At 45.5% G+C, this 59,618-nt stretch overlaps 1 protein-coding gene across 1 annotated transcript; it reads right to left on the bottom strand.

Annotated features, from left to right (window-relative positions):
- Nucleotides 1-8,508: 8,508 nt before the first annotated feature.
- Nucleotides 8,509-39,336, bottom strand: LOC120990831. Its single transcript, XM_040419733.1, has 8 exons — nucleotides 39,304-39,336; nucleotides 38,634-38,638; nucleotides 37,766-37,830; nucleotides 36,166-36,207; nucleotides 35,979-36,014; nucleotides 12,294-12,563; nucleotides 11,332-11,616; nucleotides 8,509-8,642 (listed from the first exon to the last, which is right to left on the bottom strand). Exons 4-8 carry the CDS (start codon nucleotides 36,191-36,193, stop codon nucleotides 8,509-8,511), a joined length of 753 nt encoding a protein of 250 aa, XP_040275667.1. The 5' UTR covers nucleotides 36,194-36,207; nucleotides 37,766-37,830; nucleotides 38,634-38,638; nucleotides 39,304-39,336.
- Between the last annotated feature and the right edge of the window lie 20,282 nt (nucleotides 39,337-59,618).

The following is a 59,618-nucleotide window of genomic DNA, read 5'->3' as shown; positions in this document are numbered from 1 at the left end:
TGGCTGACCCCGGGTGCCGATGCATGCTGTCTGACTGTGCCACTAGCTCCTTGCGACGACCTCTTTCTGCTTCCAACTCGTCTCCTCCTCCTCTCTGTCTCCCCATCAGAACTTCCCCCCTGTTCTTCTTCTCTTTTAGCGGGCACCCACGTGACATCCACGGACACATCGTCATCATCAACCGCTTCACTTGTATCTGACAACTCAGCAAAGGAAGCAGCAGCGGGTACAACATCATCATCATCACACTGTACGTCCATGTGTGTAATGCTGCCTGACTGAGACATATCCCTGTTATCTACATCCTCTGGCAATAATGGTTGCGCATCACTCATTTCTTCCAACTGATGTGTAAATAACTCCTCTGACAGATCAAGTGAAGCGGCTGTGGTGCTAGTGTTGGTGGTGGCGGCAGGCGGGCGAGTAGTAACTTGAGAGGTGCCCGAAGCTAAGCTGGAGGAGGATGGTGCGTCAAGGTTCCGAGCGGAAGCTGTAGAAGATTGGGTGTCCTGTGTTAGCCAGTCAACTATGTCCTCAGAACTTTTTGAGTTCAGGGTATGTGGCCACTGAACACTGGGCATTATTCTAGGGCCAAAGGGAATCACAGCACCACGACCACGACGGCCCCTGCGGGGTGGCCTGCCTCTGCCTGTCATTTTTTTTTAGATTAGTTAAGTTGTACTATGCGTGCAAGATACTGTGACACCAGATATGAGTGGCATTGTGCACTGGCAGAAGTTGGCAGAGTAGACGCTGTATTCCTGACACACACGCTTGCAGACAACTAACTGCAATTCAATCTATTACAGTCAAAATTATATATATTTTTTTAAATGTGCACTACTGTTACACCAGATATGAGTTGCACTGGTGTGACACTGTGCCCTGGCAGGCCCTGAAATGCACACGTGTGAATGAAAATTACTGCTATTATTTCACAGTCCAAAAAGTGTTGTTTTTTTTAAATGTGCACCACTGTTACACCAGATATGAGTTGCGCTTGTGTGACAATGTGCCCTGGCAGGCCCTGAAACGCACACGTGTGAAGGAAACTGACTGCTATTATTTCAAAGTCCAAAAAGTGTTTTTTTTTTTTTTAAATGTGCACCACTGTTACACCAGATATGAGTTGCACTGGTGTGACACTGTGCCCTGGCAGGCCCTGAAATACACACTTGTGAAGGAAAATGACTGCTATTATTTCACAGTCCAAAATTATTATTATTTTTTAAATGTGCACCACTGTTACACCAGATATGAGTTGCACTGGTGTGACACTGTGCCCTGGCAGGCCCTGAAACGCACACTTGTGAAGGAAAATTACTGCTATTATTTCAGTCCAAAAAGTGTTGTTTTTTTTTTAATGTGCACCACTGTTACACCAGATATGAGTTGCACTGGTGTGACACTGTGCCCTGACAGGCCCTGAAACGCACACTTGTGAAGGAAAATGACTACTATTATTTCACAGTCCAAAAAGTGTTTTTTTTAAATGTACACTACTGTTACACCAGTTATGAGTTGCACTGGTGTGACACTGTGCCCTGGCAGGCCCTGAAACGCACACGTGTGAAGGAAACTGACTGCTATTATTTCACAGTCAAATTTCTAGTTTTTTTTTTAATGTACACTACTGTTACACCAGATATGAGTTGCACTGGTGTGACACTGTGCCCTGGCAGGCCCTGAAGCGCAAACGTGTGAAGGAAACTGACTGCTATTATTTCAGTCAAATTTCTATTATTTTTTTTTTTATGTACACTACTGTTACACCAGAAATGAGTTGCACCGGTGTGACACTGTGCCCTGGCAGGCCCTGCAACGCACACGTTTGAAGGAAACTGACTGCTATTATTTCACAGTCAAAATTATTTTTTTTTAAATGTACACTACTGTTACACCAGATATGAGTTGCACTGGTGTGACACTGTGCCCTGGCAGGCCCTGAAACGCACACTTGTGAAGGAAAATTACTGCTATTATTTCAGTCCAAAAAGTGTTGTTTTTTTTTTAATGTGCACCACTGTTACACCAGATATGAGTTGCACTGGTGTGACACTGTGCCCTGACAGGCCCTGAAACGCACACTTGTGAAGGAAAATGACTACTATTATTTCACAGTCCAAAAAGTGTTTTTTTTAAATGTACACTACTGTTACACCAGTTATGAGTTGCACTGGTGTGACACTGTGCCCTGGCAGGCCCTGAAACACACACGTGTGAAGGAAACTGACTGATATTGTTTCACAGTCAAATTTCAATTTTTTTTTTTATGTACACTACTGTTAAACCAGATATGAGTTGCACTGGTGTGACACTGTGCCCTGGCAGGCCCTGAAACGCACACGTTTGAAGGAAACTGACTGCTATTATTTCACTGTCAAATTTCTAGTTTTTTTTTTAATGTACACTACTGTTACACCAGATATGAGTTGCAGTGGTGTGACACTGTGCCCTGGCAGGCCCTGAAACGCACACGTGTGAAGGAAACTGACTGTTATTATTTCACAGTCCAAAAATTATTTATTTTTTTAAAATGCAAGCTATTGTGACACCAGATATGAGTGGTGGCACTGGGCAAGTGGGCACGGTATACGCTGTGAGCCTGACACATACGCTGGCAGGCAGGAAACTGCAATTAGATTACACCGAAAAAAAATAAAAAAAAAGCAGACTGATTATTACAGTCAAAAAAGTCATTTTTTTTTTTTAATGCAAGCTATTGTAACACCAGATATGAGTGGTGGCACTGGGCAAGTGGGCACAGTATACGCTGTGAGCCTGACACATACGCTGGCAGGCAGGCAACTGCAATTAGATTACATAGGAAAAGAAAAAAGAAAAAAGCAGACTGATGTTCTAGCCCTAAAAAGGGCTTTTTGGGGTGCTGTCCTTACAGCAGAGATCAGATGAGTCCTTCAGGACTGTAGTGGACACTGAATGCACTAGCCTAGCTATCGATTTCCCTATTAAATCAGCAGCAGCTACACTGTCCCTCCTCTCACTAAGAATGCAGCTTCCGAATGAATCTAAAATGGATGCTGTCCAGGAGGTGGGAGGGTCTGGGAGGGAGGGTCTGCTGCTGATTGGCTGGAATGTGTCTGCTGACTGTGAGGTACAGGGTCAAAGTTTACTCAATGATGACGAATAGGGGGCGGACCGAACATTGCATATGTTCGCTCGCCGCGGCGAACGCGAACAAGCTATGTTCGCCGGCAAACTATTTGGGACATCTCTAGCTGTAACCCGCAACCAGAACCCAATATCCTAGTGATCACAATGAATGCTTGCATGCATAACCTTCCACTTCCTAAACTGCTCATTGTATCAGAGCCAGGCCAGGCCCCCATAAACCCAATAAGCCTCCCCAGTGGCATCTAAATAACAAAAAAGTGCAGAGCAACTTCTCCCCAATAACACTAGCCAAGATCAAAAGCCTGCAACCAATTTGAGAAAGTGCAAGAAATCAAACAATACAGATGCGGTGAGCCGGACCGGGGTATGCACTCTGATGCCAAATTATGCAATGGCTGGGTCAGGTGTAGGTGATAGTCTATAGTTTTGTTTGTGATGCCAATCGCAGAGTGCGCAGGGTACAATCACAGGGCCCTCCAAGGTGTTATAACTCACGCCCCAGATTAGGAATGCCAGAGTGGTGTAATGTCTCTGTATGGTGATGATAATGGTGTCAACGGTGTCTCCCACCTGGGTATGGTTGGACTCCTGGAACCTGGCTCACTTGCAATAAATTGACTGTGGTGCTAGTAGGAATAATAGAGGGATTTGCAGCAGAAATTGAGATCCAGACCTTTGGTAAAGTTCAAACTTGTCTTTACTGGTTGTAACTTTCATCCAAGCAAGGTACAGCTTTAGTCTTAGGTCCCAGCAGGTATTGGCAGTGGTTGGAAGGAATACATCGTCTGCTCTATCAACCTGGAGCTTGCAGGAAAGGACATCTGCTTTGTTAGCTCTAAACATGTGGCAGGAATTTGGCTTCTGCACTTTCTATCTTCTGCTGTATGGGGACTGACTAGCTGATGAGGAATATGGCTTCTCCTGGGTCTCTGGACTTTACTCACAGTTATCTTCACAGGGTATGATTTCTTCCTGGAACTGGAGTTGTCTGCTTGCTTCATCCAGCCGTGGCTGCAGGGCTCAGGCTGGGGATGATGATCAATGTCTCAGCTGAGACAAGATCCTGGCTTGGTTCCCTATGCAGGGGACTCCTGAAGACTAACACACAGCCTTCCCCAACAGGGGTGGCTAGCACACTCACTCTAACTTCCTTCTCTCCCATGAGGCAGGATATGGGCATAGCCCACTCTGCTCACAGAGGGGGGAGCTAAGCTGGAATTAACTATTCCAGCCTAGATGTACTAAACTGAACTTAAGTCCTTGCCAGAACATTGCTGCCACCTGCTGGTGAACATGGACATTACAGCAATATACACTTAACATTTTAGTAATAAAGAATACTCAAGGTCAGGAGGTCTATAGTCGTGGCCCAGTGTATTGTGACTCAGAGGTGTCTATAAATATAATTATTTGCCTGAGTGTACCTATATTATAGTTATTTTAAAACATAACTTTTATTTTGTCTATATTTTGTCGATATTTTCTTAGAGGAGTGTCAGGCGTGACAAGGAGATTCCGATTTTCTCAAGCAGCGTTTTTTTTGAACAAATATTCAGGTGGGTTGCTCTGCCTGAGTTCTATCCCTACATATACTAGTCGTGATGAGTGGGGAGAACCCTATCTGGCTGTATTCCGGGCACCCGCCCTTATAAGGGCGACCCACAGCCGCTGGAACCTCGGATCTATCGATGTTTCACCCTGACAACTAGATTCCCTCTAATCTGTCCGACGCGTTTCACCACTAAGAGCAGTGGTTCTTCAGGGACAAAGAGACAAGCGCCGGGGCTCCTAGTGCAGTGGCAGCGCTCCCACACGCATATGAAGGCAGTGGCCAATATACACTTAACATGGTTTATAATGCACAGTTGTGAGAATATAAGGTAACCTTACATCAGATGACAAGGTTAATGCTCTTAAGAGATTGTAGCGGGGTAAAAGAGTTTAGTAACACAACTCTGGGGTGTTACACAGACACTTCTCCTCTCCTCCTTTTTTCACTCATCCTTCTTCCCACAGTCCAAATTGAAACTCTCCAGGGGGAGCAAGCTAAAAATATCCACATACACCCCCTTCCAAATTTGCTCCCGCATCTCCTGTTTCAAATACGCACCTAATAGGCCCTTAAACCAGATGTAAACCTCAACTTTCACTGAATCATCAACCTGCAGCGCCTCATCCTCAATAGAGGGAGAAGCCCAGCAACCTCCTCTGTCTCCAATCCCTGTCCTATCTCCAACGCCAGAAGCAGAGATGCCCCCACAACACCTCATCCAGACACCAATGGGGCTCCTACCCAGCTCCCCAGCAAGGCTCCCCAACACACTGCCTCCTGGTTAGCTAAGCAGAGAGAAAAGGCCCAAGGAATACAGTATCTCACCTAGCTTCCCGAGTGCCATGAAACCATCAACTGAAAGTCCTGCATCCTGCTGAGACATCTGGCTTCTGGTTGTGATGTCATTCAGAAAAGTCCAGAGAAACCCATGGCCACTGACAGCCTCCTAGTTGAAGACTCACTGGATGCGCTGGGTGTGGGCCTCAAGATGGCACCAGTGGATGTGAAGGTGTGGCCAGCTCTCTACTGCCTGTGCACAGACAAGGGCCTGCTAACTGCTCCCACATCAGCTAGAGCAGCCCCAATCATCCCAGCCATCACACTGTGCAGAGCAGGCCCCTCAGATTACACAGAAAGAGGGGAGCCTGCCAGACCAGGGCCAGAAACACCAACAAGTACATATTGATAATAAATAACAAAAAATACAATTAAAATAAATATACATATAAATTGTAATCTACTCACTTGTTGAATTTATGACTTTACTGCTTTGAGTGGAGTTAAATGTCTCTGTGCCCCTTATCATGCTTGACTTGTCAAGTGTAGATGTCTCTGGAATTATTGCAGCTGCTGTAGTTTGTGCTATGGAAGCTGAAAGACCACATCAATTTACTAGACATTAATTAAACACAAAAGATTTTCTAATGTTGTATACATCAATTAGCTTCTTTCTCATCAGAGACTTTGGGGTGGATTTATCATCTGCCTAAACCTTACTTTTGGCTTAAAAAAGGTGCAAAACACATTTAAAAAAAAATATAAAATGCATTGTGACTAGATTTAGTTGAAACTGGCATTTTTAAGCCACCCTTTACGCTCGCCAATTTCCTAAACGGGGTACATGGCCAGGGTGGGTCGAGACTATTGCCCATGGCACATTTACGGTGTATCATCATATATGCCATAAACTGGTGTAAATGTTGACTGAAATGTACGCCAGACTGCACCTCATCAGAAAAGATACCTCCTCTTATGGCAGAGGGCCCATAAAGACAGGGGTAGTACATACCTCTCTTAATGAAACAGGGCCTTAATATCTAGCTTTATATGTCTACCATTCAGCAGTGAACCAATGTACCTTATTTTCTGCACCCAAAAAAATAAATTTATTAACACAGCGTATGTTTTAAAGTTTAAAGACAGAATTTGTTTTTCCTTGTCGAATTTTAAAAGTAATAGCCTCATTTTACTTTGCCATCAATATGGCCATAGGAAGACTTGTTTTTTACAGGATAAGGCCTCATGCACACGACTGTTTTTTTTTGTGGTCCGCAAAAACGGGTTCCGTAGTTCCGTCATCCGTGACCGTTTTTTCGTCCGTGGGTCTTCCTTGATTTTTGGAGGATCCACGGACATGAAAAAAAAGTCGTTTTGGTGTCCGCCTGGCCGTGCGGAGCCAAACGGATCCGTCCTGACTTACAATGCAAGTCAATGTGGACGGATCCGTTTGACGTTGACACAATATGGTGCAATTGCAAACGGATCCGTCCCCCATTGACTTTCAATGTAAAGTCAGGAGTTAATATACCATAGGATCGGAGTTTTCTCCAATCCGATGGTATATTTTAACTTGAAGCGTCCCCATCACCATGGGAACGCCTCTATGTTAGAATATGCCATCGGATTTGAGTTACATCGTGAAAACTCATATCCAACAGTATATTCTAACACACAGGCGTTCCCATGGTGATGGGGACGCTTCAAGTTAGAATATACTACGAAATGTGTACATGACTGCCCCCTGCTGCCTGGCAGCACCGATCTCTTACAGGGGGCTGTGTTCAGCACAATTAACCCCTCAGGTGCTGCACATGAAGGGGTTAATTGTGCGTATCATAGCCCCCTGTAAGAGATCAGGGGCTGCCAGACAGCAGGGGGCAGACCCCCCTCCCTCCCCAGTTTGAATATCATTGGTGGCCAGTGTGCGGCCCCCCCCGGCCCTCCCTCCCTCTATTGTATTATCATTGGTGGCCAGTGTGCGAACCCCCCCGGCACCCCTCCCTCCCTCTATTGTATTATCATTGGTGGCCAGTGTGCGGCCCCACCGGCCCCCCCTCCCTCCCTCTATTGTATTATCATTGGTGGCCAGTGTGTGGCCCCCCCGGCCCCCCTCTCTCCCTCTATTGTATTATCATTGGTGGCCAGTGTGCGGCCCCCTCCCTCCCTCTATTGTATTATCATTGGTGGCCAGTGTGCGCCCCCCTCTGGCCCCCCCTCTATTGTATTAATATCATTGGTGGCCAGGGTGCGGCCTCCCCTCTCCCCCGCCCCCCCCCCCATCATTGGTGGCAGCGGAGAGTTCCGATCGGAGTCCCAGTTTAATCGCTGGGGCTCCGATCGGTAACCATGGCAACCAGGACGCTACTGCAGTCCTGGTTGCCATGGTTACTTAGCAATATTAGAAGCATCATACTTACCTGCTGCGCTGTCTGTGACCGGCCGGGAACTCCTCCTACTGGTAAGTGACAGGTCTGTGCGGCGCATTGCTTAATGATCTGTCACTTACCAGTAGAAGGAGCTCCCCTACTTGCTGGGGAGCTCCCCAGCTCCCCAGCAAGGCTCCCCAACCCACTGCCTCCTGGTTAGCTAAGCAGAGAGAAAAGGCCCAAGGAATACAGTATCTCACCTAGCTTCCCGAGTGCCGTGAAACCATCAACTGAAAGTCCTGCATCCTGCTGAGACATCTGGCTTCTGGTTGTGATGTCATTCAGAAAAGTCCAGAGAAACCCATGGCCACTGACAGCCTCCTAGTTGAAGATCCACTGGAGGCGCTGGGTGTGGGCCTCAAGATGGCACCAGTGGATGTGAAGGTGTGGCCGCTCTCTACTGCCTGTGCACAGACAAGGGCCTGCTAACTGCTCCCCAATCATCCCAGCCATCACACTGTGCAGAGCAGGCCCCTCAGATTACACAGAAAGAGGGGAGCCTGCCAGACCAGGGCCGGAAACACCAACAAGTACATATTGATAATAAATAAATAACAAAAAAAAATTATATATATATATATATATATATATATATATATATATATATATTGTAATCTACTCACTTGTTGAATTTATGACTTTACTGCTTTGAGTGGAGTTAAATGTCTCTGTGCCCCTTATCATGCTTGACTTGTCAAGTGTAGATGTCTCTGGAATTATTGCAGCTGCTGTAGTTTGTGCTATGGAAGCTGAAAGACCACATCAATTTACTAGACATTAATTAAACACAAAAGATTTTCTAATGTTGTATACATCAATTAGCTTCTTTCTCATCAGAGACTTTGGAGTGGATTTATCATCTGCCTAAACCTTACTTTTGGCTTAAAAAAGCTGCAAAACACATTTAAAAAAAATATAAAATGCATTGTGACCAGATTTAGTTGAAACTGGCATTTTTAAGCCACCCTTTACGCTCGCCAATTTCCTAAATGGAGTACATGGCCAGGGTGGGTCGAGACTATTGCCCATGGCACATTTACGGTGTATCATCATATATGCCATAAACTGGTGTAAATGTTGACTGAAATGTACGCCAGACTGCACCTCATCAGAAAAGATACCTCCTCTTATGGCTCGTTTTGGTGTCCCCCGACCCCCCCTCCCTCTATTGTATTATCATTGGTGGCCAGTGTGCGGCCCCCTCCCTCCCTCTATTGTATTATCATTGGTGGCCAGTGTGCGCCCCCCCTGGCCTCCCCTCTATTGTATTAATATCATTGGTGGCCAGGGTGCGGCCTCCCCCCACAATCATTGGTAGCAGCGGAGAGTTCCGATCGGAGTCCCAGTTTAATCGCTGGGGCTCCGATCGGTAACCATGGCAACCAGGATGCTACTGCTGTCCTGGTTGCCATGGTTACTTAGCAATATTAGAAGCATCATACTTACCTGCTGCGCTGTCTGTGACCGGCCGGGAACTCCTCCTACTGGTAAGTGACAGGTCTGTGCGGCGCATTGCTTAATGATCTGTCACTTACCAGTAGGAGGAGCTCCCGGCCGGTCACAGACAGCGCAGCAGGTAAGTATGATGCTTCTAATATTGCTAAGTAACCATGGCAACCAGGACAGCAGTAGCATCCTGGTTGCCATGGTTACCGATCGGAGCCCCAGCGATTAAACTGGGACTCCGATCGGAACTCTCCGCTGCCACCAATGATCGGGGGGAGGGGAGGCCGCACACTGGCCACCAATGATATTAATACAATAGAGGTGGGGCCGGGGGGGCGCACACTGGCCACCAATGATAATACAATAGAGGGAGGGAGGGGGGGCCGCACACTGGCTACCAATGATAATACAATAAAGAGAGGGAGGGGGGGCAGGGGGGGGCCGCACTGGCCACCAATGATATTAATACAATAGAGGGAGGGGGTGCCGGGGGGGGCCGCACTGGCCACCAATGAAATTAAAACTGGGGAGGGAGGGGGGTCTGCCCCCTGCTGCCTGGTAGCCCCTGATCTCTTACAGGGGGCTATGATACGCACAATTAACCCCTTCAGGTGCAGCATCACGGATCACAGCCCACTGTAAGAGATCAGGTGCTGCCAGGCAGCAGGGGGCAGTCATGTACACAGTTCGTAGTATATTCTAACTAGAAGCGTCCCCATCACTATGGGAACGCCTCTGTGTGAGAATATACTGTCGGATTTGAGTTTTCACGAAGTTTTCAGGTCTGAAAAAGCTTTTATGCAGACGGATCTTCGGATCCGTCTGTATGAAAGTAGCCTACGGACACGGATCACGGACACGGATGCCAATCTTGTGTGCATCCGTGTTTTTTCACGGACCCATTGACTTGAATACACGGATCACGGAGGCGGATGACAAATGGGTCCGCAGAAAATCACGGAAAACGGAACAACGGCCACGGGTGCACACAACGGTCGTGTGCATGAGGCCTAAGTTGTATTCTTCAGTGGCACAATTTTGGGGTATGTATAGCTAATTTATTAAATATTTTAATTAAGGGGCACTGCTGACCGACTCACTTTAAGAAAAGAGTTTTTGAGATTATTTAATTGACAATACAAGTATTTGCCAAAACAGACAGAAATTGATCTGCAGTGCGCATTTTAAAATCCACAACATATCAATTAGTGCAAATTTCACCCTCACAATTTCAGTTCATATCTGATCCTGGATCTCTTGCACTGTACTCACATAATTATGTGAGTTCAGTGCAAGAGATCCAGGATCAGATATGAACTGATTGCATCATAAAACACTATGATACAGTCAGTTCAGTTCAGGGGAGCATGGTCAGCCCAGGAGATCTGGCAGACACATGGCCCTCTTTTCCCGGGGTGATCATGTTAGTGAGAAACAGCCCTTAGAGACAAGCATATAGCACTGGTTGGTGGTAAGCATACGGTATATCTGATCACCTTTGATTATTTAAACCTGTTCAGAATTCCCAGACCTTGTCTCATCAACAAGGTTCCTTGGTTCCTGATTATTTGAGAAAGCATTTATTGTTTGCTATTCTTATATTGACTATTTCCTACCTCTGCGTCTACATTGCAGCCTTCAATGTACAGTATCTGACATATCATGCTGTATGAACTCTGCCAGTCCTGACCTCAGATTAGTATGGCCATGCTTTGGTTTGTCAATAGCATTTGCAAGCTATGAGCAGTTGCCATCATATGCCACTTGGGGATTCCCTACACAAGACTCATACATTATCTCATAGAGTACTGCCATTTTTAGAGCCTACCTTATAGGAAGTTCATGACTGTTACAAGACCAGGTGGGAAGAAATGAAGGCTTGCCATTGCCCTAGTGTTGTAGGTAAAGAGCTCTAGACTTTACAACTTGCAGTACATTAGTTGTTTTTTTTAACTTTATATATCTAATTTGTTTTGGTTGATAAACACGTACCAGAAACATTCACTATTATATGTTGACTATACAACGAAGTGATCAATCTCTCTTGTATTTCTAGGGTATAAGTACAAAAATATCTCCCAGCAACTTCTTTATTACATGTGACCACAAATGTGTTATCTTCTGCCGACTTTAAAGGTTGGAGATGCCCTTCCTTATAAAACTGAATCTTCTTCACCACCAAGGTCTTGGGAGGAGAACACACTATGGTGATTGAGTCTGCCATGCTGTACTCAGAGAGTGAAGGATTGAGAGAAATATCTGGAGCTGGTGACCTGTCTGCAAGAGAAAAGTCAATCTATGAGGTCTTAGAAGTGAAAGACATGAGCAATATATCTATACGAGATTGTTGATTCCTAGTCAAAAGAGTAAATGTTATGGAATGCAAGAAATGTATGCCTGCTAGCAGTGTCGGACTGGGGTGCCTAGGGCCTACCAGTAAAATGTATTTTGGGGGCCCATTGTATGGATACATTAAATATATTACCTGCTCACACAGCAGTAAGATGCTAGCAGATGATTGAATATGGGGGTCCCTGCAGCAACTTTGAGAAGGTAGGTCCTGGGGAAAAGAGGACATTGGTAGCTTTCCTCTATACCTTGAAGTCATGTTAGCCCTGATCGTGTCTATAATAATAAACTAGGGGTGGTTTCTTTAATAATCTATCATGTTTTTTATATGAACAGGTGGAGGTGCTGTACGATGAATATATGTATGTAGTGCAGTAAGTCTACTGTGTTATGTGCCACTTGTGCAGGGGGTGGGAGACTAGGGGTCCACCTTGCTCAGGGGCCCACCGGGGGATTCCAATGTACCTCTGTAACCCAGTCCAAGCCTGCCTGCTAGCATTAATAAGGTAAATAAGACGTACATGTAGCACATATAATAACATAGTATTCTAATACATAGTATACACATGATGTTTTCTGCATTGAATAAATGAGCAAATCCTCACCAAATAGGAATAATGAGACTTCATTACTTCTAAGAGATGCACCACTGCCAGACCAGAAATCACAAGCATACTTCCCTACATCAGAGTAATCCATGCCATAGATATGATAGATGTAGGTGTTATCATTTCGGATGTATTCAGAGTTCTTATAAAAGGTAAAGTGAGCGCGTCTGTACTCTCCCAGGGTAGCACAAGTCAGAGTCACAGCCTCTCCTTTATAGTAGAATCTATGATTCGGTGATGCACTGAGAACGGGTGGAGAAATTGTATCTGAAAGAAATTGTCTGTGTTAGATCCCCAATCATTTAACACAAACATCCGATTTCTAGCAAAATTTGTGGCTTTTATTAATAAGCAGCCCAGTTGGCTGTCCCGACAGATTGCAGCATAATCTTTTATCCGTTACATGTTCTGGCCTTAGTGGACCTGTCATCACAGAATGCAATGCAATCTGATAGCACCATGTTGTAGAGCAGGAGAAGCTGAGCAGAGAGATATATATTTTTGTGGGAAAAGATTATGTAAAACGTGCAATTTATACATTTATATCTCAGTTTTTTCCCACCATATGTGAACAGCATCATTACAGGAAGAAGGTGTTATCAGGGATTGACAGCATTGTGTGTATAGGGTCCCTTGCAGACGAGCATGTGTCACGCTGCGGGTCCGCAGCGTAACTCCCGGCCTGACGTCCCAGCACTGACGGGGTCGCATAGCATTATATTGATTTATGATGCTATGTAACCCTTACAGTTCCGGAATGTATTGGATAACACTGACATAATGCTGCCAGTGTTATCCAATGCATTCCAGAACTGTAAGGGTTACATAGCATCATAAATCAATATAATGCTATGCGACCCCGTCAGTGCTGGGACGTCAGCCCGGGAGCCGCGCTGCGGACACGCAGCGTGACAAACGCTCGTCTGCAAGAGGACTAAGTGTACATAGAGAGAGAGCTGTCAGTCACTGGTAACTCCTCCCTCCTGTACCGATAGATCTTCACAGGGCTGCAGATGTAACTGTAAAAATTACAAGTTTTACTGAATCTTTTCCGACCCACAAAAATATAAATCGTCAGCTTCTCCTTCTCTATAACCTGCTGCTTTCAGATTACATACAGGTCCTCTTTTAAGAAAATCTGTCACCAATGGCCCCCCTATCAAACTGTTTGCGTAGACACACAGCTGAAGTTTACCTGAATAAAGCACCGTTTTTCTACTATTGATCTAAGGCTCCATTCCCGAGTTATATTTTTCTTAATATGCAAATTCTGTTTTGGTGCAATAAGGGCCTCACCATTGCTCTTATTATACCTAAACTCCACTCATTTCTGTGGTCAATGGGATTTCAGAAACAAGTTATCCACCAATCTCACTATCACAGACATATTCTAAAAGTCTTTTTTTGGAAACCTCTTTCATACAGTAATATTCAGCAACAACTAAAAGTTCAACATATCATACTTTATATGCCCATTGTCCACAGCTGTGGGCCCAACAAACAAGGAACCATTTCCATGTAAACAAACTTATGCCTCATTCACATGTCACTGCTTTATGGTCCCTTTACACGGGGTGACGTTCCTTCCCTACAAACTGCTGATTGCTTGCGGAGGAGACCACTTTTATTACATGCAGTGATCTCCTCTAGAGTATGGGGAGCAGTGATCACTAATACCATTGCTCTTCCCCATACTGTCTCGTTGTTTCCCGGCAGCAGATTGTGTTTAAACAGCCCAATTGGACACTGGGAACCGATGATCTTTTGTGCTGTACAAAAGATATAATTACCTGATGAACGAGCATTTTGCTCGTTGATTGTGTAATTGGCGGTGCATATACACCGGAGGATCATCGCTAACAAGCATTACTCGTAACGCTGGTTAACAATGATCATTTCAATTGTTGGCCCGTGTTAAAGGCCCATTAGTCAGTGACTGTGAGACAAAACCAGGATTGGAGCCTCCACAGACTTAAAGGAAAGATCTGCACATGTTGTGTGTTTAGAGCCGCACCTGGTTTTGGCTCAAAATCACTGATCGAACACTCAGGGACATTTCTCAATGCCTTTATGCCACAATTGTGGTGTAAATAAGTCACACATTATGGTCTACTGCATGTGTGCACCATAATGTGCCACTTTTCATTTAATCCATAATAAAAATAAAATTTGAAATCTTAGGCTAATTTCACATTAGCTCTAGCGATCTGGCAGGCTGCACAGCGGTTTTCTTCCAGCCAATTCTCCGCATATTTTCAGGAATGCGGCTGGACATCCACCGGTCCCCATTTTAGTTAACGGGGCTGGATGGAGCCTTACAAGCTTCTGGTAATGCTGGTTAGTGATGAGCAGCAGGGGCAATATTCAAATTCGCAATATTTTGCGGATAATTTGTAGAATATTTGTCATATATTCGCGAATTTGAGAATTCGCTATTATTTTCTTGATTGCGAAAATCAGCAATGTAATATTCACGTACTGCACAGAAGCTGCTAGAAGTTTCCTGAGACTGGAGAAAATGGTTGGCACGGCAGAATATTACAATAGCTTTATATTCATATAGAGTGCTCCAATATATTTGCAATTGCACTAATCGGCACTAATGATGCGAATATTTTGGCGCAATACGTGCAACTTCACATTTTAGCAGGTCTGACTACATATTACTGATTGGTGCACTAAGTATTGTTGTGAACTTGTGGCATCACAGCACTATGTCTGTAGCATGTATGTATGGACAGCAGAACCAGCTACACTATATCACTATCTAACCTACACTGACTATCTCCCACTAACTATCTGTATTATATATATAAGCTAGCTAACTATCTAATGTAATGACACAGCAAAGCACAGAGCACAGCAATGACACTGCTGTCTCTCTCAGAACTTTAAAAAACTGTAGAAAATGGCTGCTGGGGAAGTTCTCATATAGTACGGGGTAGGCAATTTTCCTATTGGTTGCTAGGGATGTTTCTAAGCTCAGACAAAGACATTTCAGTCTTCTCATTGGCCCACAAGCAAGAAGCAGGGAGGGATCATTGGTTCAGATGGAAAAAAAATCTAGAATATTTGAAAATACAAGTATATAGCACTATATTTTAAATATTCGCTAATTCTCGAAGTGCCGATATTCGCGATTAATATTCGTGATTCGAATATTCGCGCCCAACACTAATGCTGGTATGCAGAGCAGGCTGTTGCAAGAGCCATTTTGCATCAAAATTTGCAGCTTTCACGCTTTTTCCAACACCCTTGCCATGTTTCCAAAAAGTGGGCAGGATATGGGCAGGAAGAGGCAGAGCCAAGAAACTGCTGCACATTGCACGAGAAATCTACTGAAGTTGGTGGCTGGAATAGATTTCTGTCCTGGCGCATGAACAGCAGAAGATGCAATAAATTTATTAAGAGACGTTCACCTCTTAATAAATTCTTTGGAAGTTCCACCGGTGGGGTTCTTACTTAGACCAGCATGTGAAAAACTGGTCTGTAGTAAATAAATCCCAATGTTTCTAGATTTATATCTAAACTAAATGTACATGTATGAATCTGTGAGACGTATAATCTTGGAAAGGGGGAGATGTAGAGCACTAGGACTGGGGGTGCAGCTCCATACAAATGATGATACAATGCCATACGCAGGCACAATATGGAGTTGTCATAGTGATCTAGCAAAGGCGGGCGTACTTTAGTGGCTCTGTGTATTGCCGCGCAGCACTGTAAGATTACTGTGGATTTTTGCCTTAGATTTCACCCTTTGCAATGCAAAAATCATGAAGGCTTATTAAGAGGGTTTTACTTTTGTTTCAAAGTTTCAAAAGAGAAGAGTTTGTCTTTTGTTGTTTGCATACTATACCAAACATACATTTCTAGACATTAACTCCCTACAATGGATTTTCCTGTAGATAAATCATGGTCAGGGCAGGTGGGTGTATTTCATTTCAACTACAAAACTGCCTGATTGGAACATTAAAAATAAAATAATAAATATTTATTATATCATTGATTAATAAAAACAGGAATCAAAGACTGGCACTCATGTAACGAGTGTAACAAGCTCGAGTGTAGCCCCACAGTATGGGGGAGAAGTATATGTCGTATAGCTTGTACTACCTAACCCCACAGTTATTAGTGGAGTGTCGGAGGACGTATTGTTACTACACTCTACAAAAATAGCAGCACTGATAGTATTGGTATTAATCTCAGTGCTACTATAGGACATGTAATAACAGGCAGACACCTTGTCCACTATCCACAAACTGCCAGAACAGGGCTAAAAGGCGTATGTCTGTCCAAGGTATACTGCAGCTCACTATGGACAGAGCTAATTAGCTAGTTGGGACATGCTTCCTATCTAGTAAACTCCCTGCTTAAGTGCCCTCTCTCATCACTGTCCCCGCTCGACGTGTTTCCATGTGGTGGTGAACCCGCACTTCATCAGGAGCAGAGCAGATAGCGAGGTAAGTGGTTGTCACATAATAGAATCGCCACACAGAGGTGAAAAAGGTGTTGGGTAAAAGTGAGCTAGAGTTGAAGGAAGGACTGAAACAAATCAGAAAGTTTAGTAATAACCCTGAGTACAATAGGAAGGAAATCAGCCTACAACAGACTATCGAAAAATTCACTGCCCAACTGAAAGAAAAGAAACACTCCCTTTTCAATAGAGACATTAAGGATTTCAAGGAGGGGAGGATATTTCATTACAATTCTAAACAAACATCCCCACTTGAGATAGATACGGAGCTCTCTTCATCTGAGTGTAAAACGGATAGCAAATAAAACGCAGGAAGAGGCAGAGGGTCAACCGAAAATCAGAGGAGACCCTTTAGTGGGAGGAGCCGTGGGAATCAAGGAAGAAGGGGTAGAAATAATAGAGGGGCTTTTTTAGAGAGTACCCCCCCCCTAGTCTCTATTTTCTACATAACAAAAAATAAGACCCACTTCTACAATGACAAATACAAGTGATGACCTGCAAATAGTGAACCTGAGTTCAAGGTCACTATCTGAGTCCGAGATACAATTACTCAAAAAGGGTTTGTCCTTCATTCCCTTATGCACCTTCAATCTATTTACGTGGGTCAAGGACTTACATCTTTTCTCACATAAATTGAAATGGAAAAACATTTTTATCACCCACACTAGGAGGACCTGCCAGGAACTGGGAATAGAGGAACAAGATCTCCCAGATCTACAACTCCTGGCGGATCTATATGATGAGGGTCAACACAATGTAGATGACAGTCCATTTACAAAATTATGCTTGCCCTCTAAAAAACATAAAAAACAATTGATACATTTGTGACAGTTGTCACTGAACAACTGTGTCTACTAGAATTGGCACAGAGGGGGGGGATAATAAGCAGCAATTTAATGGGAGAAGAGCAGGAGACACTCAAACAATTAGAGTTAGATACAGAAATAGTTAACCTATCAAGCCATCAGATAAGGGGGGCAATATTGTCATCCTGGGCCACAAACGGTATGAAGAAATGTGTCTTAACATTCTGTGTGATCACCATACATACAAAAAACTACCCTCTGATCCAACACCTATATACAAAAGGGAGCTAAATGAGATTCTACTCTAGGCTCAAACAGAAAACCTCATTAGCAAGAGTAAACTTACTGTATGTTTCTAAACCGAGAACATCCTATACTGGCAACACTTTATAGTTTGCCAAAATTACATAAGGGGCTGATACCGTTGAAAGGGAGACCGATTGTGTCCAGGGTGGGAAGTCTTACATCCCACATCAGCACTTGTGTAGATACGATCTTAAGACCATTTGTGAAGGGACTCCCTTCCTATGTGAGAGACACAATGGACGTTCTGAAACAACTTGATGGGATCCACTGTGAGGAGTGCACCTGGCTGGCTAGCCTGGATGTTGAAGCCCTATATAGCTCCATCCCTCACGACAAAGGCTGTTGGGCCATACGTTTTTTTTTCTTCAACAAAGAGGTGAGCACTACCAACGGCACAATGCTGTCATCATGGAGCTAATCATGTTCATTTTAACATATAATGTGTTTTTGTTCGCAGGCCAGATCTTCCACTAGCTCAGGGGTGTGGCAATGGGGTGCCTATGTGCCCCGACTTATGCCAACCTCTTCCTGGGCTGGTGGGAGAGTGAGGTCGTTTTCTCAGAGGATATAGAATGATTCACATCATCGATATTACTGTGGATTAGGTTTATCATGATGTGTTTATCCTGTGGAAAGGGAAAGACACTGTTTTCCATCAATTCGTCGCAAAACTTAATAAGAATTAACTGGGGTTATTCTTCACATCTACAATAGAGGCCAAAAATCTATCTTTCTTGGACCTCTCCATTACATTGGATACATCAGGTAGATTGTCAACCAATTTATTTAGAAAACCCACTGCCACGAATAACCTTCTGAGATGGGACAGTGGCCACCCAACAGCCCTTAAGAGGGGTATTCCAAAATTGCAGTATTTAAGAGCTCAAAGGAACTGCTCGGAGATAGCAGATTTTAGGGTGACAGCCAGGGACTTACAGGCCCGCTTTAAGAGCTACAGTAAAAACTGCGTATCAACACGCGAACAACTCCTGAGCCCCAAGGTCAGAGAGGATGAAGAAAACACATGCAGGATCATTGGCACGTTTGATAGTTCTCACCGTGAGATAAAAGAAATTATTTCAGCATATTGAGTGATTTTAAAATCAGACCCAGATATTGGGCCGTTACTGACAGACAATCCCTCCATTACTTATCGACAAAACCGTAACCTTAGAGACCATCTGGTACGCAGCCTGTAATGTCGCCCCCAAATCAACCGGCTCCTGGTTAAGGAATGAGGCCAAGGTGACGTTTCCCTGTGGAACACGTTCCTTTTGCAAATATATAAGGAAAGGAAAATACTTTAACAGCACTAGCACAGGGACAACATACAGTCTGCGATCCTTCATCAATTGCAATACGGTAGGAGTTATTTATCTCCTAACCTGTGAATGTGGAAAACAGTATATCGGCAAGACAAAGCGCGAGTTTAGGAAAAGGATTGGTAAGTATCTCTCTGATATTAGAAATGAGACAGACATACCGATTGCACGTTATGTCAGTGAATGGACAAGGTGAGGTTGTGAAATTTCAGGGTATTGAACATGTTACAAAACCCACACTGCGGGGGGGGGGGGGGGGGAATTTGGTGTGGATACTATTCTGTTACGGAAAGAGGCTCAGTGGATCTTAAGGATGCAGACTGTAAAACCACAGGGTTTAAATGATGCCATTTCTTATGCGTGTTTTATATGAATGTCTGTGGTGTGAGCGCTGATTACTGTCTTCCTGATGGGTCACACTGTACAAACCCTATAATGGAGACATCTTTCTGGTATGCTATCATTCTGCTCCCTTTTCTATGTGATACTGGTCCATACATTAGATGGCGGTATGTCCGCTTTCGTGAGCCATATTTAGCCCTCAATGCCCTGTCAGTGTGTCTGTTCGGCACAATCACAGATATTCATCCTGTTCCCATGAGTGCTCATGCCCTCATCCTTTATGCTCTGTCGATATATTTACATGATTTATATATATGGGCCTATATTCACTGGCCCTCTATCATATGTTGCTACTCTATCCCCGTTTGTTACCAATGCACTATGAATATATATAATGTCTTCAGCTGATATACACTGAGTGTATTGTGTTGCAGTTTACAATCGCTGGTTTATTAGCCGCCTTTGGGTCCCACATATATTAAGTAGTGTTGAGCGAACAGTTCGAGCATAGTTCGGGTCCGTACCGAATTTTGGGGTGTTCGTGACACGGACCCGAACCCGAACTTTTTCGTAAAAGTTCGGGTTCGGGTTCGTCGTTCGGCATGTATTTTGGCGCATTTTGAAAGGCTGCAAAGCAGCCAATCAACATGCATCATACTACTTGCCCTAAGATGCCATCGCAGCCATGCCTACTATTGGCAAGGCTGTGATTGGCCAAGTGCAGCATGTGACTCAGCCTCTTTATAAGCTTGTGCGCACGTCGGGACGTGCTCACTCCCGATGTGAATAGAACAGGGATAGACGCAGCTGATGCTAGGGCGAGAATAGGCAGGGATAATTGAATAACTGGAAGCAAATTTCTCTCCTCCACCTGTGATTCATCTGAACAACTGCAGCTGAGCTGCTTTTTTGATAGGGATTGGCTATTTTTAGAGTGGCCAGAGTGATTTTTCCATCCACATGTACCTGGGCTGACCGCCGGCCGCCATTTTGCGACTTGTAGTGCTGCAGCAGAAGCTGCCACAGTGTGCATTCCAAAGCTCCAAACAAGTCAGACATCTACACCTGGGATTCAGACCAATAGCGATTTAGCAGCACAGTCCAAGGCTATTTTTTTTAAAGGTTGTGCAGACCATTTTGTGGCACATGTTACTGGGCTGATAGGCGGCGGCCATCTTGGGACTAGTGCTGCAGCACAATCTCTCCCAACGTCCATTAATCACTTGTAATAGTGGTCTGTGCCATAGAAATCCTACATCAGGGACTTGGGTGTGCTTGTGTCACCCCTACTAATACCAGTCCACCTGTAATCCATACAGTGAAAAGCCATAAAGTATTCCAGTGAGGGAATTTTTTTTTTATTTAAAAAAGGCCAAGTTAGTTTATCTGGCGTTCAATATACTAGATACAGTTAGGCCTGCGTTTCATACATCTGGAATTAGCAAACTAATGTGCTGGGGTTGGGAAAACATATATGTACCCATACTAGAATCTGTCAAAGAAAGCGGTACTCACATATAACAGTCATTCCATCTGTAATCCATACAGTCAAAAGACTGAAAGTATTCCAGTGAGGGGATTTTTTTTATTTAAAAAAGGCCAAGTTAGTTTATCTGGCGTTCAATATACTAGATACAGTTAGGCCTGCGTTTCATACATCTGGAATTAGCAAACTAATGTGCTGGGGTTGGGAAAACATATATGTACCCATACTAGAATCTGTCAAAGAAAGCGGTACTCACATATAACAGTCATTCCATCTGTAATCCATACAGTCAAAAGACTGAAAGTATTCCAGTGAGGGAATTTTTTTTATTTAAAAAAGGCCAAGTTAGTTTATCTGGCGTTCAATATACTAGATACAGTTAGGCCTGCGTTTCATACATCTGGAATTAGCAAACTAATGTGCTGGGGTTGGGAAAACATATATGTACCCATACTAGAATCTGTCAAAGAAAGCGGTACTCACATATAACAGTCATTCCATCTGTAATCCATACAGTCAAAAGACTGAAAGTATTCCAGTGAGGGAATTTTTTTTTTATTTAAAAAAGGCCAAGTTAGTTTATCTGGCGTTCAATATACTAGATACAGTTAGGCCTGCGTTTCATACATCTGGAATTAGCAAACTAATGTGCTGGGGTTGGGAAAACATATATGTACCCATACTAGAATCTGTCAAAGAAAGCGGTACTCACATATAACAGTCATTCCATCTGTAATCCATACAGTCAAAAGACTGAAAGTATTCCAGTGAGGGGATTTTTTTTATTTAAAAAAGGCCAAGTTAGTTTATCTGGCGTTCAATATACTAGATACAGTTAGGCCTGCGTTTCATACATCTGGAATTAGCAAACTAATGTGCTGGGGTTGGGAAAACATATATGTACCCATACTAGAATCTGTCAAAGAAAGCGGTACTCACATATAACAGTCATTCCATCTGTAATCCATACAGTCAAAAGACTGAAAGTATTCCAGTGAGGGGATTTTTTTTATTTAAAAAAGGCCAAGTTAGTTTATCTGGCGTTCAATATACTAGATACAGTTAGGCCTGCGTTTCATACATCTGGAATTAGCAAACTAATGTGCTGGGGTTGGGAAAACATATATGTACCCATACTAGAATCTGTCAAAGAAAGCGGTACTCACATATAACAGTCATTCCATCTGTAATCCATACAGTCAAAAGACTGAAAGTATTCCAGTGAGGGAATTTTTTTTATTTAAAAAAGGCCAAGTTAGTTTATCTGGCGTTCAATATACTAGATACAGTTAGGCCTGCGTTTCATACATCTGGAATTAGCAAACTAATGTGCTGGGGTTGGGAAAACATATATGTACCCATACTAGAATCTGTCAAAGAAAGCGGTACTCACATATAACAGTCATTCCATCTGTAATCCATACAGTCAAAAGACTGAAAGTATTCCAGTGAGGGAATTTTTTTTATTTAAAAAAGGCCAAGTTAGTTTATCTGGCGTTCAATATACTAGATACAGTTAGGCCTGCGTTTCATACATCTGGAATTAGCAAACTAATGTGCTGGGGTTGGGAAAACATATATGTACCCATACTAGAATCTGTCAAAGAAAGCGGTACTCACATATAACAGTCATTCCATCTGTAATCCATACAGTCAAAAGACTGAAAGTATTCCAGTGAGGGAATTTTTTTTATTTAAAAAAGGCCAAGTTAGTTTATCTGGCGTTCAATATACTAGATACAGTTAGGCCTGCGTTTCATACATCTGGAATTAGCAAACTAATGTGCTGGGGTTGGGAAAACATATATGTACCCATACTAGAATCTGTCAAAGAAAGCGGTACTCACATATAACAGTCATTCCATCTGTAATCCATACAGTCAAAAGACTGAAAGTATTCCAGTGAGGGAATTTTTTTTTTATTTAAAAAAGGCCAAGTTAGTTTATCTGGCGTTCAATATACTAGATACAGTTAGGCCTGCGTTTCATACATCTGGAATTAGCAAACTAATGTGCTGGGGTTGGGAAAACATATATGTACCCATACTAGAATCTGTCAAAGAAAGCGGTACTCACATATAACAGTCATTCCATCTGTAATCCATACAGTCAAAAGACTGAAAGTATTCCAGTGAGGGGATTTTTTTTATTTAAAAAAGGCCAAGTTAGTTTATCTGGCGTTCAATATACTAGATACAGTTAGGCCTGCGTTTCATACATCTGGAATTAGCAAACTAATGTGCTGGGGTTGGGAAAACATATATGTACCCATACTAGAATCTGTCAAAGAAAGCGGTACTCACATATAACAGTCATTCCATCTGTAATCCATACAGTCAAAAGACTGAAAGTATTCCAGTGAGGGGATTTTTTTTATTTAAAAAAGGCCAAGTTAGTTTATCTGGCGTTCAATATACTAGATCCAGTTAGGCCTGCGTTTCATACATCTGGAATTAGCAAACTAATGTGCTGGGGTTGGGAAAACATATATGTACCCATACTAGAATCTGTCAAAGAAAGCGGTACTCACATATAACAGTCATTCCATCTGTAATCCATACAGTCAAAAGACTGAAAGTATTCCAGTGAGGGGATTTTTTTTATTTAAAAAAGGCCAAGTTAGTTTATCTGGCGTTCAATATACTAGATACAGTTAGGCCTGCGTTTCATACATCTGGAATTAGCAAACTAATGTGCTGGGGTTGGGAAAACATATATGTACCCATACTAGAATCTGTCAAAGAAAGCGGTACTCACATATAACAGTCATTCCATCTGTAATCCATACAGTCAAAAGACTGAAAGTATTCCAGTGAGGGAATTTTTTTTATTTAAAAAAGGCCAAGTTAGTTTATCTGGCGTTCAATATACTAGATACAGTTAGGCCTGCGTTTCATACATCTGGAATTAGCAAACTAATGTGCTGGGGTTGGGAAAACATATATGTACCCATACTAGAATCTGTCAAAGAAAGCGGTACTCACATATAACAGTCATTCCATCTGTAATCCATACAGTCAAAAGACTGAAAGTATTCCAGTGAGGGAATTTTTTTTATTTAAAAAAGGCCAAGTTAGTTTATCTGGCGTTCAATATACTAGATACAGTTAGGCCTGCGTTTCATACATCTGGAATTAGCAAACTAATGTGCTGGGGTTGGGAAAACATATATGTACCCATACTAGAATCTGTCAAAGAAAGCGGTACTCACATATAACAGTCATTCCATCTGTAATCCATACAGTCAAAAGACTGAAAGTATTCCAGTGAGGGAATTTTTTTTATTTAAAAAAGGCCAAGTTAGTTTATCTGGCGTTCAATATACTAGATACAGTTAGGCCTGCGTTTCATACATCTGGAATTAGCAAACTAATGTGCTGGGGTTGGGAAAACATATATGTACCCATACTAGAATCTGTCAAAGAAAGCGGTACTCACATATAACAGTCATTCCATCTGTAATCCATACAGTCAAAAGACTGAAAGTATTCCAGTGAGGGGATTTTTTTTATTTAAAAAAGGCCAAGTTAGTTTATCTGGCGTTCAATATACTAGATACAGTTAGGCCTGCGTTTCATACATCTGGAATTAGCAAACTAATGTGCTGGGGTTGGGAAAACATATATGTACCCATACTAGAATCTGTCAAAGAAAGCGGTACTCACATATAACAGTCATTCCATCTGTAATCCATACAGTCAAAAGACTGAAAGTATTCCAGTGAGGGAATTTTTTTTTTATTTAAAAAAGGCCAAGTTAGTTTATCTGGCGTTCAATATACTAGATACAGTTAGGCCTGCGTTTCATACATCTGGAATTAGCAAACTAATGTGCTGGGGTTGGGAAAACATATATGTACCCATACTAGAATCTGTCAAAGAAAGCGGGTACTCACATATAACAGTCATTCCATCTGTAATCCATACAGTCAAAAGACTGAAAGTATTCCAGTGAGGGGATTTTTTTTATTTAAAAAAGGCCAAGTTAGTTTATCTGGCGTTCAATATACTAGAAACAGTTAGGCCTGCGTTTCATACATCTGGAATTAGCAAACTAATGTGCTGGGGTTGGGAAAACATATATGTACCCATACTAGAATCTGTCAAAGAAAGCGGTACTCACATATAACAGTCATTCCATCTGTAATCCATACAGTCAAAAGACTGAAAGTATTCCAGTGAGGGAATTTTTTTTATTTAAAAAAGGCCAAGTTAGTTTATCTGGCGTTCAATATACTAGATACAGTTAGGCCTGCGTTTCATACATCTGGAATTAGCAAACTAATGTGCTGGGGTTGGGAAAACATATATGTACCCATACTAGAATCTGTCAAAGAAAGCGGTACTCACATATAACAGTCATTCCATCTGTAATCCATACAGTCAAAAGACTGAAAGTATTCCAGTGAGGGAATTTTTTTTATTTAAAAAAGGCCAAGTTAGTTTATCTGGCGTTCAATATACTAGATACAGTTAGGCCTGCGTTTCATACATCTGGAATTAGCAAACTAATGTGCTGGGGTTGGGAAAACATATATGTACCCATACTAGAATCTGTCAAAGAAAGCGGTACTCACATATAACAGTCATTCCATCTGTAATCCATACAGTCAAAAGACTGAAAGTATTCCAGTGAGGGGATTTTTTTTATTTAAAAAAGGCCAAGTTAGTTTATCTGGCGTTCAATATGCTAGATACAGTTAGGCCTGCGTTTCATACATCTGGAATTAGCAAACTAATGTGCTGGGGTTGGGAAAACATATATGTACCCATACTAGAATCTGTCAAAGAAAGCGGTACTCACATATAACAGTCATTCCATCTGTAATCCATACAGTCAAAAGACTGAAAGTATTCCAGTGAGGGAATTTTTTTTTTATTTAAAAAAGGCCAAGTTAGTTTATCTGGCGTTCAATATACTAGATACAGTTAGGCCTGCGTTTCATACATCTGGAATTAGCAAACTAATGTGCTGGGGTTGGGAAAACATATATGTACCCATACTAGAATCTGTCAAAGAAAGCGGTACTCACATATAACAGTCATTCCATCTGTAATCCATACAGTCAAAAGACTGAAAGTATTCCAGTGAGGGAATTTTTTTATTTAAAAAAGGCCAAGTTAGTTTATCTGGCGTTCAATATACTAGATACAGTTAGGCCTGCGTTTCATACATCTGGAATTAGCAAACTAATGTGCTGGGGTTGGGAAAACATATATGTACCCATACTAGAATCTGTCAAAGAAAGCGGTACTCACATATAACAGTCATTCCATCTGTAATCCATACAGTCAAAAGACTGAAAGTATTCCAGTGAGGGAATTTTTTTTATTTAAAAAAGGCCAAGTTAGTTTATCTGGCGTTCAATATACTAGATACAGTTAGGCCTGCGTTTCATACATCTGGAATTAGCAAACTAATGTGCTGGGGTTGGGAAAACATATATGTACCCATACTAGAATCTGTCAAAGAAAGCGGTACTCACATATAACAGTCATTCCATCTGTAATCCATACAGTCAAAAGACTGAAAGTATTCCAGTGAGGGGATTTTTTTTATTTAAAAAAGGCCAAGTTAGTTTATCTGGCGTTCAATATACTAGATACAGTTAGGCCTGCGTTTCATACATCTGGAATTAGCAAACTAATGTGCTGGGGTTGGGAAAACATATATGTACCCATACTAGAATCTGTCAAAGAAAGCGGTACTCACATATAACAGTCATTCCATCTGTAATCCATACAGTCAAAAGACTGAAAGTATTCCAGTGAGGGGATTTTTTTTATTTAAAAAAGGCCAAGTTAGTTTATCTGGCGTTCAATATACTAGATCCAGTTAGGCCTGCGTTTCATACATCTGGAATTAGCAAACTAATGTGCTGGGGTTGGGAAAACATATATGTACCCATACTAGAATCTGTCAAAGAAAGCGGTACTCACATATAACAGTCATTCCATCTGTAATCCATACAGTCAAAAGACTGAAAGTATTCCAGTGAGGGGATTTTTTTTATTTAAAAAAGGCCAAGTTAGTTTATCTGGCGTTCAATATACTAGATACAGTTAGGCCTGCGTTTCATACATCTGGAATTAGCAAACTAATGTGCTGGGGTTGGGAAAACATATATGTACCCATACTAGAATCTGTCAAAGAAAGCGGTACTCACATATAACAGTCATTCCATCTGTAATCCATACAGTCAAAAGACTGAAAGTATTCCAGTGAGGGAATTTTTTTTATTTAAAAAAGGCCAAGTTAGTTTATCTGGCGTTCAATATACTAGATACAGTTAGGCCTGCGTTTCATACATCTGGAATTAGCAAACTAATGTGCTGGGGTTGGGAAAACATATATGTACCCATACTAGAATCTGTCAAAGAAAGCGGTACTCACATATAACAGTCATTCCATCTGTAATCCATACAGTCAAAAGACTGAAAGTATTCCAGTGAGGGAATTTTTTTTATTTAAAAAAGGCCAAGTTAGTTTATCTGGCGTTCAATATACTAGATACAGTTAGGCCTGCGTTTCATACATCTGGAATTAGCAAACTAATGTGCTGGGGTTGGGAAAACATATATGTACCCATACTAGAATCTGTCAAAGAAAGCGGTACTCACATATAACAGTCATTCCATCTGTAATCCATACAGTCAAAAGACTGAAAGTATTCCAGTGAGGGGATTTTGCTTATAAAAAATAATATATTTCATTGTGGTGCGAGTTGAATCGCAACAATGAAGAAAAATACTATTAAGGGACGAGGACGCGGTCGTGGTGGTGTCCGTGGAGCCTCTGTTGCTGGTAGAGGACGTGGCCGTTCGGCCCCAGGCGCACACAGTAGGGAACGAACTCCCTCAACTAGCCGGCAGAATGTACCGCAATATCTCGTGGGGCCCAATGCCGCTCTTAGGATGGTAAGGCCTGAGCAGGTACAGGCATTAATCGATTGGGTGGCCGACAGTGCTTCCAGCACGTTCACCACATGGTCTTCCACCCAGTCTTCTGCGGAAAGCGCACAGGTGGCACCTGAAAACCAAGCCCATCAGTCTGTCACATCACCCCCAAGCATATCAGGGAAACGGTCTGAGCCACAAGTTATGCAGCAGTCTCTTCTTCTGTTTGAAGACTCTGCTTCCAGGGTTTCCCAGGGGCGTCCACCTAGCCCTTCCCCTGTGGAGGAAGACATACCATGCACTGACGCACAACCACTTATGTCTCCAGATGAAGAGGACATGGGAATACCACCACAGCAGAGTCACCGACTCTCTGATGATGACGAAACACAGGTGCCCACTGCCGCGTCTTTTTGCAGTGTGCAGACTGAACAGGAGGAGGTCAGGGAGGGAGACTGGGTGGAAGACGATGCAGAGGACGATGAGGTCTTAGACCCCACATGGACTGAAGGTCGTGGCGATGACTTTCACAGTTCAGAGGAAGAGGTAGTGGTGAGACCGAGACAACAGCGAAGCCAAAGAGGGAGCAGGGGGCCAAAGCAGACGAGCCGCCGCCCCCAGAGTTCGCCTGCTACTGGACATCGCCAACAGGGACCCAGCCCCACAAAGGCAGCTTCAAAGAGTTCCCTGGCATGGCACTTCTTTAAACAATGTCCTACCGACAAGACCCGAGTGACTTGCACGCTCTGCCATCAGAGCCTGAGGCGAGGCATTAACGTTCTGAACCTCAGCACAACCTGCATGACCAGGCATCTACATGCAAAGCATGAACTGCAGTGGGGTACACACCTTAAAAACCAGGCACTCGCTGAGGCTCCCCCTGCTCCCTCTACCGCTGCTGCCTCGGCTTCCGCCTCGAGAGGAATGTTGCCACCTGCCGAGCAGCAAACAGAGGATGTGCCACCGACACCACCACCACCGCCACCGTCAACTAGCGTCTCCACTATATCACACAGCAGCGTTCAGCTCTCAATATCTCAAACCTTAGAGAGGAAGCGCAAATTCCCCCCGAGTCACCCTCGAGCCCTTGGCCTGAACGCCAGCATTTCTAAACTGCTGGCCTTTGAAATGCTGTCATTCCGGCTGGTGGACACAGACAGCTTCAAACAGCTGATGGCCATGGCTGTCCCGCAGTATGTGGTTCCCAGCCGCCACTACTTCTCCAAGACAGCCGTGCCTTCCCTGCACATGCAAGTGTCCGATAAAATCAAGTGTGCACTGCGCAACGCCATTTGTGGCAAGGTCCACCTAACCACAGATACGTGGACCAGTAAGCACGGCCAGGGACGCTATATCTCACTAACTGCACACTGGATGAATGTAGTGGCGGCTGGGCCCCCGGCGGACAGTTCCTTGGCGCACGTCCTTCCGCCCCCTAGGATCGCAGGGCATCATTCTCTGCCTCCTGTAGCCTCCTCCTCCTACTCGGCTTCCTCCTCCACTGCTTCCACCAGCTCATCCGGTCAGCCACACACCTTCACCACCAACTTCAGCACAGCCCGGGGTAAACGTCAGCAGGTCATTCTGAAACTCATATGTTTGGGGGACAGGCCCCACAGCGCAAAGGAGTTGTGGCGGGGTATTGAACAACAGACCGACGAGTGGTTTCTGCCGGTGGGCCTCAAGCCAGGCCTGGTGGTATGCGATAATGGGCGAAATCTCGTGGCAGCTCTGGGACTAGCCGGTTTGACGCACATCCCTTGCCTGGCGCATGTGCTGAACTTGGTGGTGCAGAGGTTCATTCACCACTACCCCAACATGTCAGAGCTGCTGCATAAAGTGCGGGCCGTCTGTGCGCGCTTCCGCCGTTCACATCCTGCCGCTGCTCGCCTGTCTGCGCTACAGCGGAACTTCGGCCTTCCCGCTCACCGCCTCATATGCGACGTGCCCACCCGGTGGAACTCCACCTTGCACATGCTAGAGAGACTGTGCGAGCAGCAGCAGGCCATAGTGGAGTTTCAGCTGCAGCACGCTCGCGTCAGTCGTACTGCCGAACAGCACCACTTCACCACCAATGATTGGGCCTCCATGCGAGACCTGTGTGCCCTGCTGCGCTGTTTCGAGTACTCCACCAGTGGCGATGACACTGTTATCAGCGTTACAATACCACTTCTATGTCTCCTTGAGAAAACACTTAGGGCAATGATGTTAGAGGAGGTGGCCCAGGTGGAGGAGGAGGAGGAGGATGAGGGCTCGTTTCTAACACTTTCGGGCCAGTCTGTTCGAAGTGGCTCAGAGGGAGGTTTGTTTAAGCAGCAGAGGACAGGTTCACAAGTCGCCAGCCAAGGCACTGTACTGGAGGACGAGGAGGATGAGGAGGAGGAGGTGGAGGGGGACGAGGATGACGCAAGTTCACAGCGGGGTGGCAGCCCAGGCCCATCACTGGTGCGTGGCTGGGGGGATACGGTGGACGATGACGATACGCCTCCCACAGAGGACAGCTTGTCCTTACCCATGGGTAGCCTGGCCCACATGAGCGAATATATGCTCCAATGCCTGCGCAACGACAGCAGAGTTGCCCACGTTTTAACGTGTGCAGACTACTGGGTGGCCACCCTGCTGGATCCCCGGTATAAAGACAATGTGCCCACTTTAATTCCTGAACTGGAGCGCGACCGTAAGATGCGCGAGTACAAGCGCACGCTGATAGAGGCGCTCTTGAGAGCATTCCCACATGTCACAGGGGAACAGGTGGAAGGTGAAGGCAGAGGAGTGGCAAGAGGTCGCCAACGCAGCTGTGTCACGGCCAGCTCATCTGAGGGCAGGGTTAGCATGGCAGAAATGTGGAAAAGTTTTGTCTCCACGCCACAGCTATCTGCACCGACACCTGATACGGAACGTGTTAGCAGGAGGCAGCATTTCACTAACATGGTTGAACAGTATGTCTGCACACCCCTCCACATCCTGACGGATGGTTCGGCCCCATTCAACTACTGGGTTTCGAAATTGTCCACGTGGCCAGAGTTAGCATGTTATGCCTTGGAGGTGCTTTCCTGCCCGGCGGCCAGCGTTTTATCTGAACGCGTATTCAGCACGGCAGGGGGCGTCATTACTGACAAGCGCAGCCGCCTGTCCACAGCCAACGTGGACAAGCTGACCTTCATAAAGATGAACCAGGCATGGATCCCACAGGACCTGTCCCTCCCTTGTGCAGAGTAGTCCTTATTAACTGCCTAAAACATGTCTTGTTGTGCTACGGGCCACTTCTTTATTTGATACAAATTTTATGAAACCCACAGTTGAATGAAACTCTTCTCTGTCTGGGCGCCGGGGCCTAACCAGATGAAAGTGGCCGGTTAAACTAACGGGTGACATGAAGCCATAACCTCTGCCATGCTACCTCTGTCTTCTGTCTGGGTGCTGAGGCCTAAGTCAAATAAAGCGGTCTTCTGCTGTGCTGGGGGATATGAAGCTAATCTCTGACCTCTCTCCTCTGTCTGGGTCCAAAGGCCTAAATCACTGAAAGAGGCCTTCTCCTGTGGTGTGTGATATGATGCCAGAATATGTGCTGTGGGGCCTCTCTCCTCTTCCTGGGTGCAGGGGTCAAATAAACTAAATTGTGGCCTACTCCTGTGGTGGTTGATATGATGCCTGATTCTCTGATGTGGAACCTCTCTCCTCTGTTTGGGTGAAGGGGTCAAAGTAACTAAATGGTGGCTTCTCCTGTGGTGGCTGATATGATGCCAGAATATGTGCTGTGGTGCCTCTCTCCTCTTCCTGGGTGCAGGGGTCAAAGTAACTAAATGGTGGCTTCTCCTGTGGTGGCTGATATGATGCCAGAATATGTGCTGTGGGGCCTCTCTCCTCTTCCTGGGTGCAGGGGTCAAAGTAACTCAATGGTGGCTTCTCCTGTGGTGGCTGATATGATGCCAGAATATGTGCTGTGGTGCCTCTCTCCTCTGTCTGGGTCCAAAGGCCTAAATCACTGAAAGAGGCCTTCTCCTGTGGTGTGTGATATGATGCCTGAATATGTGCTGTGGTGCCTCTCTCCTCTTCCTGGGTGCGGGGGTCAAAGTAACTCAATAATGGCTTCTCCTGTGGTGGCTGATATGATGCCAGAATATGTGCTGTGGTGCCTCTCTCCTCTTCCTGGGTGCGGGGGTCAAAGTAACTCAATGGTGGCTTCTCCTGTGGTGGCTGATATGATGCCAGAATATGTGCTGTGGGGCCTCTCTCCTCTTCCTGGGTGCGGGGGTCAAAGTAACTCAATGGTGGCTTCTCCTGTGGTGGTTAGTATGATGCCAGAATATGTGCTGTGGGGCCTCTCTCCTCTTCCTGGGTGCAGGGGTCAAAGTAACTCAATGGTGGCTTCTCCTGTGGTGGCTGATATGATGCCAGAATATGTGCTGTGGTGCCTCTCTCCTCTTCCTGGGTGCGGGGGTCAAAGTAACTCAATGGTGGCTTCTCCTGTGGTGGCTGATATGATGCCAGAATATGTGCTGTGGGGCCTCTCTCCTCTTCCTGGGTGCAGGGGTCAAAGTAACTCAATGGTGGTTTCTCCTGTGGTGGTTAGTATGATGCCAGAATATGTGCTGTGGTGCCTCTCTCCTCTTCCTGGGTGCGGGGGTCAAAGTAACTCAATGGTGGCTTCTCCTGTGGTGGCTGATATGATGCCAGAATATGTGCTGTGGGGCCTCTCTCCTCTTCCTGGGTGCAGGGGTCAAAGTAACTCAATGGTGGCTTCTCCTGTGCTGATTGATATAAAGCTGATGGTTGTGCCATCTGACATGGTTGCCAGGGTCTGATTCAATGGGGGCCTACTCCTGTGGTGGGTGATCTAAATGCCTGATTCTCTGCTGTGAAACCTCTCTCCTCCGTCTGGGTGTAGGGGTCAAAGTCTTTCAAAGTCGCCTTCTCCTGTGCTGATTGATATGAAGCTGATGGTTGTGCCATCTGACATGGTTGCCGGGGTCCCATTAAATTGTGGCCTACTCCTGTGGTGGTTGATATGATGCCTGATTCTCTGATGTGGAACCTCTCTCCTCTGTTTGGGTGAAGGGGTCAAAGTAACTAAATGGTGGCTTCTCCTGTGGTGGCTGATATGATGCCAGAATATGTGCTGTGGGGCCTCTCTCCTCTTCCTGGGTGCAGGGGTCAAAGTAACTCAATGGTGGCTTCTCCTGTGGTGGCTGATATGATGCCAGAATATGTGCTGTGGTGCCTCTCTCCTCTTCCTGGGTGCGGGGGTCAAAGTAACTCAATGGTGGCTTCTCCTGTGGTGGCTGATATGATGCCAGAATATGTGCTGTGGTGCCTCTCTCCTCTTCCTGGGTGCGGGGGTCAAAGTAACTCAATGGTGGCTTCTCCTGTGGTGGCTGATATGATGCCAGAATATGTGCTGTGGTGCCTCTCTCCTCTTCCTGGGTGCAGGGGTCAAAGTAACTAAATGGTGGATTCTCCTGTGGTGGTTGATATGATGCCTGATTCTCTGCTGTGAAACCTCTCTCCTCCATCTGGGTGTAGGGGTCAAAGTCTTTCAAAGTCGCCTTCTCCTGTGCTGATTGATATAAAGCTGATGGTTGTGCCATCTGACATGGTTGCCAGGGTCTGATTCAATGGGGGCCTACTCCTGTGGTGGGTGATCTAAATGCCTGATTCTCTGCTGTGAAACCTCTCTCCTCCGTCTGGGTGTAGGGGTCAAAGTCTTTCAAAGTCGCCTTCTCCTGTGCTGATTGATATGAAGCTGATGGTTGTGCCATCTGACATGGTTGCCGGGGGTCCCATTAAATTGGGGCCTACTCCTGTGGTGGGTGATCTAAATGCCTGATTCTCTGCTTTGAAACCTCTCTCCTCCGTCCGGGTGTAGGGGTCAAAGTCTGTCAAAGTCGCCTTCTCCTGTGCTGATTGATATAAAGCTTATGCTTGTGCCATCTGACATGGTTGCCGGGGTCTGATTCAATGGTGGCCTACTCCTGTGGTGGGTGATCTAAATGCCTGATTCTCTGCTGTGTAACCTCTCTCCTCCGTCTGGGTGTAGGGGTCAAAGTAAGTAAATGGTGGCCTACTCCTGTGGTGGGTGATATGATGCCTGGTTCTCTGCTGTGGGACCTCTCTCCTTTGTCTGGGTGCTGTGGTCAAAATAATAGTAAGTGACCTTCTCCATTGGTGGGTGACTTGAAGCCTGATTCTGTGCTATGGGACCTCACTCCAATTAATATTGTTTAATTTTTATTTATTTTATGTTAACTCATCATTTCCCTATCTACATTTGTTTGCAGGGGATTTAACTACATTTTGCTGCCTTTTGCAGCCCTCTAGCCCTTTCCGGGTGTGTTTTACAGCCTTTTTAGTGCCCAAAAGTTCGGGTCCCCATTGACTTCTATGGGGTTCGGGTTCGGGATGAAGTTCGGGTCGAGTTCGGATCCCGAACCCGAACATTTTTCGAAAGTTCGGCCGAACTCGTCGAACCCGAACATCCAGGTGTTCGCTCAACTCTAATATTAAGTTGCCAATATCAAATGAATGGCAACATTACTCAGCGGCGCTACATCTTACCTATGAGGACACCATGCAGCGGGAGGAGAGGTTAGACACACCTCCGCTACAATTGGCTGCCCTCAGTGACTGCACCTACTGAGGGGAGGAGTCTCAGCCATTTAGAGCCGGCGGTCAGGCGGCCAGCACAGCAGTCATAGCACCAATGCTGCCATGCTGCACGCCACTCTGTGCAGTGATTCTATTATGTGATGACCACTTACCTTGCTATCTGCTCTGCTCCTGATGAAGTGCTGGTTCACTACCGCATGGAAACGCGTCGAGCGGGGGCAGTGATGAGAGAGGGCACATAGGCAAGGAGTTTACATGATAGGAAGTATGTCCCAACTAGCTAATTAGCTCTGCCCATAGTGAGCTGCAGTATACCTTTGACAGACATAATCCTTTTAGCCCTGTTCTAGCAGTTTGTGGATAGTGGACAAGGTGTCTGCCTGTTATTACATAGAAACATAGAATGTGTCGGCAGATAAGAACCATTTGGCCCATCTAGTCTGCCCAATATATCTGAATACTATGGATAGCCCCTGGCCCTATCTTATATGAAGGATAGCCTTATGCCTATCCCATGCATGCTTAAACCCCTTCACTGTATTTGCAGCTACCACTTCTGCAGGAAGGCTATTCCATGCATCCACTACTCTCTCAGTAAAGTAATACTTCCTTATATTACTTTTAAACCTTTGCCCCTCTAATCTAAAACTGTGTCCTCTTGTGGTAGTTTTTCTTCTTTTAAATATGCTCTCCTCCTTTACCGAGTTGATTCCCTTTATGTATTTAAAAGTTTCTATCATATCCCCTCTGTCTCTTCTTTCTTCCAACCTATACATATTAAGGTCCTTTAACCTTTCCTGGTAAGTTTTATCCTGCAATCCATGTACTAGTTTAGTAGCTCTTCTCTGAACTCTCTCTAGAGTATCTATATCCTTCTGGAGATATGGCCTCCAGTACTGCGCACAAGACTCCAAGTGAGGTCTCACCAGTGTTCTGTACAGCGGCATAAGCACTTCACTCTTTCTACTGCTTATACCTCTCCCTATACATCCACATGTCCTATAGTAGCACTGAGGTTAATACCAATACTATCAGTGCTGCTATTTTTGTAGAGTGTAGTAACAATACGTCCTCCGACACTCCACTAATAACTGTGGGGTTAGGTAGTACAAGCTATACGACATATACTTCTCCCCCATACTGTGGGGCTACACTCTAGCCTGTTACACCAGTTACATGAGTGTCAGTCTTTGATTCCTGTTTTTATCAATTAATGATATAATAAATATTTATTATTTCATTTTTAACGTTTCAATCAGGCAGTTTTGTAGTTGTATATTCAGGGACGTACACATATACTGTATATATTTGTTGAGGATATGTATTTCATTTCATACAGATATTTATCTATATGAACTATGAAGTGTCCTGTACCAGTGCTATGAATTTGTCTACAATTGTTATACACATATCTTTGGAAATTATATGAAATGATGTCCATTACCACTGCTGCTCACGAAGACCCCAATGAAAAGTCCGGCTGAAAAAGAAAGAAAAACAGACTAACAAATCTTTTTTGATTATATGAAAATGTGCTACAGTATATGTAGTATATCTGTCACATACTATAACTTGACAAACCTCCACCTTCATCATAAGCTTTATGGTAAATCTCAGCAGCCTTTACTTACCCAGTAGAACGTCAATGTGCATGTACATTCTGCTGTGGCAACCTGAGAAGAGGATTTTTGGTATAGAAGTTAAGAATGTAGATAACATTCATTCTGCTTATACTGTATATAGGGTTTTTTTTGCAGATGAACTGTTTTAAAGTACATTTAGAATATTAGAACATTGCCCCTAAAATAAGAATACAGAGAAATGTGTTTGCTCAGTGTTGGTTTTCTCAGCCATACTAGGGGGACAACTAGTGTTGAGCGAATTGAAGTATCCGAAGTGGACTTTGATCCAAATTTCAGGGAAAATTTAATTTGCTACAAAGTCAAATTTCCTCGTGCTTCATGGTTACAATGGTTAAAATTATACTGACCTTATCCATTTGAGTGCAAAGAGGCCGCTGCAGCCATCTTGATTGAAGATCCCACGCAAAATCTTTTATGCGGTGACGTATGTTGTCACCACGTCATCCAGTGTGATGACATCATCATGCACCACATGAGATTTTGCACGGAATCTTCAATCAAGATGGTCGTGGTGGCCTCTTTGTGCTCAAATGGATAAGGTGAGTATTATTTATTTTTAAAAAAATTACGATTAACCCCTGAAAGCCCTAATTTTTATCTCAGATGCCGAGGGGTTCAATGATGGGGGGCAGTGAAATTGCCATTCCTCATCATTGCTCCCACTACTTAGAAAGAAATGCACTTTGTTACAAAGTAATTCACCAGAAAGCGAATTTCTTTGTTAAATTTGAGGAAGCAGCTGAATCAAAGTTTTGTAAACTTCGCTTATATCTAGCGACAGCTAATATGGCCAGGGATGTAGGTAACGGGGGGTGCAGTCCCTGGTGCTTAAAGGCATCACAAGGTCTTCAAGGGGTATTCCCATCAAAGACAATCTTAGCGATATGCCCCCATTGTCTAATACACAATACACTGAGAACGGAGCGGGAAAGGTGGTAGAGGGCACACTGCACAATGTGCAGCCGCGCTCCATTAATTTCTATGGGGCCGCCGAAAATAGCCGAGCCAGCTATTTCCATCGGCTCCATACAAATAAATGGAAGTGGTGGCCCCGCAAGTGCGGTGCGCTACCTTTCACTTGTATGGGGAGGGCACTTCACGGTGGCCGGGAAACCCGGGGTCCTCCAGCCATCACTCTACCCGCTCCATTCTCAGCGTAGGTGGGTGTCCCAGAGGTGGAAGGAGCCTCAGATATCAGACAATGGGTGCATATCCTATTGTCTGTGAAGGGAATACCCCTTTAACGGTTTGAAGTTACCAAGACATATGCACTCTGTATGCCAGGGCATGGCACCTGTGGAAGTAATGTTTCTAAGGCTACATTCATATGCTGTGTGATGGCTGCTTTTGTAACGGCTGTCACACGGCCATTTTTAGAACTAATTGAAAACAAAGGGGCTATTCACATTGCAGTCAAAAAATTGGACATGTCCTGTTTTTTGCCATTTTCACAGCTAGACAGACCCCACTGAAATCAATGCGACCATTTTTAACAGCCATTTAGAAAAGAGTGCAGCCATCTAACGACCATTAAAAACAGGTACACCAAAAGCCATTCAAGGGTTAAAAAATAATAATAAATACTCACCTTATCCACTTGCAGATGCAGGGACACTCTCACTCCTCACCAAAGGCTTTAGGATCTGATAATAGAAGTGTGGTAACATCACAGTTACATAGTTAAAAACCCTTATCTGTAGTTCAATGAATACACTTTATTTACATAGAGGTAAAATAAAAAGATTAAAGAGGTAGGTCATCAATATCTTATTGGTCAAGGTTCAATTCTTGGCACCACTGATGATTAGCTGCAGCCTTTTGGTTGTATACCCCAGCACACAGCTGTGCATTGCATAGACACTTGGAATTGCAGCTCCATTCCATTTATTTGAATGTTACTGAGCTATACAAAGTTCATGTGACCATACGTGATGTCACATGTAGAGATGAGCGAAGTTAGCCAAGAAATTTGATTCATTCCGAATTAATTCCTAAGGGTTGCAGACTGGACGGTATAGGTTGGCCCGCTGGCAGTGGAATAATAAAGGCTTCCATCTTATTGGTATTGAATTACATTTACGGCTGATGTAGGAATACATAAATAAAACTGACGCAGCATAAGTCTCCCTGTACCGCCCCTGTACTCTCTGTCTCCAATATTCTTCTATTAATCATTTTGGGCAATACTTTCCCTAGCGCATGAGTGCTTGCCACGTCTCTCCCTATGCTCAGCTCACAAGACAATGGCGGAGACTGCGCAGGATGAGGGTTTTATACGGTTGTGTCATCACAGGGGATGGCTATCTGTGGATTGGCTGGCTGCATGGCATTATGGGGGACCCTGCATTCCCGGGCTTCTTATTTTCACTTTGTAACATGTGCAGCCACCATTTTATAAAAAAAATTGATTAGTTACCAGGAAGCATGAGGAAATTTGGATTTGTTTCGAATCAAAGTTTTCCTAAACTTTGGACCGAATTCCGCTTTGAATGCTTTGCTCAACACTAGTCACAGGCCAGGTGCCTCAGCCACTTCCAACAATTGAACCACGGAGTGTCAATAGTTGGACCCCCACAATCAACTATTGATGATCTATCTAGAGCAGGCATGCTCAACCTGCGGCCCTCCAGCTGTTCCAAAACTGCCTGATCTAGAGCATATGACATCAATATTTAAGTCCAAAACAACTCCTTTAAGACATGACAGAAGACACTATTAGCATAAAAGTTAGAAAAACAATCATACAATAATAAATATTACTAAATGCAGGGTATAGTTCCATAGTGAACAGAAGTAACATTTACTAACATGGCTCCAGTATGAGTCAAATACCTAAGATATGCAGACATGAGCACCAAAATTAATTAAAATATCACGTAAAATACATTACATAAAAGCAGAGATCAGAGATCAAATATGCTGAACTTACTATACCTGTCTCCTATTAAGACACTTGCATTGCAAAATGTTATGAAGTAAAACCTATTTGATCAGTTTTCAAGATGTATTGTACATGAAACAAAATGCCAATTTATACAGCAAATTCTTATGCTGTCCTAATGTTAACTTTAGAGTATAAATCACTATTGGAAGAAGGTTATAATTTAAAATACCGGCTATACTAACCTGAAGCACAGCATAAAAAGGTGAGAAGCTTTTACAAAAATGAGATTAGGTAAGTGTCTCCTCTACCATAAAGAGCTGCACACAGACATGTTTCGTTTCCTTCTTCTGGTTGTAATAAGAAAATAACCACAACGCCACATACTATTCAATTTGTTACTTTTTAGCTCAGATAAATGGAAGTGGGTTTGTGCACTTTGTGCTAACATTTTTGCACTTTGTTAGTTAGAAACATAGAAAAAAGTGAAAGAGCAGCATTTGTTTAACCTTTAATAACCAGGCCTGAATAGGCCTTAAAGACCAGACACTTTTTCATGATGTACTGCTCGTAGTAGTTTAATGGTCCTGACTCCTAACTTTTTTACTTGTTGAACTACCAAAATAATTTTTGTTGCTTTTTTTTACATGACACCTAGCTCTTCTTATTAATGTGCTTTTTGCTTTTTAGAGATTTTGTTTATTTTTGTTCAAAACATTTTTAAAAAGTATTTGTTTCAAACTATAGCTCCTTATTCTTCATATATTCAAACTGACACCAAAATCTCTTATCTCTTTTATATATAAAAATTAATTTCTGTCTGTCTGTTCCTTATGCACTGCCAAACGACTGTACCGATCTGCACCAATTTGGCACATAGGGAAATCAGGTGTCCGGGAAGGTTTTAGACCAGGTCTCAGCTCTCTAGGAAGCATCGTTCGTGAGATATTACCAAAAAATGTATTAGCCAAAAGGAACTCACAGGTTCTTCACTCTTGACATACACAGTTACACCAGGTGGTGCAGTGGGGGGGGGGACCCTGTGCAGGTCAATGTTAAGGGGGTGGGCTGCTTTGCAGAGCACTGTGGGGGGATCACTGTTAATGGAGCGGGCTGCTGTGGAGGCCAATGTTAAGGGGGAGGAGCCCTGTGGAGGTCACTGTTAAGGGGTAGATCACTGTGGAGGGTCACTGTAAATGGTGTGGGCCACTATTGAGGTCAATGTTAAGGGGGCAGGATACTGCAGAAGTCACTTAAGGGGGTGGGCTCTGTGAAGGTTACTGTTAAGGGGGTGGGCCACTGTGAAGGTCACTGTTAAGGGCTGGGCTCTGTGAAGGTCACTGTTAAGGGGGAAAGATGCTGTAAAGGTTACTTTTAAGGGGGTAGGGCATTGTGGGGCGACTGTTAAGGGGGTGGGCTACTGTGGAGGTCACTTTTAAGGGGCAGGCCACTGTGTAGGTCAGTGTAAAGGGGGCAGGGAACTGTGGAGGTCACAGTTCAGGAGGCGGGGTTCTGTGGATGTCACTGTCAAGGGGGTGGAATACTTTGGAAATCACTTTTAAGGAGGCAAGGTGCTGTGGATGTCATTGTTAAGGGGGCATGCTTCTGTGGAGGTCACTGTTAAGTGGGCAGTTTGCTGCGAAGGTCAAAGTTAAGGGGGTGGGCTACTCTGGAGGTCAAGGTTAATATGCAGGGTGCTATGGAGGGTCAGTGTTAAGGTGATGGGCCACTGTGGAGAACAATGTTATGGGAGCGAGGGGCTGTGAAGGTCACAGTTAATGGGGTGAGGCACTGTGGAGGTCACTGTTAAAGGGGCAGGGTGCTGTGGAAGTCATTATTAAGGGGTAGGGGTGCTGTAGAGGTCACTATTAAGGGGGACACTGTGGATATCTTTTAACCTCACACACAAACATTGAATGAAATAGTGGAAATATACCCGTGCGACATATAAAAATTTATTTCTGTCTGTCTGTTCTTTATGCATGGGAAAACAACAAGACCGATCTGCACCAAATTTGGAACGTAGGTACATCAGGTGTCCGGGAAGGTTTTAGACCGGGTTTCAACTCTATAGGATGTACTGTTCCTGAAATGTTCCCCAAAAATATATTAGCCAATAGGAGCAATCAGCTTCACTCACAGTCTAACTGCCATTCACACAGTCATGACCCTTATTATGCAATAGAAACTCGCAAGTTCTTCAGTCTTGACATACACAGTTACACCAGGTTTCCATAACAACTCAGCCATTTTTATTCACTGTTATAGGGCACTGTTAAGGAAGAAGGCCACTGTGAAGGTCACATTTTAAAGGAGTAGAGCACTAGGGAGGTCACTGTTAAGGGGGCAGGGTTCTGTGTGGAGGGTCACTGTTAAGGGGACAGGGTGCTGTGGGGGAGGGTCACTGTTAAGGGAGTGGGATGCTGTGGAAGACACTGTTAAGGGGGCGAGGTACTGTGAAGGTCACTGTTAAGGGGTGGGGTTCTGTGGATATCACTGTTATGGGTGACACTGTCATATCTTTTAACCACACATATAAATATTAAATGAAATAGATGAACTACTGTATACCAGTGCAAAGCCGAGTCATTCTGCTAGTAAATTATAAAAATGAGTTACCTATTTTGAGTCAGTCATTTTGATATATGTATAGTTTGGTAATCATAGGGCGAGTATGGCAGGGGTTCTGTTGACGCAGGCATTTTTTTCTTCTATTTGTATCCAATTATTATTATTTTTATTATTTTTGGCATATATTTTGGCACATAATATGTCCTCGAAGAGGTCACTAAAAGGGGTATTGTACACAGACAGATCTGATCAGGGTCAAGTGATTGCAGGGTCCAATACAGGAAGCAGCATGGCCACTTCTCTATTCACTGCATCGTGCTCATTGCACGCTATATGCAGAAGAAAGAGAAGGCAGAAGCAGTAATAAACCTGCTTCTGCTTTTTATCCCACACTGTACATGTACAGTGCTTTGAAATAAAGCACAGCACCTAGCACCGTACATGTACTGCACTTGGTCATTGTCAGGTTATATGACTCCATGGAATGTACAGAATTTCATAGTATCCTCATATATTGTATGTAAGTCTGACAGAAGCCCTTTAAAGTCATTTCCCTATCCACATTTGTTTGCAGAGCACTTGCCATGCTCTTAACCACATTTTGATGCCTTTTGCAGCCCTCTAGCCCTTTCCATGACATTTTTACAGCCATTTTAGTGCTCAAAAGTTTGGGTCCCCATTGAATGGGGTTCGGGGTTAAGTTCGGGTCAAGTTCGGGTCCCGAACTCTAACTTTTTTGTGAAGTTCGGCCGAACCCGTCGAACCCGAACATCCAGGTGTCCGCTCAACTCTAGTAGGAAGCCATGCCACAATGAAATATCTTGACGGTAGTGCAAAAGGGCTCCTATGTGTTCCTGACAGGAATACATTGGCTAAAGTCTCAGTTCTTAACATCAGCTTGAGGTATTAGCCAGTGTTGTCAGTTGCATATCATTGTGGTGCACCTTTTGCAGTGATTTATGAATCACTAGGGTGAACATGTGGGCTAGGCATGGTATGTGTGTGAGCTTGCCGAGCTCCAAAGCCACCACCAACTTACGGCCATTATCAAACACAACCATGCCTGGTCCTAGGTTGATTGGCGAGAGCCACAGCTCAGTCTGGTCCCTTATCCCCTGCTACAGGTCTGCGTCACCTAAGCAGATCAGTTTAAGCACGGCCTGTTGCCGCTTCCCTACTGCAGTGCTACACTGCTTCCAGCTACTGACTGATGTCTGACTGGTGATGCAAGATGATAATTCAGAGGTGAAAGTGGATAAGGAGGCAGAGGAGGAGAAGGGGGGGGGGTTGCAGCCACTAACATAGGTGCTAGCGGAAACCCTGATGGTAGTAGGGCCTGCAATCCTTGGCATCGGTAGCACCTATGGGTACGACTCGCTCCAGGCCTCCACAACATTCACCCAGTGTGCAGTCAGGGAAATGTAGCGCCCTGGCCAAAAGCACTTGTCCATGTGTCAGTCATTAAGTGGACCTTCCCAATAACTGCGTTGGTCAGGGCACGGGTGATGTTATGGGACACATGCTGGTGTAAGGCTGGGACTGCACAACGTGAAAAATATTGGCGGCTGGGGACAGAGTACCACGGGACAGCAGCCGCCATCAGGCTGCGGAAAGCCTCAGTGTCCACAAGCCTAAATGGCAACATTTCCAGGGCCAGGAATTTGGAAAGGTGCGCATTTAGTGCTATGGTTTGTGGGTGGGTGGCTGGGTATTTGCGCTTTCGTTTAAAGGCCTAGGGTATAGACATCTGTATGCTCCGCTGGGACACAAAAGTGGATGTGCTAGCTGATGGTGCTTGCGAAGGTCCAGGTGCATGGCAGGAGGCATCCGGGCCTGCATCTTGGACAGGGGACTGGCCAGCACTAAACACAGGGGAATAGGAGGCAGTGGTGTGACCTGCAGACACTGGTTGTGGACCCAGGTGTTCGGCCCACCTATTAGGGTGTTTTGATGCCATGTGGCGGAGTCATGCTGGTGGTGGGGAGGTTGCTAGTGTTCACGCCACTGTTCATTTTGGTACGGCACAGGTTGCGAATGACAATTCTTTTATCGTCCGCACTTTCCTCAAAAAAGCGCCAGACTGCGGAACACCTACCCCTTGGCAAGGGAGATTGCTGCAAGGGGGGGCTCTGGGGAACAGTTGCAGGTCTATTTGGTGTGGCCTACCTTCTCCCTTTTGCCACTGCACTGCCTCTTCCAGCCTGTTGTGGTGATACGGATCCCTCCCCCTCTGTACTGCTGTCCTCGCTCGGCTTGCAAATTTCCCAGGTTGGGTCAGTGACTTCATCATCCAGCACCTCCTCTTCCAATTCCTCACTCTGGTCTGCCTCCTGACTTGTTGACCTAAGAACAACCTCAGTTATTGACAACTGTGTCTTATCCTCATCATAAACCTCTTGAGACACCAATTGCGGTTGACTTATTGGCAACTGTGTCTCATCATCATCATCCACCTCGTGAAACACTAATTGCCGTTCCCCACCGTCATCTTCTTCTGACTGTGGATGCTCAAGAGCTTGGGAATCAGGGCACAAGATCTCCTCATGTCCCTCTTCAAGCGGGCTTAGCAAGAGTCCCAAATTAAGGAATGGCGATGAAAACAGCTCCTCGGAATATCCGAGTGTGGGATCACTTGTTTGCCAAGATTCTCCATGGTGGGTACAAGGAGTATCAGGGTGAGGATTCTGTTGACCAGACTCTTGGCTACTGAGACTGGACTTTGCGGATGACAGGGTGGTGCTTAACCGACTGGAAGCATTATCTGCTATAATCCAACCGACCACCTGGTCGCACTGGTGTGACTTTGAGAGTGGTGTGGCAGGCGCAGCACTATGAAGTGCCTTTTGCGCTGTGGCATTAGAAGAATTTTGGTATCTCTGACTTTTAGTCTAACCAGACTGTCTATTTCTCTGTAATTCCTCTAGCGCCGTTCTATGGAAACAGTAGGTTTAAAGAGAACACAAAATGCTTGAAATAACTTCTCTATTAACTTCAACTTTTCAGATAGTCCATGTACATAACACGTGTTGAAAATATATCACAAAATGTCGGTTTAATTAAGATGGTGGTTCAATTGTTCAATCTTGTCATTCAACATAAAATGGTGGATATATTTCTCTCTTGATTATCTGTACTCTCACTTTGAGTTATTTAAGCACTTTATGATCTCTCTGAGAGGTATATCTGAGGTCTAATTAATAGTTCACTTGCTGAATTTGGTCACAATTTGCAGTATGCAGTTAGCAGTAACTATTTGCAGATTGGTTGAGTATGATCTGGTATGGTTGTATGCAATTTGGATTGCAATTGTATGGTTGCAATTGAATTTGCAATTTGTATTTGTATGGTTGCAATTTGTGGAACTATAAGTAAAAACATAAATATCTAGTTCAGTATACAGTTCTAAACACAATACTGACAATATGAACGTTATATAACTGTTTTAAATACCTATTTTGGCCTCTTGTTCCCATAAAACTCAGCTCTCAGTGGAGTGAATGTCTCTTCAGCTCCTGTCTCTGGTGAATAATGATTCTAGCAGCAGGAGCTGGGGCAATTCCCAGACAGGCTGGCTGTGAGGCTGGCTGTGATTGGTAAAAACTCTTGCTGTGTGAGAAGCTGGCTGTGATTGGTCTAGACTTATTCCCAACAACAACAGATTAACACTATGCTTTCTGTTGTTTCTGCTGTGTCACTGAGCTTACCTTACATTACAAAATTAATATTAAAGGCATATTATCTTTTTCTACTTCTGTGAACACAAAATATAACAGTTATATGACATCCAAAACATGATGTCACAGTAAATTACTCTGATTTTGTCTCTAACACATAAACATAGGAACTGTATTAAGGTTATTAGCAGGTTTAGCTGTATACACATATAAGGCTATACTAGCAACCTAGGACAACTTCTAGCTGGCCAGTTAAAAGTGGTGTCCTGCGCCATCCTGCAAACTGGGACATGAATCTAGGTATCATGGATGAGTGTGTTTCTTGTGCTCTGGCAGCAGGCACAGTTTCACCGCGCCCAGGGCCAAGGCCTCTGCGTGCACCATCAGCAGCATGGCCACTTCCCCGTCTCTTACTGCTCGCCTTGCACATATTGAATGGTATATATGCTTGCAAGTATGTCACACGTACAGTAGCGCAGGTTTTGTAAGTGTATGAGCAAATAAAGTACACATAATGTCACAGATATTTTTAGGATATGCACACGTTAAACAGGAGGTATAGCGCAAGTAATGTCGCTGTCACCACCGGCTAATAAACAATTACACTGAATGAATGTCACTGATATTTAGCATGTGCTAACCTTATACAGGAGATGTAGCGCATGTAGTGTCGTTGCCACCAGCAGCAAAAAAATTAGACTGAATGTCACTGATATTTCGGATACGCAAATGTTATACAGGAGTTGTACCGCAGGTAATGTAACTGTCCAATAGCGGACACCGTCTACAGAAAAAGTACACTGGATGTCACAGATATTTTAGGTTGCACACACGTTAGACAGGAGATGTAGCTCAGATTATGTCGCAGTCTGCAGTGGCCAAACAATTGCATGCTATTTAGCGCAGGTTGCGCTAAAAATATATATTGCTGCCAGATACAACTATAGTCCTTAAAAGGACTTTTGGGTCTCTAACAAGTTTTAGCAATCTAGTGCAGGTTGCGCTAAAAATATATATTGCTGCCACACACAATAGTCCTTAAAAGGACTTTTGGGTCTATAACAAGTATAAAAACTAAAATATTGCTATTTCAATCCCTACACTTTCTCTCCCTTCTGCTCTCCAGCTCTCCCTGACTAATACTGAGCCGAACACGTGTCATCAAATGCTATATAGCACCCGATGACGCGTTCCAGCCAGCTAATCACTGTAATGCCAGCAGCCAACATGGCTACAGCATTATAGTGGTCTTAAGACCACTTGCCCTTGATCATGGGAGTCCCAGCAGTTAGACCCCCATCAATCAGACACTTATCACCTGTCGTGTCATAGCTGTTGGTCCTTTTCACATTCCCTATCCTTAAAGGTTTTCTTTGGGTATAAAAAAATAAATAGAAATTTAACATTTTAAATCTGGCACAAAATATGTGTTAAACGAAAATAGAAATGCTCGCCTGTTAAAGACCTGTGTCCACTTTTCTAGTTATCCTATATCCCCAGTATCGGGGATAACTAAGTGATGTGTGAGGGTCTGAATGCTGGAGCCCCCACCGATCTCCCTTCTTGATTGAGTGGCAGGTTGAGCATATGCCCTGCCTCTCCATCCATTCTCTATGGCAGGGATGGCCAACCTGAGGCTCTCCAGCTGTTGCAAAACTACAAATACCAGCATGCCCAGACTGCCTACAGCTATCAGCCTACAGCAGGGCATGGTGGGAGTTGTAGTTTTACAACAGCTGGAGAGCCGCAAGTTGCCCATCCCTGCTCTATGGGGTCACTGGAGATGGCAGAGTACAGTGCTGGCTATTTCCAGTGGTCCCAAAGCGAATAAATGGAGTAGCAGGGCATATGTGTGGCCTGCCATACCATCAAAAAGGGGGAACAGGACCCGTTCCTGGGATCAGTGGGGGTCGCAGAATCGGACCCCACTAATCATATAGTTATGCCCTATGGTATGAAGAGGATAACTTGAAAACCTGGACAACCTCTTTAAATCCTCCACCACCAGTATCTCTTTACATGGCAGCAGTGATGCTTGTAAATACGGAATATCATCACTACCGCCATGTAAACCATACGTGTCAATACTGGAGAATGTGACGCACTGTGCAGAATTTTTCAGTCATAAGTCCAACCCCCTTTGCAGGTCATAACCTTTAACAAAGCCCAAGCAAAGGTGCTAGAGGAGCAACGTGAGCAAAGGGCACAAATGAAGGGTCATAACGGAAACAGAGGCATTAGGGTCTCCTGAGGCAGGGTAATAGTGGGGTTCCTGGAGCAGGGGTAACTGGAGAAGAGGTAATAGTAGCAGTGCATTTAGAGTGGGGTGCATCTGGAGCTGGGCATTTATGGGGTGCACCTAAAGCAGAGGCATTAGGGTCACCTCAGGTAGGGTAATAGTGGTGATCCTAGAGCAGAGGTATTAGGGGCAACTGGAGAAGAGACACTATTAGGGGTGCATTTAGAGTGGGGGCATTGGGGGGCATCTGGAGCTGTGGCACTAAAGGGGTGCACCTAAAGCAGAGGCATTGGGGGGACCTAGGGCAGAGTCCCCCCAATGCCACTCTGAACTCTGCAGAGAGCAGCACACATTCATAGATCTATATCTGCTATAAACAAATCCCCTATTTCCCCCTTACAGTCTTCTACAGCTCACTACTGTCACACACCTGAGAAATCAGCCCAGCACCGCAGAGGAGTCCTTCTCTCCAGCAACCACAGTTTTCTGACAGCAGGGAGGGCAGGAGGATGGCCAGAGATGTTCTCTCCTACTTCACTGCCAGTAGCCCGGGAAGTTTAGAAGATACTGCGGGGCCTCCTGTACAATTTACACCAGTAGGAGTCTGCATCACTGTGCGATAGTGCCACCTAGTGGCTACAATAAATTTCTCTCCTGAGAAACAAGAGAAATAGTTACTCCTCCGTCTTATCTCTGGGCGTAGGAGACTGGGGGCCTACCGAGTAAACCCTCACCTCCCCCAGTGGGCCAGTCCAAGCCTGTTTACATTTATTTAGAAGAAAGTGCTGTGAACCACGGTATGTAGTAGGAAGGATAAAGTGCTAAAGTAGCTACTTAACTATTATTCTTGCAGTCACAGTCAGCATGAGGTACATGCTATAGATGGACCCTGAAGAATCTAACACAGCAATTTCCTGTCCTGTGCTATATTTTGCTAGACAATTGAAGTTCACTTAGTACAGGAAACAGACTGCAGCACACTGGAGGAGTACAGAGAGATGACAGATTACATGGGAATTTAATTAAAGAGCAATGCCAGTTGCAAGCTTTTATCTGATGATCTAAACTGGTAATAACTTAGGCCTCTTGCACACGAATGTGTGCGCTCGGTGGCTGTATTGTGGACCGCATTTGCGGATCCTCAATACACACGGGCACCGCTCTGTGTGCATTCTGCATGACGGATGCGGACCCATTCATTTCAATGGGTCCGCAAATCCGGAGATGCGGTATGGTGCGGAACGGAAACACGGAGCGGAACCCTATGGAAGCACTACGGAGTGCTTCTGTGGGGTTTTGTCCCATACTTCCGTTCCGCAAAAAGATAGAACATGTCCTATCTTTTTGCGGAATGGCCGGATCGCTGACCTATTAAAGTGAATGGGTCCGCGATCTGCTGTGGCTGCCCCACGGTGGGTGTTCGTTCATTGCGGCCCGCAATTTGCGGGCCGCAGCACGGCCACGGGCGCATACGTTTGTGTGCAAGAGGCCTTAGCGATGTGATACAAAAATAAACTTTAAAATTGGTGCAGAAATCTAGAAGACTATTGGGGTAATTTATGCCTAAATATACGCCACTTTTTGGTATATATTTGGAGCAGATTTTGTTGCAAAGGTGATTTGCGGCAAAATTTGTGACTTCTTCCCCTTCCATGCCATGTATGCCAGTTCTAAAAAAGGGGGCGTGGCGCATTAGAGGACAGGTCTGCCTGTCTCATTTATTATTTTCTATACCAATTTTTGACGTAGAAAATTATCGAAATCTACACTAACAAGGGATTTAAGGCTGTTCTACACTGGCGGGGGATGCACTGGTGCCTCTACATAACCAGCGAAGGGATAGTAAGACCGGCGTCTAAAATGCCGGTCTTAATAAATTACGCCATATAATCTTTTTATAAAAAAAACTGTTTGGCATTCTTAACCACGTGGCACCATTTGCAGTACATTACAGCGCTGGAGCATTGGAGTTAGGACTCATGCACACGAACGTGTTCCAGCCGGGCCAGTGCTGCGGACAAATCATGGTCCGCAATGCACGGGCACCGACCATGGGGCTGTCGCATGCTGATTGCAGATCTATTCACGTGAAGAGGGTCAACGATCTGCATCCGACTTTCCGCACCGCAAAAAAGTAGTGCAGAGGCATGGACAGAAAATCCACAGAAGCACATCTGTTTGCGGGCCGCAATAAGGCCACGGCTGGGCTGTGTGCATAAGCCCTTATGGCGGCCCAACGTGCATTGCGGGTCTGTACCAAACTTTACGATTTTTGGTATCCGGACCCGAACCCGAACTTTGCCGGAAAACTTTGGGTTTGAGTTCAGTGTTCGGGCATTTAATAAAGCTTGTTGAAAGGCTTTTAAGCTGTGTGCCCTTAGAAGCCATCACAGCCATGCCTACCAATGGCATGCCTGTGATTGACCGGTGAATCATGTGAACCAGCCTCTATATAAGCTGGATTACGTGTAGCACCGCCCATCAGCTCTCAGTAGTGAAGGGTCAGAAAGCAGGCAGCTGAAGTGAGGGACAGTGTTAGGCCTCATGCACACGACAGTTGTTTTTTGCGTTCGCAAATTGTGCGTCTGCTAAAAAAACATCTGCTTTTTTGGAAGGATCCGTTTTTTTCCACAGATCCATTGTAATAAATGCCTATCCTTGTCCACAAATGTGAAAAAAGTAGGACATGCACTATTTTTTTTGCTGAAGGGAAACACGGACAACAGACACGAAACACAAACAGATGAACTATCAGCATTTTTTTGCTGACCCATTGAAATTAATGGCCTTAGGCCTCATGCACACGACCGTTGTTTTCTTCCGTGTCCGTTGTTCCGTTTTTTGTGATTTTCTGCGGACCCATTGACTTTCAATGGGTCAGTTGAAAACTTGGCTACTGCACCGTTTGTCATCTGCGTCCGTGATCCGTGGTTCCAGTCTGTCAAAAAAATATAACCTGTCCTATTTTCTTCACGGAAAAACGGTTCGCGGACCCATTCAAGTCAATGGGACCGTAATAAAATGCGGAGGCACACAAGATTGTCATCCGCGTGTCCGCGTCCATTTTTTTCCTATCATTTGCATGGCAAACTTGACTTAGACTTTTTTTTACTTTCCTTCATGTCTTGTGATCCTCCAAAAATAAATGAAGACACACGGAAACAAAAACGGAAACGGATCACGGAACAACGGAACCCCATTTTGCGGAACGGAACACAACAACGGTCGTGTGCATGAGGCCTTAGTGCGATTTTAGTTGTGGGTGCAATACACCATCTTTGCACCCCTGACACAGAGAGATAATCATAAATCTAGCTGTTAATTCTGTGGGAGACCTACAGCGATTTTTTTGTGTGTCCACATGCAACATTGTACTTTGTACCCCTGACACACAAATATAATAGTTAATCCGTCTGTTAGTTAGGTGCACGTCATATACCCATTTATTGTGTGAAGTACACCTGCACTGCATACGTGACAGGGGAAAAAATATAGTTAATCCGTCTGTTAGTTAGGTGCACGTCATATACCCATTTATTGCGTGAAGTACATCTGCACTGCATACGTGACAGGGAAATTGATATAGCTAATCCGTCTGTTAGTTAGGTGCACAGTGCGCATCATATACCCATTTAATGCATGAAGACACCTGCACTGCATATGTGACAGGGAAATTGATATAGTTAATCCGTCTGTTAGTTAGGTGCACGTCATATACCCATTTAATGCATGAAGACACCTGCACTGCATATGTGACAGGGAAATTGATATAGTTAATCCGTCTGTTAGTTAGGTGCACGTCATATACCCATTTAATGCATGAAGACACCTGCACTGCATATGTGACAAGGAAAATAATATAGTTAATCCGTCTGTTAGTTAGGCTGCAGTCTCGGCCTCTTCCTACCCATCTGGAGTGACAGTGGCACCTGCCACCCCACAAACAGAGGATGTGGCAGAAAAGCCACCACATCTGTCACCGTTACCAAGCATCTCTACAATGTCCCATGGAAGCATCCAGCTGTCCATCTCCCAAACACTGGAGAGAAAGAGGAAGTAACCCCCTACCTACCCATGATCCCTGGCCCTGAATGCCATCATTTCAAAATTCCTGGCCTTTGAAATGCTGTCATTCTGTCTGGTGGAGATAATGGGTGAAATTTCGTAGCAGCTCTGGGATTAGCCGGTTTGACACACATCACTTGCCTGGTGCATGTGCTGAATTTGGTGGTGCAGAGGTTCCTGAAAAAAAACCCTGATATGTCAGAACTGCTGCAGAAAGTGCGGTCCATCTGTGCGCACTTTTGGCCTTCTCTCTCTGCTGCTGCTCGCCTGTCTGTGCTGCAGCGTAACTTCGGCCTTCCCGCTCACCGCCTCATATGCGACGTGCCAACAAGGTGGAACTCCACCTTGCACATGCTGAGAGACTGTGCGAGCAGCAGCAGGCGATAGTGGAGTTTCAGCTGCAGCACGCACGGTTGAGTCGCTCTGCGGAACAGCGCCACTGCACCACCGAGTGGGCCTCCATGCAGAACGTGTGTGCCATGATGCGCTGTTTCAAGTACTCCACCAACAGGGCCAGTGCCGATGACGCAGTCCTCAGTGTTACTATCCCACTTCTATGTCTCCTTGAAAAAACGCTTCGGGCGATGATGGAAGAGGATGTGGCACAGGGGGAAGAGGAAGAGGGATCATTTCCATGGTTATCAGGCCAGTCATTCAGTGTTCACAAGTGGCTCGGAGGGTGGGTCCCTGCACCAACAGAGGCCAGGTACACAATTGTCCAGCCACGGAACAGTTCTGGAGGAGGAGGAGGAGGATGAGGAGGAGGAACTGTGTTCACAGCAGGGTGGCACCCAAAGCAGCTAATAGGCATCACTGCAGCGTGGCTGGAAGGATACAGAGGACACAGACGATACACCTCCCACAGAGGACAGCTTGTCGTTGCCTCTGGGCAGCCTGGCACACATGAGTGACTACATGCTGCAGTGCCTGCGCAAAGACTGCTGAGTTGCTCACATTCTAACCAGTGCTGATTACTGGGTGGCCACTGTAAGGAAATATTCTTATCTTTCCCTTATTTTGTACCTGAGGTACAAGACTTCGGTATTCAGCTTGATTTGATTCTTATATCTGACGTCAGAGAGAGTGATAATGAAGCAAGACACAGTGCTGTGCAATTTCAAAATGACTCTGAATTTTATTACCCTTTTAGACATATATATAGTACTCAATGACGTGATGTTTAAGTTAAACAGTAACACATGTTTTTAGCCAGCTAATTATCTTATCTTCTACCAGAGTCCAAGGCTATTCATACATACGAGAAAAACCTCCTAGTAATAGCTATCATATGGACTTTAACCTGCTACGTGTCCATGCTCGCGTAATATATTAATGTATGGAACATGATGTAATATAAGCTTATATAAAAAATATATGATTTGGACTGAAATAGAACCCTTCAATCCTCTCTTTAAAACCCATTTACATATATCTATATAATGTGGGTTTTTAATTTTGTTCCTTGACTTAATGGGATGGAAGAACCCTTCCGGCTACCCCATACCCTTACCACAACCCCCTCCTCCTTTAATAATACTCAACCACAATCTTGTTGGTAAAATATGGCCGTACAAGGCCACCTTTATTAATTTAACATATAACTTACAACTTTTCCAAACATGCATATTCTTTAACAATAATATCACACATTATCTTAACATTATCCGCTGTTAACCCTCCAAGAGATCCTGGGAGGCAACCCCAAAACACGTCTTTTCCCGATCTCCTTTTCTCCTGACTTTCCTTGCCCTTGGCCGCGTTCACCGACCCAAGGACACCAGATCCACCAATTCCAAGTATACAGGAAGCGCATTAACCAGCTTATTTTAACTTCAATAGACACGCATTCCACCATCTAGCGCATCTCTTAACCATGAATTTCCCCCCAGGATCCCACATCAGAAACTGCCACCAACGACCACCGGTGACACCTCACCTGTGGGAGTCACGCCACACCTTGAAAGCCATCTCTAAACCATCTCGAATCCCCAAAGCCCACATATCAATCCCCAGATCATTCAGATGTACTCCATCCGACCTCAGAAATTGAGGAGAAGCCGCCTCCAACTCCTGATGCCGAACCACCAAGCCACCCTGGCGACGCACAAAACGCCCTACCTCCTTATTTAATTTTGCCCGGGCCTTATTAATACGGTCCACCGACCGAGAAAATCGCCAAGATCTCCTGGCTACTACATCAGACCATACCACGATCAGATCCGGGAATTGTGACAGCAAGCGGAGAAGATCAAGCTTAATGTCTCTTATAACATCACGTGACCTACGGACGCCCAGGTCATTCCCCCCCACATGCATCACCACAATATCAGGAGCCCGATCCAAGGCAACGTAAGCCTGAAATTCCGGCAACACACGACCCCACATGAGGCCCCGCAGCCCGATCCACCGTACTTGCAACTGCTCAGGGAAAAACCCCAAAAGCCGCACGTTCCGCCGCACGTCCGCCCGCAATGCACCCCAGTAGACATACGAGTGTCCGAAAATCCACGCCAATCCAGTCTCCGGTTCTGTAAAACAAAAAAAAAAAAAAACAACAAACCACTGACATTAAACCCAGCAAAAGAAAATTTCCTTAAGGCCGCATCTACATAGAACCTCCATACAACAAATGTGGCCGAACGTATGACCGAAAACATGACGACTCCCACCGGCCAATCCTCTTAATAACATTATCCCCCAGGCCCCACCGGGCCGCTTCAGTCGCTGCGCCAATCCGAAACGAATGCGACGCATATTCCTGGGCCGGCAACCCAGCCGCCCTCAAACAAGACCGAAACACAGCCACAAACTGAAAAACCGACAAACTAGATCCGTCTTGATGCACCAGTAACGAAGCGGAACCACGTGGCCGCACTGCCAAAAATTCCTCCACACAGCGCACCGGACAAAGTACGGACCCTATCAAAGGCCGCAACCACAACACTGCCCAACCTGATCCGTTTTGGACCTGCGCAACTTACATCGCAATACTCCCTCCTGAACACTAACATCTTCCCTCAACAGACCCCCGGACCCTTTCCGAGTAGCTGACACCAACTCTAATATCCTGAACGCCCCAAAGAAAGCTAAGGTAAAAGCCACCCTAAAAAGCACTACCTCAAAAGACGAAGCACAAACCCCCCCAGCCTGCTCCCATAACTGCAACAAAACTTCAAAAGACACTGGGCGCCGCGAATCCCTGCGAACTGCCCCACGGCGATAGCCCTTTAGAGCCTGCCGCACCACAAAACTCTTGGTCACGTCCGCCATCCCGCGCAAACGCAACCAGAAGGACACTGCCGCTAACCTCTTGGAAGCAACAGAGAAGGACAACCCCTCACTAAACGACACCCCCAACCAATATACCAACAAGGTCTGCCACTCCTCCGCTACATCAGCCACCCCCACTTTTTCCAACAAACCTTCCCAAAGCGACCACACTGCCGAGTAGGACGACCACGTCCCTTTACTCACTGACCGCCGAATCAAGTCAGCCGAGACCCCAAGGCCACGCTCCAGAGCCACTGGGGACAGGACAACCCTTGAACCTCTGCTTCTGGTGCCAATCCTCGAAAACGATCCCACTATTAATCACCTGCACCACCCCCATGTTGTCACAATAGAAACGCACTCGTTTATTACGTAGCCTGTCACCCCACAGTATTGTAGCCAACACTATCGGAAACAGCTCCAACAAAACCAAGTTCCCAAGAAAACCTGCTTCTTCCCACTCCACCGGCCAGGACCCCGCACTCCACTGTCTACCACAATATACCCCATAACCGCCGGAACCCGATGCATCCGAGAATAAATCCAAGTCCACATTAGAGACAGGCGCCTCCATCCACATCGCCCGGCCATTGAAACCCACCAAAAAGGCCTGCCATACCCGTAAGTCCTCCCTCACCTCCGAGGACAAACGCAAATAGTGAAACGGAACCACTACTCCCGCCGAGGCCTGTGCCAGCCGTCGACAGAACACCCTACCCATTGGCAATATCCTGCAGGCGAAATTGAACTTGCCCAGCACCGACTGGACCTTCCGCAACTGAACCCGCCTAGCCCGCACCAAAAAGGCCAAATCCTCCAACAAATCCCTAACCTTGTCCACCGGCAACCGACATTCCATAGCCACACTATCAATTTCAATCCCCAAAAAACGAAGCACCGTTGCCGGTCCTTCCGTCTTTTCCTGGGCCAATGGCACTCCAAAATGAGCCGCCACCCGTTCCATCGTTCTCAACAAAACCGAACAAACCCGTGATCCCGCGGGGCCGATAAACAAAAAGTCATCAAGATAGTGTAATACCGAATTCCAACTAGATTCCATCTTGATTACCCACTCCAAAAACGTACTAAAACATTCAAACAGCGAACAGGAAATCGCATAACCCATCGGCAAACAGCAATCTACATAAAAACTCCCCTCCCACTGAAAACCCAACAAGTGAAAACTCTCTGGATGAATCGGTAACAACCTAAACGCGGCCTCAATATCGGTCTTGGCCAACAAGGCCCCCTGACCAAAACGCCGGACCCACCGCACTGCTGCGTCAAAAGAAGTGTATGAAACTGAACACAACTCCTCCGCTATCCCATCATTCACCGCCCCACCCGGCGGAAAGGACAGGTGATGTATTAAACAAAATTTTTTGGGCTCCTTTTTTGGCACTAGCCCCAACGGTGATACCCAAAAATCTGGCAACGGCTGACAAACAAAAGGACCAACAACCCTTCCCGCAGCAACCTCCTTTTCAATCTTCTCAGCCACCACCCCTGGACAACGCAACGCCGAGGCCAGGTTCCGCGGTACGGTACCATCACCAACCGATTGACACGGAATTTTGAAACCCCACTGAAAACCTGCCAGCAACAATGCAGCCGCCTCTCTATTTGGGTACTTCTCTAAATAAGGCACCATCTCTCCCACCTTCACCGGTGTCACCCCTCTTTTGCCCAACCTCGGGTCACTTGCCTCTCCCCCTCTTAAAGCATTTTGACAGACTATGGGCGCCTCCGCAACCGGAGCACTCGTGTCTGAACCGGCACTCGGCCATGAACCGACAATGGCCTTCGTTGTATTGCCAGCAACAGCCCTTCCTCCCAACGCCTTGCCCCTCACCGGCCGAGGATCCCCCAACCCCCGCTCGAAAGGTGTCACGGAACCATGAACCAGACGTACAACAAGAGATAAGTGAAAATAAGAAGGCTTTATTGAAAATAAAGCTGTAAAGCAAAAGTCCAAGTGGATGGTGAAACCGAAGCAGAGTCTTTGAGAGGCCAGGGGTCAGGAACCAGAAGGGTAGTCAGACGAAGCCAGGATCAGGAACCAGCAGGGTAGTCAGACGAAGCCAGGATCAGGAACCAGCAGGGTAGTCAGACGAAGCCAGGATCAGGAACCAGCAGCAGCAGCAGTCTTAGAAGCATGTGAACACAGGAGGACCAAGCAAGGAACTGAAGCCACAGACCTCCTATATATATGAGCTAGGCATCCAGCTCCTCCCAGGGGAAGGAGGAGCCGCAGGGTGGAAGGCTACAAGAAACCCAGGACCCAAGATGGCCGCCAGCACATGTCAAACGAAGGAGAGCAGCAAGCAGGTAAGACCATGACAGTACCTCCCCCTCAAGGGCCCCTCCTCCGCGGAGCACAAAACGGTTTCTGAGGGAAGCGTGCGTGGAAGGCTCGGAGCAAGGCAGGAGCATGGACATCTGCGGAGGGAACCCAGGAACGCTCCTCTGGACCATAACCACGCCAATGGACCAAAAACTGCAACCGACCGCGGACCAGGCGTGAGTCCAGGATATTGCTCACCTCATATTCCTCACGATTGCCCACTTGGACCGGACGAGGCCGAGGAACCGAGGAAGTGAAACGATTACACACCAGTGGCTTCAACAGGGAGACATGAAACACGTTGGAGATCCGCATGCCAGGAGGAAGCGCAAGGGCATAGGCTACCGGGTTTACCCTGCGAAGCACTCGGAAGGGACCAACAAAGCGAGGCGCCAGCTTGGGAGTGGGCACTCGAAGGTTGAGGTTGCGGGTGGACAACCATACACGGTCTCCGACCTGGTAGGAAGGAGCAGGCGCTCGTCTGCGATCAGCCTGGAATCTCTGGCGCTGCGCAGAGACCTCAAGGGACTTCTGGATCTGTACCCAAGAAGCACGTAGGACGGAAAGGTGATCCTCCACAGCCGGAATATCCTGGCGAGAGAATACCTCCGGTAACACGGCAGGTTGGAACCCATAATTGGCCATGAAGGGAGACGTCCCAGAGGAAGAGTTCACCGCCGTGTTCCTGGCAAACTCAGCCCAAGGCAGGAGGTCAACCCAATTGTCTTGGTGATCGGAGACATAGCAACGAAGGAATTGCTCCAAGGCCTGATTGGATCGTTCTGCGGCCCCATTGGACTGAGGGTGGTAGGCCGAGGAGAAGGAGAGATGAATCCCCAACTGGGAGCAAAAGGCGCGCCAGAACCTGGACACAAACTGACTCCCCCGATCCGACACAATCTCCTTAGGCAAACCGTGCAACCGGAAGACCTCCCTGGCAAAAATCGTGGCCAACTCTTGTGCAGAGGGTAACTTCTTGAGAGGAACACAGTGGCACATTTTGGAAAACCGATCCACAATCATGAGAATGACCGTATGGCCTCGGGATGCAGGGAGGTCCACAATGAAATCCATCCCCAGGTGTGACCATGGGCGCTCCCCGGTGGCTATGGGTTGCAGAAGGCCCAACGGAAGGTGCCGAGGGGACTTACTCTGGGCACAAACGGAGCATGCCGCTACATATGCGGCGATGTCGGAACGTAGGGAAGGCCACCAGAACAGACGTGAAACAGCCCAGGACAGCTGATTCTTTCCAGGATGCCCCGCGGTCTTGGAGTTATGGTAGGTTCGCAACAACCGAGTGCGCAACTCCTCAGGCACAAAACATCTGCCGTTGGGTCTCCCAGAGGGAGCACCAGATTGAGCCGCCAAAATCTGCTCACCCAGGGGAGAGGTCAGGCTGGTGCGAATGGCGGCCAGGATCTGATTCGGAGGTATGACCGAAGTCGGAATCGACTCCTCCCTGGACAGCTCGGAGTACTGCCGTGATAAGGCATCCGCCCTGATGTTCTTGGAACCGGGTAGGTAGGAGACCACGTAATTAAAACGTGACAAGAACAGAGCCCATCTGGCCTGACGTGGTGTCAATCTCTTGGCCTCAGAAAGGTAGGTCAGATTCTTGTGGTCCGTCAGGATGAGAACCGGAACCACCGAACCCTCGAGCAAGTGCCTCCATTCTTTAAGGGCCTGCACGATGGCCAATAACTCCCTGTCACCAATCTGATAGTTGCACTCCGCGGAAGACAGTTTCCGGGAGTAAAACCCACAAGGAAGCAGAGGACCCTCTGGTGTTCTACGCTGAGACAGAAGGGCGCCTACTCCCGTCTCAGACGCGTCCACCTCGAGGACAAAGGGCAACCCAGGGTTGGGATGCGACAGAATCGGAGCCGACACAAAGGCGGACTTTAGGGCCTCAAAAGCTCGGATGGCCTCAAGCGGCCAGACCTGGGAATTACTGCCCTTCCTGGTCAGATCCGTGAGAGGCTTGGCCAGCATGGAAAAGTCCCTGATGAACTTCCGATAATAATTGGCGAAGCCCAAAAAGCGCTGCAGGGAACGAAGACCACTGGGCTGGGGCCACTGTAAGACAGCCGAAACCTTCTCAGGATCCATGGAGAACCCCTCAGCGGAAATGATGTAACCTAAGAAGGTTACCTGGGATCGGTGAAATTCGCATTTCTCAAGCTTACCGAACAGCTTGTTCTCTCGTAACCGTTGCAACACTCGTCTGACATCCAGAATGTGGGCCTCCATGGATTCAGAATATACCAAGATGTCATCCAAATAGACTACCACACACTGCTGCAACAGGTCACGGAAAACATCGTTGATGAATTCCTGAAAGACTGCGGGCGCATTGCACAACCCAAAGGGCATAACCAAGGATTCGTAATGACC

Source organism: Bufo bufo, chromosome 2 (genome assembly GCF_905171765.1).
Source record: "Bufo bufo chromosome 2, aBufBuf1.1, whole genome shotgun sequence".
In the NCBI taxonomy this organism is placed as follows: Eukaryota; Metazoa; Chordata; class Amphibia; order Anura; family Bufonidae; genus Bufo; species Bufo bufo.
Note: the sequence above shows the minus strand (reverse complement) of the source record. Positions and strands in the feature narration are given on the sequence as shown.

Bases quoted from the DNA above. Each gene is read 5' to 3' on its own strand.
- LOC120990831 (XM_040419733.1), bottom strand. From the start codon at position 36,193: ATGTACATGCACATTGACGTTCTACTGG. The intron at 12,564-35,978 runs GTAATGGACATC...AATTTCTTTCAG, and splicing joins GGTCTTCGTGAGCAGCAGTG to ATACAATTTCTCCACCCGTT. The intron at 11,617-12,293 runs GTGAGGATTTGC...TTTCTCTTGCAG, and splicing joins AGTCTCATTATTCCTATTTG to ACAGGTCACCAGCTCCAGAT.